A 67,351-nucleotide genomic window follows, 5' to 3' on the forward strand; every position below is an offset into this window, starting at 1 on the left:
TTTGCATCCTGGTACAAAATGACAAAATGAGGCATTTCTAGAATTATTTTTGTATAGGGAAGTCACTTTACTCTAGGCCTTTCTGCACAATGGCAAGGCAGGACAGGTGGGTGGAGAGAAGCGGTTATTGCTACAGTAAATACATTCCTGAAATGGCCAAGCACTCACCAAAACTGCCTTGTAGGGTCAAAACCTCCTCATGGGTGACAGATAGTTGAGCATTTTGGGGTACACACTTTGTGACTGCACTCTGAGAGATAGAATATGGCCTGGGCCAGCAGCCATGACATGAAAAATAGAGCAGCAACCTTACTTTTTTTCTATGTATTTGTTGTCACTAAAGGCACATCATCCATGGGGGACAGCTCAGGGAATAAAAGTCTCAAAAAAAAACAAAAACACAAAACAAACAAACAAACAGAGCAGAGAGCAAAGGAAGGCACACAGTGACAGTAATTGCAAGAAATGCAAGAAATGCACGTCTCAGAACATGGAAAACTGCCTTGGAGATTCAAAACCTCTGGTTTGTATTAGGTTAATTTTTAATCCCCAGCTGTGGCCCTATGGCTGGTGTGTTCCTTTCCCTGCTGGCAGGTTGGAGCCCTTGGGGATCAGGGTCCCTTAAGGACAGCAAAAACCCCAGCCAGGGCAGGGGACAACCTGAGATGCCCTGAACACCAAGTAAAGGATGAGGAAAACCAGTCCGTGGCTCTTCTGGAGACTAGCTTCAGGTTGTCACAGACAACTGATGAACCTGGTGACAAGTTTCACCAGCCCAGGTGCCTTGTGATGAGTTTCACCAGCCCAGATGCCTTGCTGCTGTGCAAACCTGTGAGGGTTTAGAGAAAAAACATCTGTTAGCAGTCATCAGTGCTCCACTGAGATGATAATTTATAATCCAGGTCCTTGCAGACTGTAACACAGTGGGACTGTGTGAAAGCAGGACAAAGAGATTTAGGGCAATAATGTGCTGGGAAGGGGAGCTGTTCTCCTGAAACCCAACTATAAAGGAATGTAAGGTGTTTCTGACCCAGCTACAAATACCCTCTCCTTCCAGGATGATGCTGATTTGAGGCAAGATAAGCTCAGCAGAGAATACAGATCAGCCTTTAAGGGCTACTTGACATGTCAGCCTCCTTTAATTGAATCCTACACCTAGGACATGATGAGTAACCGCGGGAGCAGTTCACAGAGAACTGAATTACTGCTGAAGATCTTAAACCAGGCACATTTAAATAAGCCATTTTAGAAAAATGAAGGGAAAAGACACTTTCAAAATCTCCCCTTTTCGGCAAGCAATGTTACGAAGACTTGGTCCTTGCCTAAGGTGCATCCAAACACCTACTTCAGAGGCCGTGCTCAACTAGACTCTCCCCTGCTACTCCTGTGTAACTTTCTTACAAAAGATGCAGCATATTTGGGGATGCCATTGGAGGAAAAGCTCGTTTTTATGGATAGAGGTAACAGCTCATTACCAGCTTACAAGAAGTATAATCACCAATTTTCATCCCCGGATGGTGAAGGAGGAACTCTCGCAGTTGCTCCACTGGTCAGTGGAGGAGAACACGTCTTGATGGACCGGTGAGATGATGTGATGTGGACAAGATCTGTCCTCTGTGTGCTCTGGCTCCTCAAAAGCTGCCTCAGGACCTGTCTGATCTGCTCTTCCATGGAGAGCAGCTGCGTTTAGCAGTGTCTCACACAGTTCCACCTACAGCAAGACTTCTTCAGGCCAAAGGACAACCACCACCAGCAGGTCTGGCTCCTCCAAACTGCTCCTACACATACCCTGGGATTCACTGCAATGGGGGCTTGACAGCACAAGCCAGGTTTCTACATTCACTTTCTGGCAAAAAAAAATGCAGGCTTTCAGAGCTTCCATGATACCCCAGTCCCTCAGGGATGAAGGCTTGAGGTCACTCTTTGGACTTCACTACCAACGTACAATTTTGAGTCGTCTTCTTAGTGTATGAATGCAGAGGCCCCAGCACATCTGAACCCCTTTACATTATACAGTCACGAGTTACCTCCCCAAAACCCCTTGGAATGAATGTGTTTAACTGCAGAGAGGCAAATATCATCTTCTGTGTTTGAAAGACTGAACAAGAAAGTATTTTTCTTCTCCCCTGAGCCTGAACTGTCCTACAACAAGACCCCGCAGCTTAACCTTTTAGCTCTAATGGGGATGAGAAGATTGCCTTGGGAGTGATAACAATTAAATTCATTGAAACTGATTGTCTGAAGAAAATAACCCTGATGCGTGCAGGCGGAGAGAGCCTTTGCACAGACAGCAAGTGCTTTGTCGTGCAGCACTTTGTTCAGCCACTGGTGGCTGCTGGGCAGAAGAGTGTTTGCTTCAGTAGTTCACAATAAGGACGTGGAAGGAGGCCTCCAGGCCTCAGCTGGGTGGAGGAAGAGACTACGATGCTCACAAACAAAACCACGCCAAGCACTGCTTGCTGTAAAAACTCTGCTCCAGCAAGGGCATCAGCGTGCTCAGCTTTCTGACATGTTGGGCTGCTGATGTAAAACATCACAAGGAAGCATTGCCTGGGTGAAGATCTCTGGTCCTTCCTGCAACACGTGGAATCCTCCCTCCTCCACATCCCCATCCCATGTCCCTGCAGGTCAGGATGTCTGTCCCAGGTGATTGAAATTCGCTGATTCAGCCAAAAACTGTTGAGAAATAACAGGCAGGCAGCACAGCCAGCCTCTTAGGAAACAAGGCAAACGCAAGTTTTCACACGGAGCCAACATGGTCACAGCCCACCATGGTTCAAAAAGGGTCTCTACGTGCTCCTAAGACCTGGTGAAGAACAGACCATGGTTTAACCTAAGTCTAGCTATGATGCGTGATACCAACAGTCTTGTAGGGAAGTCACACATCACAGGAACCACCAGTGGCTCAATGCAGAAGGTATTTCTGCTGTGTTACGCCCCCTGAACATCACTTGGGTAGGAGGGAGAAGTGCTCAGGGAAGTGCCAGCTGGCTGTGGTTGCTCAAGAGTGCTGAACCTCTGGAGATGAATGTTTTTGGTAGGATAGCAGTAGCCTGATGCACCCCAAGGTGGGAGGTCCCTGACTTGCTGTAGCCATGCCCTGCTTCTTTTGCCCCTGTGGAAAGCCACTGCACATTTTGAGATAGCAGGAGCATGAACAGCCTTGTGCCTCCCAGAACTTAACATCAGTGCATGCAGGAGTCTTGCCAAATTAGACATGATGGACATAGCGATGCAAGCAAGCAGGGCAAGTGCCCTTAGAAATACCCAGTGACTTTAGGTGGGTTACTTAACAGCTTCATGAAGATGAGGAGCAAACGGATCCTGACCGCACATGCATCTTTGCCAAAGCTCAGAGTTGCCCAAAGTAACGTTGCAACCTCCAAACTACCCACACTGATCCATTAACACCAGGAAAGCTAGGTAGACCTAGCTAAATAACAGAGATTAAGCTCTACAGCCACCAGCACACCTCAAAATCCTTGTAATTAAATATTGTTATTTGTCCTACTTAGAGAGAAGTTATTCCACAGCTTTTATAATGCTATTGATTGCTTGTAGCATGGCCAAGCAGCTGTCCTATTTCTCACTTTGTTATTTTATTGCTAGCACTGAAATAAAATCACTATTTATTTGTACTTCAGCAGGGACAAAGGACCTCGGAAACCTGTTGTGTTGGGCACTGCATGAGCAAGGCTAAGAGAGGTTCCCTGCCACGGGCAATTTACAGGCTGGTTATATGATGAGACGTCAATGAACGGGTAGGAGCAGCAGGAACTGATGATAAAAGCCAGTTGCCTTGGTCACAGAGGTGAGTCAAAGCCACAAGCTCAACCTCAGCACCTGGCATCTCAAAATGAAAGCTGGAGCAGGAATGAGACGGAAAGTGGGGAAAATTTAATGCGATTTGGAAAAGTGAAGACCTCAGGAACATAAACCTCTTTGGGCATAAATTTAAGGAGTGTTTTGTGACCACATCTGCAGTCTCCAACTGGAGACAAACCCTCCAGCAAGGCAGAGAGAATCAAGGCAGCTTTAGTGATAATGTTTCCCTTCTTCTCATGAGCTTTACAGTTCAGGGTTAGAGGAATAACTCTACTTTGACAACACATCACCACTACAAGACTCAGATCTCCATACTTCCCTGCTGTCAAATAACAAAACTCAGCTTCCACATAACCAATACTGGCACAGCTTTGCTTGTGTTGATGGAGAAATGGGTCAAGTTCACCAAAGGGAAATCACCCTAAGTCCCCCAGGATTTCTGAGCACCAGAAGGGATCAACCACCCAATCTGAACACACTTCAGAGGTGGAAAAATCCGAGGCCAAAAGGTAAAGGCAGGCAGAAATGCTGCAGTCCCAATGTTCTCCTGCCCCAAGGGACACAGCACTGCTGCTCTCTGATACTCTGGAGTTGGCAAGTCCAGGAGAAAAAGTCAGCTTTCATCTACTGCCATTCTTTCTGCCGCTGATTAATGCTTCTTTAGAGTCTCAGAACGGCAGCAGCACTCCCAAAGCTGAACCCAGTAAACAAACTAAAGGAAAGAAAGGAACACCAAAAAAGAGACAACTGTCTCACAGTCGAGGTCTGAGGGCCCCATCATCACAGATTTATTTTACAAAGAGCTGAAGCACATTTTCCACCCCCGTGGGAGGTTTGACAAAAGGAAACACATGAACACTCCTCATCTGTGTTGGTAAAAAGCCTGGCAGCTTCGTCCTTCACTTTCACCAGGAGTCCAGACAAAGACACCAGGTTTTCAGTGAAATAACTGAGGATTTCTCACAAGCTTGGTTCCATCACCTCTGCAGGAAGAGCTGTATCTGGCAAAATGTGTTCACGCCAAACTGCTGCAGTTAGTGCAAGACGTGCCCCTTCCAAAAAGCTTTGGGAACTCTCCCCCAGAAGGGAGACAACCAGAGCATTCGATAGCTGGAAGCCCTCCTGTTATCCAAATGGGAACAAGCATGGCCAGACCGCAACACCACAGCCAGATGTTAGGGTGAGCTGCGTGCAGAAGCCACGGGAATTAAGGGGCTCAGCAGTTGGCAGGCTCGGGGCACGGCAATTATTTGAGGTTGGTTACAGAACACGCTGCACAGCTGCTGCCAGTAGCAAGTACAGCACAAAAAGGAAAGTACTCTGTAAACGCTTCGGTATGGATTTGGGGTTTTTTGGTTGGTTCGTTTTGGGTTTTTTTGTTCGTTTCTTCATGGTAAATCATCTCTGCTGTGCTTGTGACTTCAGATGACGCAGTATTTAAGACCCCAAATGACATTTCTCCGCGTGCCTATTCTCACTCTAGAATGCTGAATTCCGTCCTGTTCCCCAGCACTTACCTGGAGCAGCTCTTTTGCAGAACCTCTTTTTTCCACGTCCATTTCAAGACAGCGATTTAAGAAGTCTCGGAATATGGGTGAAAGCTTTTCTGGATTCTGCAGTTCCGGAGTCCCGTTAGTAGCAATGAGATACAGGGCCTAAAGCAAAGCAAGCACCAAAGAAACAGGAGGTTACGAAGGTCAGACTCCAGCTGCGGTTCACAGAGGCACCCATTTTTCCTCTCCCTCCCCACAGTTCAATGGGGAAAAACAAAACCAAAACAAAAACCCTTATCAGGGTGACGAAGAAATGCTTAAGTTTCAGCAAAGAGAAGAGCTGCCGGCCTTATTTTTATGTGGATGGGATCCAATCCTTTCTTGCTTTACCCTCGTAATCTGGGTTTGGATCCTGCAGCCCTCTCAAGGGATTAAGAGGACAAAACCAGCAGTCCAGACTGTGTTTACATAGGGAAGTTGGCTGGCACAGCTCTGCCAGTGCTCGACTCCTGCAATAACTATATCCTCATGGGAAGGTACCCCTGAATAATCAGGAGGCTTTGTTCTCTCGATACTTTGCCCAACTGCACAAGGCCTCAAAAGTCAATACTCTAAAGATGCAGTTGGTCCCTTACAAAAGATGGCCAGTAGGTTCTCAAGCAGCACTTAACACCCTACAGAAACGAGTGGAGTCGTTTTGCTGCTGCTTGCGAATGAAGAATTTTCTAAGAATCAGGAAATTCAGAATTCATCCACTGCAAAATTTTATTCTTAAAAGAAAATCGCTAGATGCCTTTTAAAAGGAAACAGACATCTGGCAGAGGCCTTTTGAGCTCATCGCTCATCACATCTCAAGGTAGAGGTCTGATAGCCTGGGAACTGCAACAAGTTAAGTTAAATGAGAGCAAAGCACCCCGTTGCTTAGCCATCCTCATTTAACTCCACACCAACATTTTCCTTTCGCATTTCTTCACTGCTGCACTTCTCTCCCAAAATCACCTCCAGTCAAAGAGGCGGAAACAAGTTAAACAGAACTGTTCTAGATCCCTTCGTCCTGTTTAGCTTAGGAAAAAAAGCCATAAAACTGGCTTACACCAAGAACAGCCGCATTCTTACAAACTGACAGAATTTCCCCTTTCATTAAAGAATACGAAGGGAAAGACACCAGCAGGGGCAAAGCCTGACTAAAGGCTTGTTAAACCTGGAGCTTTACTGGGAGCATGCCAAGAAGAACAATGCACCAGCAAGAAAAAGCCCTGTTTGTAAAAGAGTAATGTGGTATTCTTCGAATTCAAGGACAGCTCTCTTCCCCACTCACAAGGATTTAAGAAGCCAGGCACTCTGGGGCCAGAAGGTGCCCCTGTCAGCCTCTCCAGAAGGGGGGGAATTATGGATGCACCACAGGATTAACTCAGACCCTACCTGAAGGTCTGCAACAGGAAGAGCCTGTGCCCTCTGCCACCCAGAACCAGCCATGGCTTCTAACTTAAATGACCACAATCTTCTCACTACAGCATCCAAGGAGACGTGTAGCTGCATGTGATGAAACCACAGCGGAGGTTCACCTGCCTCCTCCAGAGCCTAGGTTAACCAGCAGGCTCAGCGAAGGCCTGAGGGCAAAAAAAGGCACTCGCTTACTCTCAGGGGGTTTTCATTGAGGTAGGGGGGTTCTCCTTCGATCATCTCGATGGCCATTATCCCCAGTGACCAGATGTCCACTTTGGGCCCGGAGGCTTTTCGTGTCACCACTTCAGGCGCCATCCAGTACGGGGTCCCCACCACGGTGCTGCGCTTGCTCTGTTCGGGAGCGATCTCGGCGCGGAAGCCAAAGTCAGCTGGAAAAGCAAAGAAGGAGGGAAGAAAAAGTTAGAAATCAGCAGGTTTCTCCAAAAACAACACGTACTGATGCCACAGCTGTGGTACAAGCTAGCCTGTTGCACTGCCTGCTACATTGCTGCTGCAAAGGAGGCCTGCTTTTGTGGTTAACAAGGTGTTCAGGAGTAAGCTTCTAAATCTGACTCGCTGAGGCCATCAACATCACAGAGCTGCTCACTTGTCGATGTGAAGGCTGGTGATCAGTAAAGAGCTGTACATGGATGCTGTGAAACGTGGCACTGCAGCATTTTGCAGCTGTAATACACTGTGTAACACATGCTCTCAAGCCTGTTCCTGGGTCTGTGAAAACAGAAAGCAATGCCCAGTCTGTCCCCCCTCCACCCACACCCACCAGTATTATCTGGTCGTATTTTCAGTCCCAGAGATAATATTTCCCCAGAAGATGTACCATCTCTCAAACACGATTTGCTTTCTAGAGCAAATACTGTGTTCAGAATAAATTTAAGTTCCCTATTTGGTACTTATTATTTTCTTTGAGAAGACAGAAAGCTGGAGAGCCTTCCTGTGGAAATTGCTTGGCCCTGTCTTATTTGCATTTGACTTTCCAAAAGATCACAGAATCATAGAATCACAGAAAAATTAAGGTTGGAAAAGCCCTCCAAGATCACCTGGTCCAACCATCCCCCTACGAACAATGTCACCCACGGAACCACGTCCCCAAGCACCACGTCCAACCTTGCCTTGAACACCCCCAGGGACAGGGACTCCACCACCTCCCTGGGCAACGCGTCCCAGTGCCTGACCGCTCTTGCTGAGAAGAAAAGTCTCCTAATTGTTTTAATTGGTGAAGAGTAGCGCTCTTTGTTCAGTTCTTTGTTTTGATTGTTGAAGAGTAGGGGCATGACGTTTCCATTTTTCCACTCACCAGTGACATCGCCCGACTGCCAGGACTTTTCAACTGTGATGGAGAGAGGCTTGGCAACCCCATCAGCCAGTTCCCTCAGGACCCTGGGATTCATGTCATCAGGTCCCATAGACCTGGACCTGTTTACATTCAGCAGGTGGTCTCGAACCTGCTCTGCACTTACAGTCGGTGGGACTTTGCTCCCCCAGCCTCCACCTACGGGTTCAGGGAAATGAAAGACTTGGGAAGCCCATCTACCAGCGCAGACGGAGGCAAAGAAGTTGCTGAGTACCTCAGCCTTCTCCGTGTCTGTCGTTACCAATTACTCAGCTATAGAAACTCACTCCTAATATAAGAAATTAGACACCTCTAATCGCTTACACACTACTACACACTGGGTTTGTAAGATTAAATGCTTTCTAGCTGAACAGATTGCAACTTCCCCTCCACCCACCTCCATCACCCAAGTACCTGCAGTATTTTCAAGACTCGACGGATCACAAACGGAGAAAGGCTTGTCACCCTCCACCTAAAAACCCAGCTTTCTAGACCGGAGGTGCATTAAAATCCTGTTACTTCACACAACACAAATAGATGGCCCAAGGCTAAATGAACACCAAATCTCATTGCACGTCTGTTAGCAGTTCACAGGGATTTATGCTTGCCAATCTCCATTGAAACAGATGCCACAAAAATACCTACTGCAGCATTTCTACACACCCTCCACCACCACAGCACCAAGCATCTCAAGCACCCATCTCCCCACCAGGCCTGTCCCGTAGCAGGGAAGAAGCCTGGGTTGATAACTAAAGTCACCACCAGCGCTCTTCCCCTCATACTTAGTTTGACGGAGCCGTCCATGCCCAGCAGGATGTTGTCACTCTTGATGTCTCTGTGAATAACTTGGTTCGAGTGGAGGAATTCCAGAGCCTGGAGACACTGAAAAAAGAAAGGACGAGGTTCTTACTGTGCATTAAGTACATTTAGCCAGCTATGGACTCTAACAATGTGCATTTTGAGTAGCACGGGCTTAGCTTTTTAGAGCCTTTTCTATATCCAGTATGTGCAGGGCTACAGAGACATCCCCACTGGGACCAGCAGGAGGACAGGTTAGCCCTGAAGAAAACAGGCGTAACCGCAAGGATTCCAGCCCCATTTTGCAGTCCTCACTCTAGGGTGAAAGCTAACAGGAGCATGCCACCACCTCCCCAGTGAAATCCATCCTCTGAGAAGATGACTGCAGCAGTAGAGAAGCTGTAGACAGCTCCTCCAGCAGAATACATCAGAGAAAGCCCTGTCCCCTTCCTCCTCACAGCTCGCCCAGGCTGTGGGTGCAGCTTTACCTCTCGGCACACAGCTGCGATTTGTCCTTCGTCCATGCAGGTCTCTGTCACAACATCTGTTAGGGAGCCTCCTGCCAAGTACTCCGTGACGACCCAGAGCTCTTCTCCTACAAGGTAGCTGAAGTGCCAAAAACAGCTTTTAGAACAAGCAAATATGAGCATGTCACCGTTTCCTGAGTCAGAACGCACTGGGTTTTAAAGCTATCTTAGAAGTGCAGGGAAACATGAGGCTTGAACAGAATATTGAAATGTACTGGGGCACCAGGTACTCATGGCAACTTCTGTGTGTTGGAGGATCTGACCACAACCTGAAAGAGCAGACAAAGGGTGAGTGCAGAAAGCTGAGGAGAAAACAGGGCTGAGGTGATGGAAGAGCAGGTTCAAAGTTTCCTGCCCACAAAAGCAAGGCTGATTTCTTCTGCCATGGGAAGGGCCCAGGCTAAGAAAGAGACAAGCTCACGATTCCTTCCAACACTGGGAGAGAGAGGAAAGAGATACCAGGAAAGGACGGGGTCCAAGCATGCATCCCTAAACAGCTGGTGCACAGCATGATTTTTCAAGGGCTCTTGCACTGAAAAAGGTGGCTGTGGGCTGTTCTGACACCACTGGCATCCTCCTACCCGAAGCAACGGCCTACCCTTGCCCAGGCACACGGACAGTCCTGGGTGGTTGCCCACGTACAACTTTTCAGGTCTTTTTCAAGAACACCATTTTTTAAGCATCGTGCATTTGAAAAATCTCATCTGTAGGAAGCCTGTAGGAAGATAAATAGGAAAAAGCTGAGATGAGGGTGACTTTTCACATCCATTCGGGATATTGTTCTCTGCTGGGAGCACGTGTGCTCATGCCTAGAAGCAGAAGACCTGGGTTGAAGGCACCAGCATTAACTCATGTAAAAAAAAATCATCACCAACCACTTCTGCCTTCTTGGGCCCATCCAGAAAAAAATCAACACAACCTTTCACAACAGATGCATCAGGATGACACATTCCCGAAGGAAGGAACCATCAGCTTGAAAACCATAAACCCCACCTTCACAGCTTATCTGCCCCGTTTGGAAAGGAGCAGACGGATGAGTCGAGAGAGGCGGCAGAGAATCAAATTGCAAGCTTCTGCCTGCTGGCAGGAGAATTCATCAAGAAGTCGACACATACAAGCTGGGAGTTGGGGTTACTGGGAAGCGCAGTTCCGTAACAGTGGCTATCACCTAAAATGAGGATTTGTGGGGTTTGTTAGGTTAACGAGGGTTCCTCTTCCAAAAGAAACCCCGAGGCAGAACTTTGCTCTGCCTCACGCTGGGCATCCTCTAACTTTAGGTGCCTACATTTAGAAACAGGTCTCTGAGGGCCTCTTTCACACGGGAGAAAAACACAGGCAGGACCAGAAGGTAATTCAGCACAAGTGGCTGCTTGTCTGTGCAGGGTCACTGTCTTCAGATACGCATGCTTCTACACTCAGCAATAAAAGTACAGCTGAGTTAGGGCTTAAGCTTCCCAGCACACCTTTGTGCCACACAGGGCAGCAGAGCACTGCCTGAATCCTAAATGCCCCATTTGCACGGTGGTGTTTGGGGGCCTGTGAGCCAGCCAGACCTCTTAACATCTAGTAAGACCTCGTAACTACTAGGAAGTAGGTAAGAGAGGTAAAGGCAGGTAAGAGACACTGGAAACCCTTGCATAAGGCCAGGAGCTGAGGCAGAGGGATGGGAGGGCTGGTTTATACTGGTGAGCATCTTGCAGCTTCCAGTAGGTACTCAGAAGGGGGGGAGTACCTGTCTGCACTGTCAAAAAAGAACCACAAAAAAGGAAACAGGTCCCACAGCGGCCAGCACATCCTTCCTTCTGTGACAGCAGTAGGTGGAAGCCAGCAAGCAGCGCTCAAACACCAGCTTCACTCAGCACTCAGGAAACCAGCAGGCACATTAGGGCAGGCAGGAGGGATGCAGCTGCCCAGCAGCAAGATCCTGCGCTTGCAAAGCCCCACAATAGGCACAAGAACCCCCAGCGTTCACCCTCGTTGCTGTTCTGTCCATTTGCTGCACTCGAACAAAAGCTAATCCCCCTGAAAAAGCTTAGCGAGAGAAAGTCGAGGACGAAAGAAGCGGCTCTTGTTGCTGGAAGTTTAAACAAGACAGCAGGACGTGCAGCTACCCTACAGCTGGGATGTATTGGCTAGACAAGGCATGTGCATGTACACGGGGATGTTCTCTCTAAAGGAAGAACATGCATCTCAAACAGTTTTCCCAAAACAAAGCCTCTGATCAGCCTGGAGAAATACACACTTTCAGCCCACATGCAATCCTTAAATGTTCTTTTCTGCTTTGCTCATTTTGCACAGGTAATTTCTGCCGTTTCTAAGAGTGCCCAGCACCACTTTCCCTGCACAAACGCACCCCTTCCTCAAAATTTCACCAGCAGGCTTTGTCCTTTCGGTAAGGCAGCTCTTTACATCCGTACTTATAACATGGAACACAGCACCATATAAATTCAGCACCACAGTGGATGCTGCAGCATGAGAAGTACTTTTTTTAGCTAGGACATCAGAGGAAGATGTTAAGGCAACAGTTGATAGGCTTTTGATATCCATGCAGAGCAAGCGAGTGTCCAAATTCTCTCTCTCCGATTCCCAGAAGAGATTCTGGGTCACATCCCTCCGTTCCATCTTCAGAAGATGAGCTGCCAAGATTAAAGTCTGAAGCTCACCCATCTAGGCACAGTTTTCCCTACAAAAAGCCAAACTTGTAGTTAATCAAGACTGCTTGTTTCTGACGAGGGCAGCAGGCTGGAAACCCTGCTGCAGCTCCACTGCAACTAGCTTGAGCATAAGGTGAATGATCCAGGCTTGACACAATGCATCAGTGTCTATCCTAGTGTCTATCAGGACTATTCCACTCTGTGCCACCTCTCCTTTCCTCCCTTACGTGGACAGCCACAGGGACACGATTACCATCTGAACATTGAAGGGTTACTCCTCTGCAAGCAGAACGTTAGTATTGCTCAGGGAGGAGGAAAGAAGAGGAAGAGGAAAACAAATAACACAGTTCAAGGGATTCCCATTTCTCCTGTAGCATCAGGAAGGAAATGGCTTGTCGGGTGAAATTTGGTAGAGCGCCTTGGAAAATGGGGTCCTGACAGCATGCTGCTAATGCCATTGCTGTCAGCATCTCTAAAGAGAGCCTAAATACTCCATTAATACCAATTCAGACACTTGTTTCTCCTAGGATATAGATGGAGACCACTAAGCGACCCACACCCCAACCTTGCGACATCCATTAAGCAATGCAAGATCGTCCTAGATCTACATTGAGCTGAGATGGATCACTTAAGACAGTGGCAAGGAAGTGTTTTCCAGAGCCCCTCGGTGAACCCTTCAAATCACGACGTACCTGTCCAAGTAGTTGACGATGTTGGGGTTTTTGTTTTCCCTCATTACCAGGATTTCATTGATAATCACTTCTTTCTTGGGCTGCTGCTGCAAATTCATCTGTTTGGTTGCAACCTGCAGGGAAGGAAATGCAAGAAGTAGAGCATTACTACAAGAGTCCCCTAGAAACCTGCCAGCACCAACGTCAATCATTTTAATCCCCCATTGAAATAAAGGGGAAAGCCACTTATTCATCATCGGTTACTCAGCAATTTAGCAATTCCTGCAGCCAGTCCATTTCTACTCTGGCTGATGCCAAAAAGGACAAGGGGAATTACTGTTTTCATACTGGATCTTTACATCACTGCTGGACAGCCAACTCTACATTTTTTTTGCAAGAAAGAAGTGATACCTTTACTCTAGTATGGACTGGTACATCAAAGACTTCTTATTCCTTAAATGATTCTTATTAACTTTATTTTGAATCAGAAAGGAGAAAAAGGGATTTTATTCAAAGGATGAAGTGTGGATACAGACAGAAACAAGCCCCAACACAGCTGCAGCCTCCCTCATAGATGGGCTCCTGCTGTGGACACCAGCAGTTCATTATCTCCCACACCCAGGCTGGATCCACAAAACTCATCTTGAGTCAGGGGAGAGAGATGTGCCAGGCTGGTTCCCTGCTCTGAGGAGTGCTCCTCACTTCAGTATAAAGCTCTCCTTTCCTCTCAAACAGCCAAAAGGGACGAGTCTGTCCTTGTCCAGGATGGCTTGGCAAACAATCACATTTACTACTACATCATAACCTGTGAACACCTTCCAGAGAGCACCAGTTTTAATCCAATCTACTCCAATCCAATCTTATCCATGTAACAGTCATCTCCACTGCAACTAAATCATCAATCTAATGTCAACAAACTCGAATTTCCTCAGCCTTTCCTATCGCTTGGCCAACTCTCTTAAGATGTAAGGGTTGAAGAAAAGCAGAAGTCATTGAGAGATGTCATTGTGTGTGAGACTGTCTGCCCTGGACACCTGATCCCAACTGCTTTTGACCAGAAGCAGGATGCAGTTGCATAAACAAAGGTGCCACCTGAGACGTCCAGGATATTTGAGATAGTTATGCAGGGCTAGTGGAGAGGACACAGGATTTGTTAAAGACTGGTGTCCTTTGGGAACAGCAGCAGGAGGCCAGCTGAAGCATCACAAAGGGCATGAACACCCCAAATAAACCACACCTGTGGGAAACCCAAAAGATTTTGTGTCTCCTTCTCCCCATCCTCCTCCCCTAGAGTCTGCAAAAGGGAGGAGAAGCTGACACTTTCTCTTAACCTTTGCCAGTGCATTAGCCCTGATTCCCATCCTCAGGGGATGAAGCTCTTCTGGGTTGTAGGAGACTGAAATTGGACTAATGCTAAAAGCTGCTGAGCTGGCATGAGCTGAGTAGGGATTGAATTCTCACTCCAGTAACCCCACCAGCCAAAGGGATCTGATTTACTTGCCCTCAGCACCTGCTAATTAACAGTGCACTTACAACAAGTTTGCCAAAAAAAAAGGGAAAAAAAAGATACAACTTCCCCAAAGGAGACATGTTACATCAAACAGATAGCTTGATACCAAACCTCAGGTCTTGGCTTCCTTCCTCCCTACGGGAAATGTTAAGTCTTAATAAAAGTTTATACAAAACTGCACAGACTGCCAGGAAAACCCATGTGAAAACCATTTCACGTATGGAATATTTTCCACTGATTGCCACACAATACTTCAAGAAACCAGTTGTTTTTTTCAAAGAACCTCCTTTCAAACAAGCCTCTTACCTGGAACGAGAGGCGGACTGTTTTCCACTGATCTCCCCAGAGTACAGGTAATATGAAGAGGGCTGTGATAGAGAAGCCCAGGACAAGAAAAGTCCCAATCTGGGGAGATACAAAGGACATTAATAAGCTTTGGCATTTCTGCATAGGGTGTGCAATCTAGTTGCCTAACAGGCTTCTTTAATCAGCTTGGACTCAATACATTCGGGATGCACAAGCTTGGCTGTGCCACTTCATAGACAAAGAGATCTAATGGGACTAAAACCAGACCCACAGTGCTATAAATTGGATTTTCTGCATGGCAAAACTGATTTTACAAGTTAAGTACCTAACCTGAGTCAGCCCTCAAGGCTCCCTCTCTAGTCACGGGAGAAAGAGAGGAATTTACAGAGGTGATCCATTTCCACTTGCTTTATGATAAGGGATGCCTCTCTCTGTCTGTTGATGCAGATGGAGCCTAGATGAACAACTATCGTTAAATTCTGTAGTTGGCTGAACTCAGAAACACCAAGTTAAACCCAAAAGAGACATCAGCACAGCTTCCTTATGCTGAGTTGCTTTGGAAGAGGCTTCAGCAACTGCAAACATTTCTGTAGTTCAGAAATAAGAATTTAATCTTTAACTAAAAAAAAGCGAAGGGGTAGCTCATTCTGTGCTGTGGCTTCTTGCCCAGGTTGGTACCAAGCAGTTATGATGGCAGGCTCTTCTTGGAACCTTATTTGCCTGCTGAGAACTAAACACGAGTAGAAATTGGACCAAGGCCCTAACCAGTCTTCAGGGAGATCCTACAGATCAGCATCCTAATAATCAGTCCCTAATCTCTTCCACATAGGGATGCAGCGTTGGTGTTTTCCACAAATTGCTCTACAGCTTTCTGGATCTTCTGGAAGCCCATTTTTGATAGTAAAATTGATCGTTTCCACTGTGTAAATGAAGAAACAGAGGATCGAGTATTTTGACATTCAACTATTCCACTCCACTGCAAGATTTGCAATCTTATTACGCTTTCCCCTAAGCTTCATGGCTCTTTTTTTAAAAGCCTCACCTGGCTTTCAAGAAGTTCTTAAGAAAGGTGGTTTCTAAAGCATCATTTTGCAGCAACAGCTCTCTGAGGAGTTGTTTCTATGCCTTCCAAACTCCACGTGGCTTTTCCAAAACCACCCCAAGACGAAAAGACACGGGGCACCAGAATGCCTTGGAAAAGCCAGGTTTCTGTTCTGCAGAGGAAGCGGCCACTGTTTTTAAAGCTGTTGGGTCCTGCTACAGGGACTTACGCTGTGCTCCTCATGGAAACTTTGCCTTTGTCTACATGCAACCACATGTAGACATGTTAAATGCAGACATCCTCACCTCAGTGAGTCACCACGGGCTCCTTTTAGAGCCAGTGGGGAAAAAAGGTACTTTAGGTGTGATTCATCTCATCTCAATTTAAGTGTCTATGACCAGCTGGATGATTTGCATCCTCAGAGGGTTCATTTCCCTCATCTGACTGCACAGGGAGCTTGGGGTGATTAGCTCACTTGGAGATATCATTAGTATGGATATTTAAAGCCTCCTAAGATTAACCTCCTCCCTCTCTCCTATGATCTAAGCTGTTTTGCACGCAGGGAAACACCACAGGCTGATGGTTTAAAGCATGGTTAGGGTTACCAGAAAACCCTCTCCCCACCTTGTGACTCCAGTGCAGGTACAGCTGCTGACCTTCTGCAAGCAAACACATCGCTAGGACCTGGGAAAGCAAGAAGAGATTATTTGCATCCTGGTACAAAATGACAAAATGAGGCATTTCTAGAATTATTTTTGTATAGGGAAGTCACTTTACTCTAGGCCTTTCTGCACAATGGCAAGGCAGGACAGGTGGGTGGAGAGAAGCGGTTATTGCTACAGTAAATACATTCCTGAAATGGCCAAGCACTCACCAAAACTGCCTTGTAGGGTCAAAACCTCCTCATGGGTGACAGATAGTTGAGCATTTTGGGGTACACACTTTGTGACTGCACTCTGAGAGATAGAATATGGCCTGGGCCAGCAGCCATGACATGAAAAATAGAGCAGCAACCTTACTTTTTTTCTATGTATTTGTTGTCACTAAAGGCACATCATCCATGGGGGACAGCTCAGGGAATAAAAGTCTCAAAAAAAAACAAAAACACCAAACAAACAAACAAACAAACAGAGCAGAGAGCAAAGGAAGGCACACAGTGACAGTAATTGCAAGAAATGCAAGAAATGCACGTCTCAGAACATGGAAAACTGCCTTGGAGATTCAAAACCTCTGGTTTGTATTAGGTTAATTTTTAATCCCCAGCTGTGGCCCTATGGCTGGTGTGTTCCTTTCCCTGCTGGCAGGTTGGAGCCCTTGGGGATCAGGGTCCCTTAAGGACAGCAAAAACCCCAGCCAGGGCAGGGGACAACCTGAGATGCCCTGAACACCAAGTAAAGGATGAGGAAAACCAGTCCGTGGCTCTTCTGGAGACTAGCTTCAGGTTGTCACAGACAACTGATGAACCTGGTGACAAGTTTCACCAGCCCAGGTGCCTTGTGATGAGTTTCACCAGCCCAGATGCCTTGCTGCTGTGCAAACCTGTGAGGGTTTAGAGAAAAAACATCTGTTAGCAGTCATCAGTGCTCCACTGAGATGATAATTTATAATCCAGGTCCTTGCAGACTGTAACACAGTGGGACTGTGTGAAAGCAGGACAAAGAGATTTAGGGCAATAATGTGCTGGGAAGGGGAGCTGTTCTCCTGAAACCCAACTATAAAGGAATGTAAGGTGTTTCTGACCCAGCTACAAATACCCTCTCCTTCCAGGATGATGCTGATTTGAGGCAAGATAAGCTCAGCAGAGAATACAGATCAGCCTTTAAGGGCTACTTGACATGTCAGCCTCCTTTAATTGAATCCTACACCTAGGACATGATGAGTAACCGCGGGAGCAGTTCACAGAGAACTGAATTACTGCTGAAGATCTTAAACCAGGCACATTTAAATAAGCCATTTTAGAAAAATGAAGGGAAAAGACACTTTCAAAATCTCCCCTTTTCGGCAAGCAATGTTACGAAGACTTGGTCCTTGCCTAAGGTGCATCCAAACACCTACTTCAGAGGCCGTGCTCAACTAGACTCTCCCCTGCTACTCCTGTGTAACTTTCTTACAAAAGATGCAGCATATTTGGGGATGCCATTGGAGGAAAAGCTCGTTTTTATGGATAGAGGTAACAGCTCATTACCAGCTTACAAGAAGTATAATCACCAATTTTCATCCCCGGATGGTGAAGGAGGAACTCTCGCAGTTGCTCCACTGGTCAGTGGAGGAGAACACGTCTTGATGGACCGGTGAGATGATGTGATGTGGACAAGATCTGTCCTCTGTGTGCTCTGGCTCCTCAAAAGCTGCCTCAGGACCTGTCTGATCTGCTCTTCCATGGAGAGCAGCTGCGTTTAGCAGTGTCTCACACAGTTCCACCTACAGCAAGACTTCTTCAGGCCAAAGGACAACCACCACCAGCAGGTCTGGCTCCTCCAAACTGCTCCTACACATACCCTGGGATTCACTGCAATGGGGGCTTGACAGCACAAGCCAGGTTTCTACATTCACTTTCTGGCAAAAAAAAATGCAGGCTTTCAGAGCTTCCATGATACCCCAGTCCCTCAGGGATGAAGGCTTGAGGTCACTCTTTGGACTTCACTACCAACGTACAATTTTGAGTCGTCTTCTTAGTGTATGAATGCAGAGGCCCCAGCACATCTGAACCCCTTTACATTATACAGTCACGAGTTACCTCCCCAAAACCCCTTGGAATGAATGTGTTTAACTGCAGAGAGGCAAATATCATCTTCTGTGTTTGAAAGACTGAACAAGAAAGTATTTTTCTTCTCCCCTGAGCCTGAACTGTCCTACAACAAGACCCCGCAGCTTAACCTTTTAGCTCTAATGGGGATGAGAAGATTGCCTTGGGAGTGATAACAATTAAATTCATTGAAACTGATTGTCTGAAGAAAATAACCCTGATGCGTGCAGGCGGAGAGAGCCTTTGCACAGACAGCAAGTGCTTTGTCGTGCAGCACTTTGTTCAGCCACTGGTGGCTGCTGGGCAGAAGAGTGTTTGCTTCAGTAGTTCACAATAAGGACGTGGAAGGAGGCCTCCAGGCCTCAGTTGGGTGGAGGAAGAGACTACGATGCTCACAAACAAAACCACGCCAAGCACTGCTTGCTGTAAAAACTCTGCTCCAGCAAGGGCATCAGCGTGCTCAGCTTTCTGACATGTTGGGCTGCTGATGTAAAACATCACAAGGAAGCATTGCCTGGGTGAAGATCTCTGGTCCTTCCTGCAACACGTGGAATCCTCCCTCCTCCACATCCCCATCCCATGTCCCTGCAGGTCAGGATGTCTGTCCCAGGTGATTGAAATTCGCTGATTCAGCCAAAAACTGTTGAGAAATAACAGGCAGGCAGCACAGCCAGCCTCTTAGGAAACAAGGCAAACGCAAGTTTTCACACGGAGCCAACATGGTCACAGCCCACCATGGTTCAAAAAGGGTCTCTACGTGCTCCTAAGACCTGGTGAAGAACAGACCATGGTTTAACCTAAGTCTAGCTATGATGCGTGATACCAACAGTCTTGTAGGGAAGTCACACATCACAGGAACCACCAGTGGCTCAATGCAGAAGGTATTTCTGCTGTGTTACGCCCCCTGAACATCACTTGGGTAGGAGGGAGAAGTGCTCAGGGAAGTGCCAGCTGGCTGTGGTTGCTCAAGAGTGCTGAACCTCTGGAGATGAATGTTTTTGGTAGGATAGCAGTAGCCTGATGCACCCCAAGGTGGGAGGTCCCTGACTTGCTGTAGCCATGCCCTGCTTCTTTTGCCCCTGTGGAAAGCCACTGCACATTTTGAGATAGCAGGAGCACGTACAGCCTTGTGCCTCCCAGAACTTAACATCAGTGCATGCAGGAGTCTTGCCAAATTAGACATGATGGACATAGCGATGCAAGCAAGCAGGGCAAGTGCCCTTAGAAATACCCAGTGACTTTAGGTGGGTTACTTAACAGCTTCATGAAGATGAGGAGCAAATGGATCCTGACCGCACATGCATCTTTGCCAAAGCTCAGAGTTGCCCAAAGTAACGTTGCAACCTCCAAACTACCCACACTGATCCATTAACACCAGGAAAGCTAGGTAGACCTAGCTAAATAACAGAGATTAAGCTCTACAGCCACCAGCACACCTCAAAATCCTTGTAATTAAATATTGTTATTTGTCCTACTTAGAGAGAAGTTATTCCACAGCTTTTATAATGCTATTGATTGCTTGTAGCATGGCCAAGCAGCTGTCCTATTTCTCACTTTGTTATTTTATTGCTAGCACTGAAATAAAATCACTATTTATTTGTACTTCAGCAGGGACAAAGGACCTCGGAAACCTGTTGTGTTGGGCACTGCGTGAGCAAGGCTAAGAGAGGTTCCCTGCCACGGGCAATTTACAGGCTGGTTATATGATGAGACGTCAATGAACGGGTAGGAGCAGCAGGAACTGATGATAAAAGCCAGTTGCCTTGGTCACAGAGGTGAGTCAAAGCCACAAGCTCAACCTCAGCACCTGGCATCTCAAAATGAAAGCTGGAGCAGGAATGAGACGGAAAGTGGGGAAAATTTAATGCGATTTGGAAAAGTGAAGACCTCAGGAACATAAACCTCTTTGGGCATAAATTTAAGGAGTGTTTTGTGACCACATCTGCAGTCTCCAACTGGAGACAAACCCTCCAGCAAGGCAGAGAGAATCAAGGCAGCTTTAGTGATAATGTTTCCCTTCTTCTCATGAGCTTTACAGTTCAGGGTTAGAGGAATAACTCTACTTTGACAACACATCACCACTACAAGACTCAGATCTCCATACTTCCCTGCTGTCAAATAACAAAACTCAGCTTCCACATAACCAATACTGGCACAGCTTTGCTTGTGTTGATGGAGAAATGGGTCAAGTTCACCAAAGGGAAATCACCCTAAGTCCCCCAGGATTTCTGAGCACCAGAAGGGATCAACCACCCAATCTGAACACACTTCAGAGGTGGAAAAATCCGAGGCCAAAAGGTAAAGGCAGGCAGAAATGCTGCAGTCCCAATGTTCTCCTGCCCCAAGGGACACAGCACTGCTGCTCTCTGATACTCTGGAGTTGGCAAGTCCAGGAGAAAAAGTCAGCTTTCATCTACTGCCATTCTTTCTGCCGCTGATTAATGCTTCTTTAGAGTCTCAGAACGGCAGCAGCACTCCCAAAGCTGAACCCAGTAGACAAACTAAAGGAAAGAAAGGAACACCAAAAAAGAGACAACTGTCTCACAGTCGAGGTCTGAGGGCCCCATCATCACAGATTTATTTTACAAAGAGCTGAAGCACATTTTCCACCCCCGTGGGAGGTTTGACAAAAGGAAACACATGAACACTCCTCATCTGTGTCGGTAAAAAGCCTGGCAGCTTCGTCCTTCACTTTCACCAGGAGTCCAGACAAAGACACCAGGTTTTCAGTGAAATAACTGAGGATTTCTCACAAGCTTGGTTCCATCACCTCTGCAGGAAGAGCTGTATCTGGCAAAATGTGTTCACGCCAAACTGCTGCAGTTAGTGCAAGACGTGCCCCTTCCAAAAAGCTTTGGGAACTCTCCCCCAGAAGGGAGACAACCAGAGCATTCGATAGCTGGAAGCCCTCCTGTTATCCAAATGGGAACAAGCATGGCCAGACCGCAACACCACAGCCAGATGTTAGGGTGAGCTGCGTGCAGAAGCCACGGGAATTAAGGGGCTCAGCAGTTGGCAGGCTCGGGGCACGGCAATTATTTGAGGTTGGTTACAGAACACGCTGCACAGCTGCTGCCAGTAGCAAGTACAGCACAAAAAGGAAAGTACTCTGTAAACGCTTCGGTATGGATTTGGGGTTTTTTGGTTGGTTCGTTTTGGGTTTTTTTGTTCGTTTCTTCATGGTAAATCATCTCTGCTGTGCTTGTGACTTCAGATGACGCAGTATTTAAGACCCCAAATGACATTTCTCCGCGTGCCTATTCTCACTCTAGAATGCTGAATTCCGTCCTGTTCCCCAGCACTTACCTGGAGCAGCTCTTTTGCAGAACCTCTTTTTTCCACGTCCATTTCAAGACAGCGATTTAAGAAGTCTCGGAATATGGGTGAAAGCTTTTCTGGATTCTGCAGTTCCGGAGTCCCGTTAGTAGCAATGAGATACAGGGCCTAAAGCAAAGCAAGCACCAAAGAAACAGGAGGTTACGAAGGTCAGACTCCAGCTGCGGTTCACAGAGGCACCCATTTTTCCTCTCCCTCCCCACAGTTCAATGGGGAAAAACAAAACCAAAACAAAAACCCTTATCAGGGTGACGAAGAAATGCTTAAGTTTCAGCAAAGAGAAGAGCTGCCGGCCTTATTTTTATGTGGATGGGATCCAATCCTTTCTTGCTTTACCCTCGTAATCTGGGTTTGGATCCTGCAGCCCTCTCAAGGGATTAAGAGGACAAAACCAGCAGTCCAGACTGTGTTTACATAGGGAAGTTGGCTGGCACAGCTCTGCCAGTGCTCGACTCCTGCAATAACTATATCCTCATGGGAAGGTACCCCTGAATAATCAGGAGGCTTTGTTCTCTCGATACTTTGCCCAACTGCACAAGGCCTCAAAAGTCAATACTCTAAAGATGCAGTTGGTCCCTTACAAAAGATGGCCAGTAGGTTCTCAAGCAGCACTTAACACCCTACAGAAACGAGTGGAGTCGTTTTGCTGCTGCTTGCGAATGAAGAATTTTCTAAGAATCAGGAAATTCAGAATTCATCCACTGCAAAATTTTATTCTTAAAAGAAAATCGCTAGATGCCTTTTAAAAGGAAACAGACATCTGGCAGAGGCCTTTTGAGCTCATCGCTCATCACATCTCAAGGTAGAGGTCTGATAGCCTGGGAACTGCAACAAGTTAAGTTAAATGAGAGCAAAGCACCCCGTTGCTTAGCCATCCTCATTTAACTCCACACCAACATTTTCCTTTCGCATTTCTTCACTGCTGCACTTCTCTCCCAAAATCACCTCCAGTCAAAGAGGCGGAAACAAGTTAAACAGAACTGTTCTAGATCCCTTCGTCCTGTTTAGCTTAGGAAAAAAAGCCATAAAACTGGCTTACACCAAGAACAGCCGCATTCTTACAAACTGACAGAATTTCCCCTTTCATTAAAGAATACGAAGGGAAAGACACCAGCAGGGGCAAAGCCTGACTAAAGGCTTGTTAAACCTGGAGCTTTACTGGGAGCATGCCAAGAAGAACAATGCACCAGCAAGAAAAAGCCCTGTTTGTAAAAGAGTAATGTGGTATTCTTCGAATTCAAGGACAGCTCTCTTCCCCACTCACAAGGATTTAAGAAGCCAGGCACTCTGGGGCCAGAAGGTGCCCCTGTCAGCCTCTCCAGAAGGGGGGGAATTATGGATGCACCACAGGATTAACTCAGACCCTACCTGAAGGTCTGCAACAGGAAGAGCCTGTGCCCTCTGCCACCCAGAACCAGCCATGGCTTCTAACTTAAATGACCACAATCTTCTCACTACAGCATCCAAGGAGACGTGTAGCTGCATGTGATGAAACCACAGCGGAGGTTCACCTGCCTCCTCCAGAGCCTAGGTTAACCAGCAGGCTCAGCGAAGGCCTGAGGGCAAAAAAAGGCACTCGCTTACTCTCAGGGGGTTTTCATTGAGGTAGGGGGGTTCTCCTTCGATCATCTCGATGGCCATTATCCCCAGTGACCAGATGTCCACTTTGGGCCCGGAGGCTTTTCGTGTCACCACTTCAGGCGCCATCCAGTACGGGGTCCCCACCACGGTGCTGCGCTTGCTCTGTTCGGGAGCGATCTCGGCGCGGAAGCCAAAGTCAGCTGGAAAAGCAAAGCAGGAGGGAAGAAAAAGTTAGAAATCAGCAGGTTTCTCCAAAAACAACACGTACTGATGCCACAGCTGTGGTACAAGCTAGCCTGTTGCACTGCCTGCTACATTGCTGCTGCAAAGGAGGCCTGCTTTTGTGGTTAACAAGGTGTTCAGGAGTAAGCTTCTAAATCTGACTCGCTGAGGCCATCAACATCACAGAGCTGCTCACTTGTCGATGTGAAGGCTGGTGATCAGTAAAGAGCTGTACATGGATGCTGTGAAACGTGGCACTGCAGCATTTTGCAGCTGTAATACACTGTGTAACACATGCTCTCAAGCCTGTTCCTGGGTCTGTGAAAACAGAAAGCAATGCCCAGTCTGTCCCCCCTCCACCCACACCCACCAGTATTATCTGGTCGTATTTTCAGTCCCAGAGATAATATTTCCCCAGAAGATGTACCATCTCTCAAACACGATTTGCTTTCTAGAGCAAATACTGTGTTCAGAATAAATTTAAGTTCCCTATTTGGTACTTATTATTTTCTTTGAGAAGACAGAAAGCTGGAGAGCCTTCCTGTGGAAATTGCTTGGCCCTGTCTTATTTGCATTTGACTTTCCAAAAGATCACAGAATCATAGAATCACAGAAAAATTAAGGTTGGAAAAGCCCTCCAAGATCACCTGGTCCAACCATCCCCCTACGAACAATGTCACCCACGAAACCACGTCCCCAAGCACCACGTCCAACCTTGCCTTGAACACCCCCAGGGACAGGGACTCCACCACCTCCCTGGGCAACGCGTCCCAGTGCCTGACCGCTCTTGCTGAGAAGAAAAGTCTCCTAATTGTTTTAATTGGTGAAGAGTAGCGCTCTTTGTTCAGTTCTTTGTTTTGATTGTTGAAGAGTAGGGGCATGACGTTTCCATTTTTCCACTCACCAGTGACATCGCCCGACTGCCAGGACTTCTCAACTGTGATGGAGAGAGGCTTGGCAACCCCATCAGCCAGTTCCCTCAGGACCCTGGGATTCATGTCATCAGGTCCCATAGACCTGGACCTGTTTACATTCAGCAGGTGGTCTCGAACCTGCTCTGCACTTACAGTCGGTGGGACTTTGCTCCCCCAGCCTCCACCTACGGGTTCAGGGAAATGAAAGACTTGGGAAGCCCATCTACCAGCGCAGACGGAGGCAAAGAAGTTGCTGAGTACCTCAGCCTTCTCCGTGTCTGTCGTTACCAATTACTCAGCTATAGAAACTCACTCCTAATATAAGAAATTAGACACCTCTAATCGCTTACACACTACCATTTTCACCCCTCAGTTTATTTTCACAAGTGTTAAAGGCGCATGGTGGCCCCTGGGGACTCCTCCTGTCAGCCCAGCGCAGCAGCCCGAAGGGAGCTGGGTGGTTGCACCCAGTCCTGGGTGGTTGCCCACGTACAACTTTTCAGGTCTTTTTCAAGAACACCATTTTTTAAGCATCGTGCATTTGAAAAATCTCATCTGTAGGAAGCCTGTAGGAAGATAAATAGGAAAAAGCTGAGATGAGGGTGACTTTTCACATCCATTCGGGATATTGTTCTCTGCTGGGAGCACGTGTGCTCATGTCTAGAAGCAGAAGACCTGGGTTGAAGGCACCAGCATTAACTCATGTAAAAAAAAATCATCACCAACCACTTCTGCCTTCTTGGGCCCATCCGGAAAAACATCAGCTCAACCTTTCATGACAGATGCATCAGGATGACACATTCCCGAAGGAAGGAACCATCAGCTTGAAAACCATAAACCCCACCTTCACAGCTTATCTGCCCCGTTTTGTAAGGAGCAGACGGATGAGTCGAGAGTTCCCTTAAGGACAGCAAAAACCCCAGCCAGGGCAGGGGACAACCTGAGATGCCCTGAACACCAAGTAAAGGATGAGGAAAACCAGTCCGTGGCTCTTCTGGAGACTAGCTTCAGGTTGTCACAGACAACTGATGAACCTGGTGACAAGTTTCACCAGCCCAGGTGCCTTGTGATGAGTTTCACCAGCCCAGATGCCTTGCTGCTGTGCAAACCTGTGAGGGTTTAGAGAAAAAACATCTGTTAGCAGTCATCAGTGCTCCACTGAGATGATAATTTATAATCCAGGTCCTTGCAGACTGTAACACAGTGGGACTGTGTGAAAGCAGGACAAAGAGATTTAGGGCAATAATGTGCTGGGAAGGGGAGCTGTTCTCCTGAAACCCAACTATAAAGGAATGTAAGGTGTTTCTGACCCAGCTACAAATACCCTCTCCTTCCAGGATGATGCTGATTTGAGGCAAGATAAGCTCAGCAGAGAATACAGATCAGCCTTTAAGGGCTACTTGACATGTCAGCCTCCTTTAATTGAATCCTACACCTAGGACATGATGAGTAACCGCGGGAGCAGTTCACAGAGAACTGAATTACTGCTGAAGATCTTAAACCAGGCACATTTAAATAAGCCATTTTAGAAAAATGAAGGGAAAAGACACTTTCAAAATCTCCCCTTTTCGGCAAGCAATGTTACGAAGACTTGGTCCTTGCCTAAGGTGCATCCAAACACCTACTTCAGAGGCCGTGCTCAACTAGACTCTCCCCTGCTACTCCTGTGTAACTTTCTTACAAAAGATGCAGCATATTTGGGGATGCCATTGGAGGAAAAGCTCGTTTTTATGGATAGAGGTAACAGCTCATTACCAGCTTACAAGAAGTATAATCACCAATTTTCATCCCCGGATGGTGAAGGAGGAACTCTCGCAGTTGCTCCACTGGTCAGTGGAGGAGAACACGTCTTGATGGACCGGTGAGATGATGTGATGTGGACAAGATCTGTCCTCTGTGTGCTCTGGCTCCTCAAAAGCTGCCTCAGGACCTGTCTGATCTGCTCTTCCATGGAGAGCAGCTGCGTTTAGCAGTGTCTCACACAGTTCCACCTACAGCAAGACTTCTTCAGGCCAAAGGACAACCACCACCAGCAGGTCTGGCTCCTCCAAACTGCTCCTACACATACCCTGGGATTCACTGCAATGGGGGCTTGACAGCACAAGCCAGGTTTCTACATTCACTTTCTGGCAAAAAAAAATGCAGGCTTTCAGAGCTTCCATGATACCCCAGTCCCTCAGGGATGAAGGCTTGAGGTCACTCTTTGGACTTCACTACCAACGTACAATTTTGAGTCGTCTTCTTAGTGTATGAATGCAGAGGCCCCAGCACATCTGAACCCCTTTACATTATACAGTCACGAGTTACCTCCCCAAAACCCCTTGGAATGAATGTGTTTAACTGCAGAGAGGCAAATATCATCTTCTGTGTTTGAAAGACTGAACAAGAAAGTATTTTTCTTCTCCCCTGAGCCTGAACTGTCCTACAACAAGACCCCGCAGCTTAACCTTTTAGCTCTAATGGGGATGAGAAGATTGCCTTGGGAGTGATAACAATTAAATTCATTGAAACTGATTGTCTGAAGAAAATAACCCTGATGCGTGCAGGCGGAGAGAGCCTTTGCACAGACAGCAAGTGCTTTGTCGTGCAGCACTTTGTTCAGCCACTGGTGGCTGCTGGGCAGAAGAGTGTTTGCTTCAGTAGTTCACAATAAGGACGTGGAAGGAGGCCTCGGTGAACCCTTTGTGGGTTTTCCAGAGCCCCTCGGTGAACCCTTCAAATCACGACGTACCTGTCCAAGTAGCTGACGATGTTGGGGTTTTTGTTTTCCCTCATTACCAGGATTTCATTGATAATCACTTCTTTCTTGGGCTGCTGCTGCAAATTCATCTGTTTGATTGCAACCTGCAGGGAAGGAAATGCAAGAAGTAGAGCATTACTACAAGAGTCCCCTAGAAACCTGCCAGCACCAACGTCAATCATTTTAATCCCCCATTGAAATAAAGGGGAAAGCCACTTATTCATCATCGGTTACTCAGCAATTTAGCAATTCCTGCAGCCAGTCCATTTCTACTCTGGCTGATGCCAAAAAGGACAAGGGGAATTACTGTTTTCATACTGGATCTTTACATCACTGCTGGACAGCCAACTCTACATTATTTTTGGCAAGAGAGCAGTGATACCTTTACTCTAGTATGGACTGGTACATCAAAGACTTCGTATTCCCTAAATGATTCTTATTAATTTTATTTTAAATCAGATGCTTTTTTAGGTTTGAATGTTTTTTTTCTTTGTTTTGTTTTTTTTTTTTTTTTTTTTTTTACTCTTGTGCTTCTAGAAATCTACAGCAGGGCAGGTGTGCAGGGAGGAGGAGGTAAATAGCATAGCCTATGTCTGGTTCTTCAAAGTGACAATTCTATTTCTTCCCATCACAGCAAGACCTAGGGGGAAAGAAGCACTGATATTTATATAAAAGGATGAAAATACATGAATTGGATCGCAGTCATACCAAAGAGAAATAGGGGCAGGTTCATTAGTTGTGGCCCTGTGATTTAATAGCTTATAAAAATTCATATAAATCAATAAGAGCATAGCATATAAAAATTCATGCGTAATTTCTTTACCTCCAAACCGTAAATCAAGGGGTTGTAAGAACGGCCGTATTTCCTCCTTCCCGGTGGCACCTACAATAGTAGTTTTCCTTTCCCCTATCTTACCACTTAATCTATTGAGTACTGAATATGTGGCCCCTGTATCAATTAAAAATTTTACTTCCTTACTTCCTATTTGAATTTTTACCAAGGGCTCTTTAGTTTCTGCTACCGGATCTCCTAGTCAGCTACTATATTCCCCCAGAACCATCGCCTTGGCTGCTTCTCGGTTTCGGAACGAATTTCCCCCCCCAACGATCAGCTGTCCACGGAGAGGGCACTCGTTTTTCCAATGACCCTCCCCCTTACAATGGGCACATTGGTTAAGACCCAGCCGGTTTCCCCCTGAGCTCGGGTAGCCTCTCCCTGTTCCTCTACCTCTTCCCCCGCCCCTTAATCCTGCATGTTCTCTCCCTTGAATTACTGCTAATAAGTTCTGTTGTTGCCTTTTTGTCGTTTCCTTTTCTCTGTTATTATACGCTTTCCAGGCTATTTCCAACAGCCTATCCAAATTTCTCAAATCTGCACCTTCCAACTTTTGCAATTTCTTCCTAATATCCTCTCGGGCTTGTCCCAGGAAAATGAGCGCCAATTGAGCTTTAGCTTGCTCAGTCTCTACATCTAAATCTGTATATTTCTTAGCGGTTTCTTTCAATCTCTCTAAAAAGGCGGAAGGCGATTCCGCTTTTTCTTGCCTGACATTATACAATTTTGACCAATTTATGGTCCGGGGCATGGCATTCTGTACCCCGACTTGTACCCAATCTCGATATCTCTTCAGCCTCCTTATTCCATCCCCCGTGTTATAATCCCATTGGGGATCCTCGGTGGGGAAGTTTTGATCTAGATTTCCAAGCACTAATCCATTTCGTATATCTTCTCGGGCTCTCTCTCTGGCTGCCCGCAATACCATGTCTTTTTCTGTCGAGTCCATCAAAGTATCCAGGATCGCCTGGAGATCATCCCAATCGGGATTTTGGGTTTTAATTATCATTTTCATTACCCCGGCTACTTTATCTGGGTTTTCCCTGTAGGTGCCGGCTGCTTGTTTCCATGTCATTAAGTCCCCAGCTGAAAAAGGCACCTTAACATATACCGGTCCTTCTGTCCCCCCTCCTTGCCTGAGGGGAGCGATTATTTTCCCTCTCTGTTCATTTATAGTTTCTGCTGCCCTTCGCTGTTGCCGGGTCCTATGTGACGCGGGGAGGCTAAAGTCGGGGATTCTCCATCACTACTGCTATCTTCCTTTTCTCTTTTCCCTCCCTGTCCCGGCTCTGCCGGCGGAGCCGACGGCGCAACTTCCAGATCAATATTTCCATTATTCATTTCCCCATAATACTTATTATTCTCTATTGCCTGATGCTGTATACGGCGTCCCTCCCTAGTACACGCACAACAACGTTCCTCAGTTGAAACCTCAAGCACCGTTATTCCACAAGCACGCCGCCATTCAGGCTTTCGGCGCAAATAAAAGAATAATTCCACGTACGGCAGTTCATCATATTTTCCTTCCCGCTTGCAAAATAGCATCAATTGTAAAATCGTATTATATTGCAATGTTCCATTCTCAGGCCAAGTTTCTCGGTCCTCTAGTTTATACTGGGGCCACCAAATATTACGATAATCAATCAGCTTTCCTTTCCGCAGTTCTTGACCAAAACCTCCCTCCTTCCAATGTGCTAGCAAACGCCCCCGTGGGGATGTCCGCGGGATAGGTACATCTTTTCCCAGAATTCCTTTAATCTTTTTCGTTTTGAGCTTATGGTACAAACCCAGAAGCTGCCGGAGCAGCAGCGGAGCGGAGCAGCAGGACCGACCCTCGCGGGGCGGCCGCCGCCGCCGGTCTGAGGGGGCCCGGGGGGAGCCCGCGCCTTATGGGGGGGAGGCGCCACGCGGGCCCCGCGCGCTCCTTCCTCGCTCCCCCTCCCCTCCCCGCCGGGCGAGCCCATTCGGCACCCTGCTGGGGGGGGGGGTCGGTTCCCGATCCCCCCAAATTTTACCCCCCCCCGGTTTTTCCCCCCCTCCCCGCCGGACTCACCCCCACGTCCGCGAGCCCAACCGCCGCCTGCTGCCGCCGCCGCTCCGGCTGCTGCAACCCCGCGGCCCGCACTGCGCATGCGCCGGGAGCGCCACCGCCTCCCCCCCCCCCCCGCGGACCCCCCCGCGGTGAGAGCGTCCGCCCTAAGTGGGGGGGGAAGAGCGCCCGGGACGCTCTGCGCATGCGCAAGGCGGGAGCCGCGCAGCCACCGCCCCGCCCCGCCGCCGCGGCGCATGCGCGGGGAGGGAGGGGCGCGGTGGGGTGAGGCGGGGAGCGGAGCTGCGCATGCGCGGCGGGGAGGGGTGGGGGAGGGAGGGAGCGGCGGCCCCGCCCCCACACTGCGCATGCGCGCGGCCCTCCCGGCCATAGAGACGGGGCTCGGCGGGCAGAGCGTCGCCCGCCGCCATCTTGGGAAGGGGGCGAGCGGCTGCCATGGCAACGGCGCGGCGAGAAGCGCCGGCTTGTATGCAAATGAGCGTAATGAGGACAATTAACGGCCCGGCAAGGCCCTCGTTAATCCTCCGCCCCCCCCACGCCCAGATCATGAAAGTTTATGCAAATCACCGCAGGTGCGGGACGCTTTTACCTATGAAAACGTACATTTCTTTAAATACGTACAAACGTTGCCCCGCCCGGCACTGCGCAGCACCCCCAGCCGAACGCAGACGTTGACGTTAAGTAAATTTATGTTAACACACACAAATGAGCGCGGCGGCGCTTCTCTGCATGCGCGAACAGAGAGCGGAGGGGGGAGACAGGGAGGGACAGGCGCTGCCACTCGTGCATGCTCCGCCCCGCTCCAGCCTTTATCCCTCCCCCCACGTGGTGCCGCGCGCCTCGTGCCCGCCACGCGCCCAATATAACCCAATATAACCCAATATAACCCAATATAACCCAATATAACCCAATATAACCCAATATAACGCCAAAATATAACGCGCCCAATCGCCGCCCTTCCCCTCCCCCCCCCGCTCCCTGCCAGCCAATGGGGAGCCGCGGGCGAGGCGCGAAGCCGGGGGGGCGGAGCCTGGCGGCGGTTGGCGAGGCAGCCCCGGGCAGAACCCCCTCAAAAGCGGCGGCGGCGGCGACAGGGTCGGAGCTCGGCGCTGTTCTCTCCCCCTCAGCGACCAGGCCTGTTACCAGCCTCCCCCGGTTCTCTCCGCTATCGCCCCCCGGTGGCCGCGGCCATGCTGAGCGACTCGCAGGGCCCTGCCGAGCCGCCCGGCTCCCCCCCGGGCCCGCCACCGTCCCCCTCAGAGGCCGGTGCCGCTGCCGCTCCCCCCCCGGCCCCCTCAGAGGCCGGTGCCGCTGCCGCTCCCTCCCCGGCCGTTACCTCAGAGCCTGCAGCTGCGTCCCGTGCCAAGCCCGTGCTGGGTGAGGGGTGGGGACAGGCCGTGCTCACCGGGGGTGTTAGGAGGGGGGTGCAGGGGCCTTGGGGTGATGAGCCCTCACCCTGCCACACTCCTCTGGTGGGGTGGGGGTAACTGGGGGGTACTGGGGTTCACTGGGGGGGCTAGGGGGGTACTGGGGGAAACTGGGAGAGGCCTTGGGGGGTAACTGGGAGGGGCTGGGGGGTACTGGGAGAGGCTGGGGGGGATAGTTGTGAGAAACACTCCGAAAACAAACAAACAAACAAACAAAAACCTGCTGCTCAACAGCAGCTGGGAGAGCGAGGAGCGAGAAACCTCCCCGCAGACACCAAAGTCAGCACAGACGGAGGGGGTGGAGGCGCTCCAGGCGCCGGAGCCGAAGCCCCCTGCGGCCTGTGGAGAGGCCCCTGGTGGAGCAGGCTGCCCCCCCCGTCCCCCCCTTCTCGATACTTGGGAAACTGACCAAACACCACAGCAAATATACCAAAACCTCTAGACTGTTACTTAGATAGTGCCTACACCCTCTTTCCCTGCTCGTTCAACTTTCCCAACTCATTCAAAAAACAGCTCTGTCAAACATTACATACCACACCTTTAACACCTTCCATAACCCTTTTTAACGCTTCTTGTCTTTCTCCAGCCTGTACTTTCACCAAAGTCTCAGTCATTAGCCAACTTAATTCCATACCTTCCTTCTTCCACTCCGGATATTCCTACCTGAAGTGGCCAGCCTGCCCACACTTAAAACATCCCATCAAAGCCTGTCCCTGCTAAGATTCAGGCCACAACACGGGTAGCTTTCCTTGCCTGCCATTCCTTCATCTCTCTTCCTCTCTTTTCCATCCTGGCCCTGACTCCCCCTGAAGATTTTCTTCCTCTTTCTCCAACCCTCTGCCTGACTACCTGCTACGCTGTCAGTACCATTAGTTTCACCCTCTGCTTTCCTTCTCATCTCCCCTCTTGACACACACGTTCAGGGCCTCCCGCAGGAGGGCCCCCCAGTGACTGGTCACTACATCCCCCCCACCTTCTGGAGCATTTTCTGTGCATCTTGCCAGGCTTCAATCACAAAATGAGCTTTCAAGAGCCCTTGGGATACCGGGTCCTCAGGATTCATCCCCAAGTACTTTCTCATTCTGACCCCAAGTCTCTCGTATGATTTCTGTGTTGCACACTATTATTCTTCCAGCCAGGATCGGCAAGTGGGTATTTCTGCCCTGCCGGTATTACCCCTGGTCCTGGAGGATGAGTTCTTTCCCATTTTTGTATAGCAGCTCTCCTCCTGACCATTCCCATTTCTTTCCCTGTAAACAACATATTTATATACGTAATTCCCCCTCCCCAAGAGTATAAGTTAGGTCCTAGGAAACTCCTAACCTCTCTGCTGGTAAGGAGGGGGGGAAGTTCACTTAAGAGGATACACAGTTAGTGTTAGTGCTGTTAGTATCAGGGAAGGCAAAATTCTCAGTACCTCTTCTGCCTTGTTCTAATTCTTGCCAGAGCCTAGAGTACGCTCTTCTCTAGGGACAGTGTTAATTGCAGTCCCTGTCTCCTTTCCTGGAGCGACTGCTGCTGCCACCGGTGCAATATTAGGATTATAGGGAGCATAACTTGGCTCCTCCTCCAAAAAAAAAAAAGGAATCTTATAGTTTACACATAAATTTCAAGCCTGAATTTTCATCAGGCCCGTATTTTGGCCAAAATACTGCTGTTTCCTTAATCGGTTCTTTTGTCCAGACTAATACACAATATTTAACCTTTTTTTTTTTTTTTTTTTTTTTACCATCTCCTCCAATTTTGAGATTATTTTTCCAATTTCTTATAATTCTTCAGGAAGAACTTTCGGTAGGCACTCCCCCAGGGATATCTCCCTGTCCCCTGGAACTCATATTTCCCATTTTACCTATTCTGGAAAATGGGGGTGTACTGCCAAGCACTTCCCCGTGCAAGGGCTACCGCACACCTATGAGTTTACCAGATTCCCTGGTGTACTTCCGAGCACTTCCCCGTGCAAGGCTTACCGCACACCACATTTCCCGAGACTCTTCCTTTCTCTCCCTTATCTCACGCTTCGTCCGTCTCTGCCTGCGCCCCTCGCGGAGCTGCGGCACCGCGGATCAGGACCCCACACTCGCTTCGTACAAAAGTACGTCTCAAGCACACATCACACAGAGTCTCACCCGACCCCCAAAGCAATACTTAATATTTCTTACCTTGGTCTGTGCACAGAGTTACCGGATCAATTCTTAAAACCCTGAGTGTCTACCTTCTTCCTTTTCCCCACTCCTTCACGGATCCTGCCTCTTTCATCAGCCTCGGGCCCTCTGTCAGCTCTCCGCAGAGCCGCCGTCGATGCACAGGACCGCTGAAATCAGCGGGGCATGCCTTCCTGCTGCTGCGGCGGTGGGGCTCCCCGGTAGGCGACTGGCTCCCGGACGAGCCCCAAATTGTGAGAAACGCTCCGTAGCCAACAACTTGGGCTCAGGCGAGGAGCTCAGCGAAGCAGTAATTTATTCGCGATTGCAATGGCGGGCGCCCCACAAGCAGGAGAGCACACCCATAGTTCCAAAACCCAGTTTATATACTTTTTGATGACAGGACCCTCCCCAGTTTCCCCACTGAGTGGGTAATCCAGGTTCACAATCTATCTGATGCTTCACAGACAATGCCTGGCCTTCAGTTGCTGGCCTGTTAAATTTCAAGCTTCTTTTGACTTTTTTACTGTTTGAAGTGGTAATGTTTCATCACTTATCTGATTTGACTTGACACCGTGATTTTCACCTAATTGCTCTAAGGAGTCCGGCTGTCTGCATTTTACAAGGTTTTCTGTTAAGCTTTCTTATCACTGTAAGCATATCTCAATACCCCATTCCTTCCTTCTGTACCATGTAACACTGCAAAAACAACATTTCCATTCCCACATAGTGGGGGTAACTGGGAGAAACTGGGAGAGGCTGGGGGAAAACTGGGGGTAGCTGGGAGGTATTGGAGGTAACTGAGAGGGGCTGGGTGTTACTGGGAAAGGCTAGGGGGTAACTGAGGGGGTACTGGGGGTTACTGTGGTTAACTGGGAGCTACTGGGATTAACTGGGAGGAGCTAGGAGAGGCTGGGGGTCACTGGGGGGGTTAACTGGGAGTTACTGGGGGGGTTGCTGGGAGATCACTGGGGCTTACTGGGAGGGACTGGGGGGGCACCTGCCCGTCCTGGGGACTCCCCCTGCCACTTAAAGGGGTCGGGGGGGCACTAAGAGGAATCCCAAAACTGACGTTTTTCACCCCAAATTCTCTCCCCCCCCCAGCCACCCAGGTGCTGGGCACTGTGAAGTGGTTCAACGTGCGCTGTGGCTATGGCTTCATCAACAGGTGGGGGGGGGAAATTGGGGGGGGGGGCGCAAATTATGGAGGGGGGGGGGAACAAATTGCCTTAATTAATCCCCCTACATTAATTCCGCCCCCCCAGGAATGACACCAAGGAGGACGTCTTCGTACACCAGGTACCCCAAACCCCCCTGAAACACCCCCCCCCCCCCCAAATTTTTTGGGGTGCCCCCCAGGACCTCCCTGCGGACCCCCCCTGGAATTTTGGGGCCCCTCCCCAAATTTTTGGGCCCCCCCCCCTCCCCGCAGACGGCGATCAAGCGCAACAACCCCCGCAAGTTTCTGCGCAGTGTGGGCGACGGGGAGACCGTCGAGTTCGACATCGTGCAGGGCGTGAAGGTAGGTGGGCGGGGCCCCCTGTCGCTCGAACCACGCCCCCTTTCGCTCGAACCACGCCCCCTTTCGCTCAAGCCACGCCCCCTTTCGCTCGGCATCGTGCTGTATGGAGGGCTGGGGCCCCCTTTGGCCCGGGCCACGCCCCCTCTCGCCTAGGCCACGCCCCTCCGAATCGCCACGCCCACGTTGCACAGGCCACGCCCCCTCTTTTTGCCACGCCCTCTTTTAGGAAAGCCACGCCCCTCGGGCCATTGCCCTGCATATAGGGCTGGGGACACCACCTGCACAGGCCACGCCCACTCCTGCACAGGCCACGCCCACTCCTGCACAGGCCACGCCCACTCCGGCACAGGCCACGCCCCTTCACCCTGGGACACGCCCCTTTTACATAGGCCACGCCCCCTCCCGTTTAGGCCACGCCCCCTCCTTCCACCCAGCCCCCTCCAGTCCCTGCCCCTTCCCATTAGCCCCGCCCACCCCCGACCCCGCCCCCTGGCTACGCCCCGCCCCCTCCCTTTAGGCCACGCCCCCTTTCCAGCCCCACTTACCCTCATGTAACCACCCCGGCTCCCGCCCCACTCCCCCTCCAGGCCCCGCCCCCCACCCGTTAGCCCCGCCCACCCCCTGGCCCCGCCCCCTCCCCCAAGCCCCGCCCCCTCACGCGTCTCCCCCTCCCCTGCAGGGCCCCGAAGCCGCCAACGTGACGGGCCCGGGGGGGGTCCCGGTGAAGGGCAGCCGCTACGCCCCCGACCGCCGCCGCTTCTGCCGCTTCTACCCCCGCCCACCGCGGCAGGGCCCGGCCCCCCCCGCCGCAGGCCCGGCCCCCCTGAGTGCTCCTGCCACCGCTGCCCCCCCTGCTGTCAAGGGTGGGTCGGGGGGCGAGGGGGGCGCCCGGCTGCCACCGCCCCACCGCCGCCGCTGGCTCCCCTTCTTCTTCCACTGCCGCTTCCCGGGGGGGGGGCACTGGCAGCAGGGCGGGGCCACCGAGGTGGGCACTGGGGGGGGGGCGTTTGGGGGGGCGTTTGGGGGGGGAACAAGTGGGTTTGGGGGGGCGTTTGGGGGGGGGAACAAGTGGGTTTGGGGGGGAATGGGGGCATTTGGGGGGGGATCCGGGCGGGGGGGGGAAATGGGGGCATTTGGGGGGGGCTCGGGGGGGGTAGTGAGGGGATTTGGGGGGGTCTTGGGGGTATTTGGGGGGTTGTGGGGGGATTTGGGGGGGGTCTGGGGGAGGGGTTAGGGGACACGCGGGGACAATTTGGGGGTCCCGGGGGGGTTTTGGGGCCCCTCCTGACCCCCCCCTTTTTTCTTTTTCCCTCCCCTTCCAGGCCCCTGAGGGGGAGGAGGAAAGGGGGGAGGCCCCGCCCCCCAGCGGGCAGGCCCCGCCCACCGTGGCCCCCCCTGAGCGCACCCGGGGGCAGCGGGGGTTCCGACCCCGCTTCCGCAGGTAGGGGCGGGGCCTAACGGGAGGGGCGGGGCTTAACGGGAGAGGGGGCGGGGCCTAAAGGCGGAGGGGGCGGGGCCTAGCGGGGAGGGGTCTCGGGGTGGGACTTAGGGTGTGGGCGGGGCCTTAAAAGGGAAAGGGGGGTTTGGAGGGGGGAGGGGCCTAGGGATGGGTGGGGGCGTGGCCAGAAAGGGGGCGTGGCCTGAGGGTGGTGTCCCAAAGGGGGCGGGGCTTGAGAGGGGAGGGGCCTCAGGGGGCAGGGGCGGGGGGTGGGGGCTGAGGAGGGGAGGGGGGATCAGAGGAGGGAGGGGGCGGGGCCTGGAGGGGGCGGGGCCTCGGGGGGGCGTGGCCTCCGAGGGTGGGGGCTTGGGGAGGGAGCTGTGGAGGGGGGGGGCTCAGAGGGGAGGGAGGTGGGCGGGGCCTGGAGGGGGCGTGTCCCCTCCCGGCCCCGCCCCCGACGCCTGGCCCCGCCCCCAGGCCATTCGGTGCCCAGCCCCAGGCCGGGGCCGAGGGGGCGGGGCCGGGGGCGGGGCCGGGGGCGGGGCTTGAGCCACGTGGGCAGCGGCCCCGCTCCCTCGTGCTCCTCCGCCGCCAGCCCGGATCGGCCCAGGTGAGGGGGGGGGGGTTTGGGGGGGGCTTTGGGGGTCCTGGGGGGGGGGGGGGTCCTTTATGGGGCCCCCGGGGTTTGGGGTGACCCCGTGGGGTGGGGGCGGGGCCGGCTTGGGGTCCCCAGGGGGTCCCTAAGGTGGGGGGGGGGGCCCTTAGGGTTGCCCCCAGCCCTATTTTGGGGTCCCCGGGCTGTGGGGGTGCCCCCATGGGATTGTCCTGACCCCGCTTTGGGGTCCCTGATTTGTGGGGTGACCCCGTGGGGGGGGGACGGGGCTGGTTCGGGGTCCTCGGGGGTCCTCAGGGGGGTCTTTAAGGGGTGGGGGGGGGCTTAGGGCTGCCCCCGGCCCTATTTTGGGGTCCCCAAATCCCCCCCGTGGGGGCCTTGGGGTGTAGGGGGAGACCCCATGGGATTGCCCCCCCCCCTTTTTGGGGTGCCGGGGGGCGGTCCCATGGGACTCCCCCCGTTTTGGGGTCTGAGGGGGGGTCCCCGGGGTTCCCCCCCCCATTTTGGGGTCCCCTCACCCTCTCCCCCCCCCCTCCCCCCCCCCCCCCCGCCCTCAAGGAGCCGCCGCTGCCCCCCCCCCAGCTCGGCCGCCGCGGGGGGGGGACGCCCCGGCCAGCGCCCCCCCCCCCCCCCCCCCCCCCGAGCCCAAGGGCACCGAGGCGCCGCTGACCCCCCCCGGGACCCCCCCTGCCGGAGGTGAGACCCCAAAACGGGGCGTGCCCCCCCCCGAACTGGGTGTGTGACCCCCCCCAGTTGTCCTCTTGGGACCCCAAATCCCCCCCTTGTGTGTCCCCTCCCCCCCCAAATTCTCCCCCTTTGCCCCCCCCCTTGGGGTGCCGCCCCCCCATTTTTGGAGCCCCCCCCCCAAATCCTCCTCCCCTTTTTGGACCCCCCCCCAAATACTCCCCCCTTCCCCCCCCCCCCCAAATCCTTCTCCCACTTTTGCCCCCTCCTCCCTTTTGGGGCTGGCCCCCCCCAAAAAAATCCCCTTCCCCCCCCCCCCCCCCAATCCCCTACTTTGTGCCTGCCCCCCCCCCCCAAAAAACTTCCCTTTTGGGTGTCGCCCCCCTCAAATTCCCCCCCCTTCCCTTTTGGGCGCCCCCCCCCAAATTCCGCCCCCCTTTTTGGGTGCCCCCCCCCCCAATCCCCCCCCCTTTTGGGTGTCCCCCCCGCCCATTTGGGTGCCCCCCCCCCAAATCTCCCTCCCCCCCTTTTGGGTGCCCCCCCTTGGATGCCCCCCCCCTTTTGTGCCCCCCCCCCAAATTCCCCCCACTCACCCCCCCCCTCTCCCCACAGGTCTCCGCCGCCCCCCCCGCCGCCAAGTGATCCCACCACCACCACGGGGGGGGGGGCACAAGGAGGGGCCCCCACCAGGTGCCCCCCCCCATGGTTTTTGGCCCCCCCCATGGTTTTTGGCCCCCCCCATGGTTTTGGGCCCCCCCCTATGGTTTTTGGGCCCCGCAATGTTTTTTGGCCCCCCCCCCCCAATATTTCCCAGTTGAAGGACCCCCCCCACAATAAAGATGTTTGAACTGCAGCGACCTCCCCGCCTCGTCTGTGCCCCCCCCCAAATTTTTGGGGGGGTGGGGGCTGTTTTCGGGGCCCCCCCACCCCAAAAAAAACCACGGTGGGGTCCGGGAGGGAGCGGCGTTTATGTACAGGCGGGGGGGGGGCAGAAGTGGGGGGGCCCCCCCGGGAGAACGAGGCACTTGGGTGGGGGGGGGGACCCCAAAATGCCCCCCCCCCCAAATTATTTAGGGTGGGGGTGGGGGTCCCAAAAATCTGCCCCCAATGATTTAGGGTGGGGGGGGGGTCCTCAAAATCCCCCCCCAAATCATTTGGGGTGGGAGGGGCCCTACAGTGCCCCCCCCCCCCCGAGGTGCTTAAGGTAAGGGGGGGACCCCAAAATGCCCCCCCCAAGTCATTTAGGGTCAGGAGGGACCCCAAAATGCCCCCCCCCAATGATTTCGGGTGCCGGGGGGTCCTCAAAATCCCCCCCCAAATCATTTGGGGTGGGAGGGGCCCTACAATGCCCCCCCCCAAGGCCCTAAAGGTAAGGGGGGGACCCCAAAATGCCCCCCCCAAATCATTCAGGGTGGGGGTGGGGACCCCAAAATGCCCCCCCCAGGGTGTTTTAGGTGAGGGGGGGGGCCCCAAAATGCCCCCCCCAAATCGTTTAGGGTGGGGGGGGGGTCCCAAACAGCGGGATTTAGGGGATTTCCCCCAAAATTTGGGGTCCGGGGGGGGCGCTTGGGTAAGAAATGTATTTTTTTTAGGGGATTTTCCTCTAAATTTTAAGGGGGGAGGGGGGCAAAACTGCGGGTTTTGGGGGATTTCTCCCCAAAATAAGGGTTGGTTTTTTTGGGGGGGGGGGGGGTAACTGGGGGTCACAAATGGGTTTGGGGGAGTTTTCCCCAAATTTGGGGTTTTGAGGGGTCCCAGCAGCAGCTTCGGGGGGATTTCACCCCAAAATGGGGGGGGGGGGGCACAAATAGCAGCTTTGGGGGATTCCCCCCCCAATTTGGGGGTCTCGGGGGGGGGGGTCCACAAAAGTAACGTCACGGGAGGGATTTGGGGGGATTTTCACCCAAAATTTGGGGTCTGGGGGGGGGGGGGATCCTACAGGCACACCACAAGCAGCGGTTTTGGGGGAAATTCCCCAAATTTGGGGGTTTTGCTGGGGGGGGGGGGTCCGAAAAAGGGGTCACAAGCGGCGGGTTTTGGGGGAATTTCCCCCGATTTTGGGACTTCTGGGGGGATTTCCCCAAATTGGGGGGGGTTTCGGTGTGTGGGGGGGGTCTCAAACGTGGGTAACAAAGTGCAGGTTTTGGGCGATTTCCCCCCAAAAGTTTGTATTTTTTTAAGGGGGTGTCCCCGTGCCCCCCCCCCCCCTTTGCGCCACAAGCAGCAGCTTTTTGGGGGCATTTCCCCCAAATTTGGGGCTTTTGGGGGGTCCCTGATTGGGGGGGGGGAGAGGTTTTGGGGGGAATTCCCTGAAATTTTAGTGGGTTTTTTCGGGGGGGGGGGGGGGGGGGGGGGGGGGGGGGGGGGGGGTGTCCCAAAACGGGTCACAAGCAGCAGCTTTTGGGGCCGTTTCCCCGGATTTTGGGGCCGTTTCCCCGGGTTTTGGGGCTTTTTTTTGGGGGGGGGGGGGGGGGGGGGGATTTTTGTCAACATACTGTTTGGTGCCGGGACCCTCCCCAGTTTCCCCACTGAGTGGGCAATCCAGGCTCACAATCTGTCTGATGCTTCCCAGACAATGCCTGGCCTTCAGTTGCCGGCCTGTTTTTGGGATGGCAATGTTTTCTCCCCTTGTCTGCCTTGACTTAACACAGCGATTTCCACCTGATCGCTCTAAGGAGGCTGGGTGTCTGCATTTTAGGAGGTCACCTGCTGAGCTTTCTTATCACTGTAAGCACATCTCAATACCCCATTCCTTCCTTCTGTACCATGTAACACTGCAAAAACAACATTTCTGTTCCCACGGGGGGGGGGTCTTAGTGGCTATGGGGGGGCCTTAATTAGGGTTAGGGTCTGGAGAGAGAGAACACCCCCCCACACACCTTCCCCTCCCCCCCAATAAATTAAGGACCCCCCCACGGGCATATTAAGGGACCCCCCCCCCCAAGCCATTAAGGACCCTCCCTGAGACCCCCCCAAGCATATTAAGGACCCCCCCCCGGGCATTAAGCCCCCCTCCCCCCCCCCCCCGGGATATTAAGGACACCCCGGGCCATTAAGGCCCCCCCCGGGATATTAAGGAACCCCTGGGATATTAAGGCCCCCCCCATGGATTTTAAGCCCCCCCCCCCAGGCCTTTAAGGACCCCCCCGGGCCTTTAAGCCCCCCCCATGGATTTTAAGCCCCCCCGGGGATATTAAGGACACCCCCCCCCCGGGCCATTAAGCCCCCTCCCGGGCCATTAAGTCCCGTTGCGTGTGGGGCTGTGTAAAGGCTCCCAAAGGGAGGTCAGGTCTACCCAAAGGCTGCTGCTGGGAGGCTTAATTAGGGGTGTAATTAGGGTTAGGCTTAATATCCTGGGGGGGGTGTTAATGGAGAAAAGGTCTCCTGCCTCTCGACACCCCCTTACGAGGAAGTTGTAGACTGTGATGAGGTCCCCCCTCAGCCTCCTCTTCTCCAGGCTGAACAGGCCCAGTGACCTCAGCCGTCACTGACATAACATAACACAACATAAATATTTCACAATATTTATTTAAGCTGCAGCCTGGGGGTCAGTAATTGCCCCAGGCTGCACCCCGGGGGGGCCTGCCCCAGCCCTTGGAGGAGGGTGGCAGGCTGGCCGCTGGTGGCAGGCGGGCCGCTCTTCCAGGCACTGATGGTGGCCGCTGGCGTCGGGCCTGGCTCTCAGGCGTACCACGGTGGTCAGGCTGCCTGTAGGGGCTCACGGAGCGGCTGCGGGTGTCAGTCTGGGCTGCCTGGGCTGCGGCGAGGCGCCTGCGGAGACAGGAACTTGCTGAGGCCGTGCTGCGGCTGCGGTGCCAGGCGGGTGCGAGGCAGCAGGGTGCAGGCACCCGGCTGTGCGTGAGCTGTGGGCACACAGTGCTCTGTGCAGAAAACAGGGTGCCCTGTGCCCTCGGCTGGGACTCTGCTCCCCTCCACATCCTGCCCCAGCTTGTCTCCTCCCCAGCGCCTCGCCAGCCATCCTGACCTGCCTGCTCTGCACGTGCTGTCCCAGCAAGAAGACCTGGCCCCCGCAGAGACAGGGGTCCACAGCCGGGCTCAGCACGACCGGGTCCCAACAGCCACCGGCTGCCCTTTTTCAGAGCGCCTTGCAAGGACCAGTACTCAGCTCCCTGCCCGGCCCTGGCCCTGGCCCAACAAGGTGACGGCCTCGGCTCCCTGTTCGGGGAGGTGCTGCCCATCCGCTCTTTGGGATGTGTAATTAAACACACAAGCTCTGTGTGTGCTGAGGACACGCACGCTGGCAGCGCTCAGGTGCGGCTGTGACACACCGACTGCCCCTCTCCAAGGCAATGCCCGCAGCTGGCAGGGCTCATCCCCATGCTCCCAGTAGCTGGCACACCTTGGCTGAGGCGGACACCTGCAATTCAGGGCATCCCAGAACAGGGTGCCTTGTGCTGGGGGGGAACTGGCACTGCTGCGCTTCTCTCTCTGATGGCACCCTCTCTCAGCTCCTGCATTTCTCTTCCTGACCTCGCTTTGCCTACGGCTGTCCCTGGCTCTGCTCTTGCTGCGGAAGGGCCAAGCTTCGCTAAGACCAGCAACAGAAAAATGGGCTCCAGAACAGAATGCCCAGGAATTAGAGGCCACCTAAAGCACTGGACAGCAGAAATTTCAGAAGAGTCTGGTCAAAAACTAACTGCTCACTTCACAATACGCTAACGACAACTGCTTCCTGGCTGGCAGCAGCCACATAATAACGTTGACAAAGATACGGTAACGAATTTGGGAGGGGGAGAGGAGGAGAGGGAGCGGGGGAACAACAACTCACTGATTTTTATGCCTCCAACGCCGGATAAGCACGCACGCAGCACACAAGTATCAAAAACAGGAGGGGAGCCGAGAATGCCACAGTGCCTGCTATCCAGGAACTTAGGAAATATTGGCGCTTCGCAGTGTTTGCATTGTTCTCCCCATCCACGCCTGCAAGAACAATTGTGGACATTGCTGTGTCCTGCGCACTACTGGTAATCTCACCGGAGGTCTGGCATTGCCAGGAAGTGTTCTGTTTCATTTGGTTAGCATCTTTGAGCAAGTGAAAATCCTCAGGCCGCAATGCTTCCTGAGGTTCAGCAGAAGCTGGGGAATCTGCCAAAGGCACTGCAACTCAAGGCACTCTGGAGCCTCCCTTTTGCCTCTCAGCTTTGTTTTCCCTCCATCCTTTGTTTCCCCTGCCATAATGCTGAGGGCCCAGTGTCTCAGGTTTGCTTCCCCAGCTCTTTGGAGTTCTAAAAGTTCTTAGGCGCTTGCCCACCTTCGCTGCTCGAGGCACACTCGGAGCCTTAGGGACAAAACTGAACAAAATTCGGGAGCCCAGGAGTGCCAGTGAGGCAGTGCCCTGTTTGCACTGGGTCAGGGCATCACTCTGGGCCTCAGCTCACAGGAGGGGTCCCGTTTCCCATCGTCTGCTCAATGGGCTTCTGACGGCCTCGTTCCCCCAAGAGCAAGGTTCCAAAATCCCTGGGAACTGGGTGCGCTGGGAGGTGACCCCTCTCTAGCCACAGCCACAGAGCTTTGTGAGCGTCTCTCCGCTGCACTGCTCTCACATGCTGTCACAGCCCGGGGAAGACAGCCATCCTCAGGGAGCCACTCCTGCCTTCCTCTGCAACACTTGCTGCCTACTGACACTCTTGGGTTTGGCTGCTGACATGAGCTGCAAGAGCGGGTACCAGGGCAAGAACCTGCACACGCATGCTGGTTCTGGTTGGTGACAGCGGATGACCAAGAAACAGCCTTTACCTGGTGGGGCAGTTGACTTCACTGGCTCTGTTCTTTTGCCAGGGAGCGGCAGCGTGCGACCGCTTCCTCGCCAAAGCACCTTCTTCGGCACAGTCTCTCTAACCAGCCCTTTAGAAAGAAAGCAGGACAGTGTGACCCTAAGGAACCGCTCCTCCTTTCGAGGACGGTATCTTTGAAAGGTAGTGCTTCTCAAAAGACATCCCTAAAGTTTAGAAGCTACGGCCTGGGCTTCTGGGGGAGGTACTCACTACTCCAAACAACATGTCATTCACAAAGAAAAATCTAAGTGTTCGACTCCTGGCAGTCTACCAGCACAGACAGCAAAATCTGGCCTGCTGCGAGACCAGGAGATTGCAGGAGATCTTCTTGTTCACATCGCACATAGTGCATTTTTGGCACACTGCAAGATGTTGCTCAATTCGTGCCTTCAAAGAGGACAGAAAAAAGCTGCATCCAGTTCAGAGGCAGGAACAGCCCTTCTGAGAAGCATGTCCATCCCATCATGCTGACTCCATCCCATGGGAAGGGCAAGAGTCACACACATCAGGCTGAGCCGCAAGCTCTTGAACCATGTTGTGGGCACAGTCGTGGGCATCAGGGAAGAGCCCACAGTCCCCAAACAAGAGGAGAAGCACAGCCAAGTCATTTGAAACCCAACTAGAATTGGACAGCTAAATCAGCTGAAACTGAGGTAAGCGCCAAGGGTGCTTTTCCCCTGCAGTGACATGTGTCTCCCGGCAAATGAGACAGCAAGGACTGCTTGGGCTGTGCCTCCTGCCTTGAACTCGCCCAGCTGCAAGCAGCGCTGTGCGGGAGCTGAACACAAGTTCAGCAGAAGCCCTTTGCTGCTGGCTGGATACCAATGTTTGCACGGAACAGCTCGGACCACTTATGGTAGTGCTGGGCTAGCAGCTGCCCCTGGGACACGGCGTGACCCACAAGCGGCAGCAGAGGCTCTCGGCCTTCTCTGGCGCTCACCAGTGCCTGCCAGGTGTGAAATTGAGTGTCTCCGCTCTGATCCATCCCTTCCTGCTGTGCAGGTTACGGTGTGTCCACACATGGATTTAGAACCTCAGCTTCCCAAGTCTTATGGCGGACAGAGTGAAATATACCCACCATGTGCTGCCTCGTCTAACTCCTTTATGAGATCCTCTATGATGTCAGGGGATGTTGGGGAAGATTTTCTTATTTCAGCATTGTCCTTCGCTGTTAGAGGACCTGAACAGAAAGTAGGAAGTTAACTTTGGCACCAGTGCAATTTGGAGAAGCAGGGCTTCGTTTGTGAAGTCAGTGAAATGACTTCCCACCCCTGGGATACCAGCTGGGCTCCAGCGCAGGAAGCAGCCGAGGGTCTGGCAAAGCCCTCCCTGGGGACACTTCTGCAACCAAAGCCCCGTGAGAAGTTTCTGTCACATCGACACCTACATCAGTAGCTCTATGGCAGTGCCCCGTTTGCACTGGGTCAGGGCATCACTCTGGGCCTCAGCTCACAGGAGGGGTCCCGTTTCCCATCGTCTGCTCAATGGGCTTCTGACGGCCTCGTTCCCCCAAGAGCAAGGTTCCAAAATCCCTGGGAACTGGGTGCGCTGGGAGGTGACCCCTCTCTAGCCACAGCCACAGAGCTTTGTGAGCGTCTCTCCGCTGCACTGCTCTCACATGCTGTCACAGCCCGGGGAAGACAGCCATCCTCAGGGAGCCACTCCTGCCTTCCTCTGCAACACTTGCTGCCTACTGACACTCTTGGGTTTGGCTGCTGACATGAGCTGCAAGAGCGGGTACCAGGGCAAGAACCTGCACACGCATGCTGGTTCTGGTTGGTGACAGCGGATGACCAAGAAACAGCCTTTACCTGGTGGGGCAGTTGACTTCACTGGCTCTGTTCTTTTGCCAGGGAGCGGCAGCGTGCGACCGCTTCCTCGCCAAAGCACCTTCTTCGGCACAGTCTCTCTAACCAGCCCTTTAGAAAGAAAGCAGGACAGTGTGACCCTAAGGAACCGCTCCTCCTTTCGAGGACGGTATCTTTGAAAGGTAGTGCTTCTCAAAAGACATCCCTAAAGTTTAGAAGCTACGGCCTGGGCTTCTGGGGGAGGTACTCACTACTCCAAACAACATGTCATTCACAAAGAAAAATCTAAGTGTTCGACTCCTGGCAGTCTACCAGCACAGACAGCAAAATCTGGCCTGCTGCGAGACCAGGAGATTGCAGGAGATCTTCTTGTTCACATCGCACATAGTGCATTTTTGGCACACTGCAAGATGTTGCTCAATTCGTGCCTTCAAAGAGGACAGAAAAAAGCTGCATCCAGTTCAGAGGCAGGAACAGCCCTTCTGAGAAGCATGTCCATCCCATCATGCTGACTCCATCCCATGGGAAGGGCAAGAGTCACACACATCAGGCTGAGCCGCAAGCTCTTGAACCATGTTGTGGGCACAGTTGTGGGCATCAGGGAAGAGCCCACAGTCCCCAAACAAGAGGAGAAGCACAGCCAAGTCATTTGAAACCCAACTAGAATTGGACAGCTAAATCAGCTGAAACTGAGGTAAGCGCCAAGGGTGCTTTTCCCCTGCAGTGACATGTGTCTCCCGGCAAATGAGACAGCAAGGACTGCTTGGGCTGTGCCTCCTGCCTTGAACTCGCCCAGCTGCAAGCAGCGCTGTGCAGGAGCTGAACACAAGTTCAGCAGAAGCCCTTTGCTGCTGGCTGGATACCAATGTTTGCACGGAACAGCTCGGACCACTTATGGTAGTGCTGGGCTAGCAGCTGCCCCTGGGACACGGCGTGACCCACAAGCGGCAGCAGAGGCTCTCGGCCTTCTCTGGCGCTCACCAGTGCCTGCCAGGTGTGAAATTGAGTGTCTCCGCTCTGATCCATCCCTTCCTGCTGTGCAGGTTACGGTGTGTCCACACATGGATTTAGAACCTCAGCTTCCCAAGTCTTATGGCGGACAGAGTGAAATATACCCACCATGTGCTGCCTCGTCTAACTCCTTTATGAGATCCTCTATGATGTCAGGGGATGTTGGGGAAGATTTTCTTATTTCAGCATTGTCCTTCGCTGTTAGAGGACCTGAACAGAAAGTAGGAAGTTAACTTTGGCACCAGTGCAATTTGGAGAACCAGGGCTTCGTTTGTGAAGTCAGTGAAATGACTTCCCACCCCTGGGATACCAGCTGGGCTCCAGCGCAGGAAGCAGCCGAGGGTCTGGCAAAGCCCTCCCTGGGGACACTTCTGCAACCAAAGCCCCGTGAGAAGTTTCTGTCACATCGACACCTACATCAGTAGCTCTATGGCAGTGCCCCGTTTGCACTGGGTCAGGGCATCACTCTGGGCCTCAGCTCACAGGAGGGGTCCCGTTTCCCATCGTCTGCTCAATGGGCTTCTGACGGCCTCGTTCCCCCAAGAGCAAGGTTCCAAAATCCCTGGGAACTGGGTGCGCTGGGAGGTGACCCCTCTCTAGCCACAGCCACAGAGCTTTGTGAGCGTCTCTCCGCTGCACTGCTCTCACATGCTGTCACAGCCCGGGGAAGACAGCCATCCTCAGGGAGCCACTCCTGCCTTCCTCTGCAACACTTGCTGCCTACTGACACTCTTGGGTTTGGCTGCTGACATGAGCTGCAAGAGCGGGTACCAGGGCAAGAACCTGCACACGCATGCTGGTTCTGGTTGGTGACAGCGGATGACCAAGAAACAGCCTTTACCTGGTGGGGCAGTTGACTTCACTGGCTCTGTTCTTTTGCCAGGGAGCGGCAGCGTGCGACCGCTTCCTCGCCAAAGCACCTTCTTCGGCACAGTCTCTCTAACCAGCCCTTTAGAAAGAAAGCAGGACAGTGTGACCCTAAGGAACCGCTCCTCCTTTCGAGGACGGTATCTTTGAAAGGTAGTGCTTCTCAAAAGACATCCCTAAAGTTTAGAAGCTACGGCCTGGGCTTCTGGGGGAGGTACTCACTACTCCAAACAACATGTCATTCACAAAGAAAAATCTAAGTGTTCGACTCCTGGCAGTCTACCAGCACAGACAGCAAAATCTGGCCTGCTGCGAGACCAGGAGATTGCAGGAGATCTTCTTGTTCACATCGCACATAGTGCATTTTTGGCACACTGCAAGATGTTGCTCAATTCGTGCCTTCAAAGAGGACAGAAAAAAGCTGCATCCAGTTCAGAGGCAGGAACAGCCCTTCTGAGAAGCATGTCCATCCCATCATGCTGACTCCATCCCATGGGAAGGGCAAGAGTCACACACATCAGGCTGAGCCGCAAGCTCTTGAACCATGTTGTGGGCACAGTTGTGGGCATCAGGGAAGAGCCCACAGTCCCCAAACAAGAGGAGAAGCACAGCCAAGTCATTTGAAACCCAACTAGAATTGGACAGCTAAATCAGCTGAAACTGAGGTAAGCGCCAAGGGTGCTTTTCCCCTGCAGTGACATGTGTCTCCCGGCAAATGAGACAGCAAGGACTGCTTGGGCTGTGCCTCCTGCCTTGAACTCGCCCAGCTGCAAGCAGCGCTGTGCAGGAGCTGAACACAAGTTCAGCAGAAGCCCTTTGCTGCTGGCTGGATACCAATGTTTGCACGGAACAGCTCGGACCACTTACGGTAGTGCTGGGCTAGCAGCTGCCCCTGGGACACGGCGTGACCCACAAGCGGCAGCAGAGGCTCTCGGCCTTCTCTGAGGCTCACCAGTGCCTGCCAGGTGTGAAATTGAGTGTCTCCGCTCTGATCCATCCCTTCCTGCTGTGCAGGTTACGGTGTGTCCACACATGGATTTAGAACCTCAGCTTCCCAAGTCTTATGGCGGACAGAGTGAAATATACCCACCAGGTGCTGCCTTCTCGAAGTACTTTCTGATTTTCCCTGTGATGTGAGAGGACCTCAGGGAAGGTTTTACTCTTTCAGCTTTATCCTTTGCTCTTAGAGGACCTGAAGAGAAAGTAGGAAGTTAACTTTGGCACCAGTGCAATTTGGAGGACCAGGGCTTCGTTTGTGAAGTCAGTGAAATGACTTCCCACCCCTGGGATACCAGCTGGGCTCCAGCGCAGGAAGCAGCCGAGGGTCTGGCAAAGCCCTCCCTGGGGACACTTCTGCAACCAAAGCCCCGTGAGAAGTTTCTGTCACATCGACACCTACATCAGTAGCTCTATGGCAGTGCCCTGTTTGCACTGGGTCAGGGCATCACTCTGGGCCTCAGCTCACAGGAGGGGTCCCGTTTCCCATCGTCTGCTCAATGGGCTTCTCATGGCTTCGTTCCCCCAAGAGCAAGGTTCCAAAATCCCTGGGAACTGGGTGCGCTGGGAGGTGACCCCTCTCTAGCCACAGCCACAGAGCTTTGTGAGCGTCTCTCCGCTGCACTGCTCTCACATGCTGTCACAGCCCGGGGAAGACAGCCATCCTCAGGGAGCCACTCCTGCCTTCCTCTGCAACACTTGCTGCCTACTGACACTCTTGGGTTTGGCTGCTGACATGAGCTGCAAGAGCGGGTACCAGGGCAAGAACCTGCACACGCATGCTGGTTCTGGTTGGTGACAGCGGATGACCAAGAAACAGCCTTTACCTGGTGGGGCAGTTGCCTGTGTTGCCCCTGTAATTTTGCCAGGGAGTGGCAGCTTGCGACCGCTTCCTCGCCAAAGCACCTCCTTCGGCACAGTCTCTCTAACCAGCTCTTTAGAAAGAAAGCAGGACAGTGTGACTACAAGGAACTGCTCCTCCTTGAACCATATTCTGGGCACAGCTGCAAGCACACACCAGTTGCTGCTGGCTGGATCCCAATGTTTGCACGGAACAGCTCGGACCACTTATGGTAGTGCTGGGCTAGCAGCTGCCCCTGGGACACGGCGTGACCCACAAGCGGCAGCAGAGGCTCTCGGCCTTCTCTGGCGCTCACCAGTGCCTGCCAGGTGTGAAATTGAGTGTCTCCGCTCTGATCCATCCCTTCCTGCTGTGCAGGTTACGGTGTGTCCACACATGGATTTAGAACCTCAGCTTCCCAAGTCTTATGGCGGACAGAGTGAAATATACCCACCAGGTGCTGCCTCCTCTAACTCCTTTATGATGTCCTCTATGATGTCAGGGGATGTTGGGGAAGATTTTCTTATTTCAGCATTGTCCTTCGCTGTTAGAGGACCTGAACAGAAAGTAGGAAGTTAACTTTGGCACCAGTGCAATTTGGAGGACCAGGGCTTCGTTTGTGAAGTCAGTGAAATGACTTCCCACCCCTGGGATACCAGCTGGGCTCCAGCGCAGGAAGCAGCCGAGGGTCTGGCAAAGCCCTCCCTGGGGACACTTCTGCAACCAAAGCCCCGTGAGAAGTTTCTGTCCCAGCGCCATCTACATCAATAGCTCAGTAGGAGAGCATACCAGGGCTCGTGCCTTGACAGGGCACACACACGTGCCGGTCTATACCCTCCCACCTGCAGAGATGCCTGGCTGACGTTTGGGCTTTGAGCTGGCAGCTCTCAAAGGAAGTCAAAAGCCACAACTTACCCAGGCCATCTCCCAGAGCTTCAGTCCTGGAACCCATCTGGGAGCCTGGATCACCTTCGCCTTCGGTCCCATCTGTAAACACAAGTGGAGTCCCTCCTGTGAACTACGCCAACATACTCCTTCTGACCAGAGTGACAGAGAATGCGGTTCAAAGAGGGGACTGCTCCACGGCACTCGTCTCTCCCTGCCACTCCAGAGCATCTTGCAAACAGTTGCTGGGTGCCTGCAGTGGCACCGTGCTGGTACAAACTAAGCGTGCGTGGAGCTGCCCGGAGAAGGGCCCTCCCCGTGCCCACCCCAGGTCTCAACTCAAGCGCAAGGTGCCTGCTGGCTCTGCAGCACCTAGATGCTCCTGCCTTCCGCTGACTTACCTGGCAGATTAACCTGAGGCTCGTGGTCCACATCAGGCTGAGGTGTCGAGTAGCCAGAGCCTACGAGAACTGCTGCAATCAAGCACAGAAGAGAAACATTCCCCGTGCATGGTGTGATCTACCTCTTCCTTAGTGACCTGCAGCGACTGGAGGGGGCTCAGGCAAGGATGTGGGACCCAGACACGAGCCAGGATTTCCAAAGCCGCAAAGGGGCCTGCTGAGCTGGAGGCTCCCTCTTGGCCTCTTCCCAAATCCTCTCTCCAGGCTGTGCGCAACACCCCGCAGGGACCACGCCGCCAAAGATGTGGCCCCTCAGGTGTTTCTTCCGGGAAGATCTCTGCTGGACACAAAGGAAGACCCCACTGCAGGGGGAGCGTGCAGACCCCGGGAAAAATGATCATCCATGTTTGTCATGGAGAAGCCCCCTGGCCAGTGAGCAGCTGAACCCTTGCTGAGCTAGCTCAACAAACCCTTAACAAACAGCAAGGAAATGAACACGGACAACTTACCACCTGTGGGACCCATACTGGCAGGCTCAGGAGCAGGATTCCATGGAGGCACTTGACCAGTACTGCCTGTGGGCACAAGTGGGATCAGACACAGGTAAGGGGAGCTTCCATTGCCTCTTGGGGCCTGCCTCTTCCTCAGTGACCGGGAGGCACTGGCTGGGGCTCAGGTAATGACATGGCCCAAACAGGAAGAAAAGCCTGGGTTCTTCCCTCTCTGTGGAGAGGGGCAGGGGTGGCATCTCTCCAAGTGAAGAAATATTCAGGGCTCATTTGTGCAAGCCCCCTCAAGGCACAAACGCACTTGGAAGACCCTGAATAAACTATTACAGCCCATTAGCCATCTTCCTTCAAGGAAGCACACTCGCAACGTACCTCGGGGATCCTCCTGAGGCTCCAAACCATGATCCAGCTGAGAAGCTGGATATCGAGAGCCAACATCGTCATCATCTAAAATCAAGCAGAGATGAGAGACGTTGCCATGGCATGCTGTGCTCTCCCTCTTCCCCAGCACCCTGCAGTGACTGAGGGGGCTGAGGCAATGTCACGGGACAAAGATGCAGGTGGAAATTTCCCAAGAGGGGCCAGCGGCCTCAGCCCCACAGGGGCTCAGACCCGGGCTTCTCGGCCCCAGCGCCGCTCCCGGCCCCCCCGGCAGGAAACAACCCCGCAGCAGCCACGGCCCCACCGTGCCACCCTGCGGGGCTTCTGCCTCCTGCCTGCCCCCTGCCCGCGGTGCCCGCCCGGCCCTGCTGCCATCCCGTCCCCGTCCCCTCCATCCATACGCGTGCCGCGCAGCACCATGCCGCCCAGGGTTTGGTGTTGGCCCCGGCCCTGCCCACCCACCTGCTCCCGGTGGTCGCCATGGCGCAGCCTGGGCACCCCGGGCACACAGGGCCACCAGCAGGAGGAAGAGGACGCAGGCAGGGGCCGTGGCTCCCCACACTCGCACCATGCTTCCACCACCGCCGCTGCAGCTGCAGCTACTGCTGCTGTCAGGACCGGTGCGGAGCAGTGCCTGTGGGCTGGCCCAGCGTCACAATGGGGTGTCGGGATGTCACGGCCCAGCACTGCATCACCGAGAGGTATTGTGACCTCGCAGCCCTCCCGGTGTCACGGAGCAGCGTTGGGACCTCATGGCCCGGCAGCACGCTCCCTCCCCTCTATCGATTCTTTCTCATCCACTGCTGGCTGCCGGGGGCTGAGGGCATGGCAGAAAGAGGCTGGAGGGGAAGGAAGGCTGCGAGGTGGAGATAAGGCCGCGGAGGACAGGAGAGAGCGGTTCCGCTGTCCTCATATCTCACAGCCTCATACTGCCCCAAAGTCGCTCTGTATCCCATCGGCAGGGTCGCCATCTCCTTCCTGCCCCCATATCCCTCCCCAGCAGCCTGCCGTATCCCCAAAGCCCCCTGTCCTTAGTGCCATCCATAGCCAGATTTCCCAGCGCGCCCCCATCAGCTCAGGTTCCCGTATTGATCACGCAGCTTCCCCACATCCCTGCATTCCCCTCATATCCAGTGCTGGTGGCATGCCATATCCCATAGCCCCGCACATGCCCCAAATATCCACCACTCACTCCTTAACGTCCCACCCCAATATCCCCCCAGTTCCCTGTACGCCACCCCCAGGGGCTCAAATGCCACCTCCACATTTTCACACGTTCCCAGTCTCTGCATTTCCAGCATCCTCCTATTGCAGCCCCACAGCTCCCACGTATATGGGCTATGGGACATTCCCCTCCAAAAGCCCAAACACCAGAGCCCCCAGCCACCCACCCCACCTGCAGCGGCTCTCCCACCCCTCCCTGGATGCCCTAACATCCCTAACACACCGGGACAACCAGGCGAGGTGACAGCGGTGGCCATCCAGTTAATGACACGCACAAGGGCTTGTTCTGATTTGGGGGCTCTCCTTCCACCTTTTTTCTTCTCCTTCACCTCTCCAACCTGCTCTTCCCACCGTCGTGCCCTCCTCGATGCTCCTGGCATCCCTTTTCTTCCCCATCCCTCTCTCACTCTGTCTCAGCCTCTGTCCATGCTTTCATTTTTCACTCACACTGTTTGTCTCTCCATTTCATTTCTCACCCTTTCTCACTCCTTTCTTTTTCCTCACAATTTCCATTTTTATTTCTGGTCTTTCTTCATTTTCTCTTTCACAATCACCCTTCCCGACAACGTCCATGTCTCCTCCCTCCCCTCTACCACGTGAAACGACCCCTTTCTACTTCTTTCATCCTCCCAGGAACCGTTTCTTGCTTTGTTTTCCCACAGGTGAGCACCCGTTTGGCTGCACACCAGTCTTTTGGGATGCGTCTTCAGCAGGAAGCGGTCTTTAGGGGGTGGAATCGCCCACAGCATCTTCCTCTCATTAGTGTTCCTCATACTTATTCTCCTCCTGAAGGGTGTGTGGGGATCTGGCGTGCAGCTGGGAGATCCCGGCAGGGCTGGCTCCAGACAGGAACGAGGCGTCTGCGGGAAGGAGCGAGGTGGGTGGTGGGGAGCCCAAAGGTGGGGCGATTCCCCCCTCAGCTCAGGGTGTACCTTTGGTTCTCCCCCGGGCCCAGAAGAAGAGGAGGATGAGGCTGTTGATGGTGAGGAAGCAGCCGCCCACAACCAGGAGCCGTAGAAGAAGGAAGCAGCTCTTCCCTGCAAGAGGGTGGGACAGGTTAGGAGATGTAGACACAGTTCATGCGTGCTGACGGAGGGAAGGCTGTGAGCATCGTTCCGCCACCATCTCTCTTTCCCTTTCCCCACCCCTCCGTCTCCAGGCATTCTGCTCAGGTCCTGAGTGCTGAACACCCAAAGACTTTCCCCGCTTGCTTGGCTCTGCAGGAGGCACTGAGAAATTTGGGAACAATGGCTCGGGAGGCCAAGGAGAGGCTGCTGAGCCATAAAGGTGGACAGAGGGATGCTCGATACTTGTTTGGGGTGGTTGGGGTGATGGAAGGGCTGAGAGGGAGGGAGAGGTGGGTGCAAGACTGGGTGGGCTGAGTCATGGACAGAAGGATGGTGATCGGATAGATAGAGCAGCTGCCCGGTGCAAAAATCAGCTAGTTTGGAGAGGAACGTACAGGGACTGGAATGGAATCGTTTCAGGAAAAAATGGAGAGAGGGAGGGACAGACGGATGGACAGATGGAGAGAGGGATGGTTTAATGGGCTGGTTACTGGATGGATGGATGGGTGGATGGATGGATGGGTTGGTGGTGGATGGACTGACAGATTGTTAGGTGGGTGGATGGATGGCCAGCTCACCTTTCTTTTGGGCATTTATACTGATAGACACGGCTTGGCTTGTGAAGGACGGGATCCACCTCTCAGGCTTTTTTTCCTCATACTTGCAGGTAAAGTTTCCACTCTGTTGGGGACCAGCACGTGGGAGCTGGAGGACCATGGAAGTCCTTAAATTGCCCCCGTGATCTGCTGCATTGTCCTCAGAGCCTTCTGTCGTAGGGAGGACCTCTTGGCCATCCCTGTAGAAGCGAAACCTCCGTACAGTGGCGTCTCCAGGGGCCTTACAGATGATGCTCAGGAGATCTCCTGCCATCACCTCTCCCAGCGGGGACTCCACCGTCAGCAGGGGCTGGGGAAGGTGGTCTGAGAAAAGGGGAGGAATAAATGGAGACGTAGCAATAAGGACAGCACAAACGGATCTCCAGTTGTTTGCCTTCCCACTGCATGCAGCAAAGCTTGGGATTGTAGGCTTCCTGCCACGACATGAGAAGAGCGCCAGTGGCAGCCACCTTCCAGACCATGCTGGTCCCAGAAAGATAAATCCTCCACCCAGAAATCCTACTGATTTTGGCGATGGGCTGGGTTAAACCACAAAGCCCACCAATCCTGATTTCCAGGTGAGTTGTCACATTGCGGGGCGATAGCTGACACCCACGTTTGGGCATCTGAATAGTTCTCAGAGAGGAGGGAGAAAGCAGAGAGAAAGATAAAGAAATCACACAGCTCACCTCCAATCTTGATCACCAGTTTTTCGCTGGTTGGGGATATGAGCTGCTTCCGACCTTGCTTGAGGGAATAGCTGCAGAAATGCGGCCCCCTGTGTTGCATTCGGGAGAGGACGAACTCAAACGTGTAGTTATTCGTCGAGCTAAATCCTGAAACTGCCCAGCCAGCCTCGCCAAAAATTCGGTACGTCAGCTTCCCAGTGATGCTGGGGGGAGTGGTGCACACCAGCGTGACAGCGTCTCCAAAGAAATATTCCTTCTGTCCCTGCAGCACCCAGAGGGTCGGGGCAGGGACTGCGGCTGGGGGATAGAGAGGGAGACAGGCAGGGGGGACGGAGGTGAGGTGCAAGGAGCAGAGGCAGAAGGGACTAACTCCACGCAAATAAAAGAAACTGGCTTTCATTTCAAGGAATACAATAAAGCACAGAGGGGACCTCGTAAAGCAGAAATGTCTCTGGGCTAGGACTCATTTTATCTCCTTGGGATTCAGCACAAGGTTGCGTCCCGCTGCGGGAAGTGATGAAAGAAAGGAGACTGCAAAAACCCTTTCCACACCCTGGGCAGCTTTGCCATGCCGGCAGAAATGTCCTTAATGTGCTTTCAAGCAATTTTATTTTTTTTTGCTGCAACTTGGTAATTTATGAAAATAGGAAATGGGGAAGGGGGGTTGAAAAGGCTAAGGGTGAAGGGTAAAACCCGTCGCTGATGCTCCTCCACAGCAGCCACTGGGAAAAGACGTTTGGTCTCCACCTCCCTACCTGCCCCCAGCTGCAAACCCTACAAAAATACCATTGACCCACACCCAAAATAGGAGGAGCAGGTGTGGGAAGGAGAGGGCCGGGAAGGGGTTGGGTCTCAAGGGGTTTCCACTCACCACCAGTGTGTTGACACGAGGCAGGACCTCAACAAAGTGAGATAACGAAAAATCCCCAGCACCCAATTTCACCACTGGGTTGTTATGGGGAGGGGGAATGAGGCTGAGGGTCTCCCAGACAGTCACACCTGTGGGACCCCAAATCCAGCCGTGCCCCCAGCAGCTCAGCCCCTGTTTAAGGAGACCCCAGAGGAGTTACCTTCCTCGGAGACCATCTGGCGATGTTAAGGCCCCCCCCCCCCCCCCAGATTACTAAGACTCCCCCTCCCCAAGCCATTAAGGACCCTCCCTTTTAACCCCATTTTATCCCCCAATTTAACCCCCCCCACTTTACCCCCACCCCCCCATTTTACCCCCGGTCCCCCCCCCCATTTTAACCCCAGCCCCCCCCGTTTAACCCCCCCGGTTTACCCCCAACCCCCCAAATTTTCCCCCAACCCCCCCAATTTACTCCCCCTTTACCCCCAACCCCCCCATTTTACCCCCAGCCCCCCATTTTACCCCCCCCACTTTATCCCCAACCCCCCCCCCCCCACTTTACCCTCACCCCCCTTGTCCCACCCCCCCCAATTTGGGCTCCCCCATTTAACCCCCCCCCTCATTTTACGCCCAACCCCCCCACTTTACCCCACCCCCCCATTTTACCCCCGGTCCCCCCCCCCAATTTACCCCCACCCCCCCCACTTTTACCCCCCCCCCATTTTTTACCCCCCCCACCTGCGAAAACGCCGCCGCCGCCGCCTCCTCCACGCCCTCCGCCAGCGTCTGTGCCAGCTCCAGCCACACCTGGAGGGGGGGGGAGGAGAAAACCCACAAATATGACCCCCCCGTGTCCCCCCCCCTGGGGCGGGGGGTCCTCACCTCGATGGGGGCCGGGCGCCGGGCGCGGCGGCGCCGCTGCTCCTCCAGGCAGGCGCGGTGCTGGGTGCCCACGGCCTCGCGCGCCGCCCGGCCCCGCAGCCGCGACACCAGGCCGAGGATCTTTGCCGGGGGGGGGGGCACAGGAATTAGGGACCCCCCCCTCAAATACCCCATAGCCCCCCCCCAAAAATATCCCGTAGTTCCAGCCCCCGGGAGCTGCCACCCACCCCGACCCCGTAGGACCCACTGATATGCCCCCCCCCCCATTGCCACCCCAAAACCCCCCGTTGCCCCCCCCCGTGTACCCCCAGCCCCCCCCCGTGCACCCCCCCCACCCCCATATACCCCCCCATTTCCCCCCGGTGCACCCCCAGACCCCCCCCATCCCATTGTACCCCCCCATTGCCCCCACCATGTACATTGGGGTACGCAGGGACCCAGGACCCCCCCGGGGACCCCCCCAAGCCCCCTCCCCAAGGAATTGGGGACCCAGGACCCCTTCCAACCCCCCCCCAAGGACCCCCCCGTGTTATTAAGGACCACCCCCCCCCCCACGGGCATATTAAGGGACCCCCCCCCCCCAAGCCATTAAGGACCCTCTCCAGGAGTCCCCCCCCCACCCCGAAGCCCCCCCCCCAGATTACTAAGACTCCCCCCCCAAGCCATTAAGGACCCTCCCCAGGGCCCCGCCAACACCCCCCCGGGGATATTAAGGACCCCCCCCCGGGGGATATTAAGGAACCCCCCAGCCATTAATGACCCCCCCTCGGCCATTAAGAGCCCCCCCCCAGGGATATTAAGGCCCCCCCCAGCCATATTAAGGACCCCCCCCCCCCAAGCCATTAAGGACCCTCCCCGGGACCCCTCCCAACACCCCCCCCCCCCCAATAAATTAAGGACCCCCTCCGGGCATATTACGGACCCCCCCCCCCCAAAGCCATTAAGGACCCTCCCTGAGACCCCCCCAAGCATATTAAGGCCCCCCCCCCGGGCCTTTAAGGACCCCCCGGGCCTTTAAGCCCCCCCCATGGACTTTAAGCCCCCCCGGGATATTAAGGACCCCCCCCCGGGCCATTAAGCCCCCCCCCGGGCCCACCTCGGCCTCGCTCCGCCGGGGGAGGCTCTCCCGCAGCGGCCGGGCCTGGAGCTCCGGGAGGCCGAGGGCGGCCTGGGCCCGCAGCGCCGCCAGCAGCGATCGCTTCTCCCGCAGCGACCAGGCCGCGGCCCGGGGCCTCCCCGCCGGGGCCTCGGCGAAGCGGGCCGGGACCAGGCGGGGCCGGGGGGGAGGCTTCATGGCGCGGGGAGATGGCGTCAGGGCGACGAAACGGGGTGGAAACGGGGGGAGCTGGGAGGGAACGGCCCGCCGGGGGGTGCTGGGAGATGTGGTTCGGGGGGGGAGGAGAAAGGGACAGCAGGTCTACCCAAAGGCTGCTGCTGGGAGGCTTCATTAGGGGCGTAATTAGGGTTAGGGTCGGGGTTGTTAGGAGAGAGAAGGCGCAGAGTCCTGTTGTGTGTGGGGCTGTGTAAAGGCTCCCAAAGCGAGATCAGGTCTACCCAAAGGCTGCTGCTGGGAGGCTTAATTAGGGGCGTAATTAGGGTTAGGGTCAGGGTTGTTTGGAGAGAGAAGGCGCAGAGTCCTGTTGTGTGTGGGGCTGTGTAAAGGCTCCCAAAGGGAGGTCAGGTCTACCCAAAGGCTTGGGTTGGGAGGCTTAATTAGGGGTGTAATTAGGGTTAGGCTTAATATCCTGGGGGGGGGGTTGGGGGGGTCCCAGGGAGGATCCTTAATGGCTTGGGGGGGGGGTCTTAGTGGCTATGGGGGGGGCCTTAATTAGGGTTAGGGTCTGGAGAGAGAGAAGGCGCAGAGTCCTGTTGTGTGGGGTTGCATAAAGGCTCCCCAGGGGAGTTCAGGTGTACCCAAAGGCTTCGGAATGGGGGCACTTTTTGATGGGAGAATCGGGGGACTGCTCCACGGCACTCGTCTCTCCCTTCCACTCAAGAGCGCCTTGCAGACGGCTGCTGGGCACCTGCAGTGGCACCGTGCTGGTACAAAAGTAAGCGTGTGTGGAGCATGCTGCGATCTACCTCTTCCTTAGTGACCTGCAGCGACTGGAGGGGGCTGAGGCAATGAAGCTCCGTGCTGTTCCCTCGGGCCCCCAGAGAGAAGAGATCAGCGCCTGCCCCTCCACTCCCCTCCTCAGGAAGCTGAGGGCCGCCGTGAGGCCTCCCCTCAGTCGCCTCTTTCTACCTCTAGTCTTAATAGCTGTTGTTCCACTCAGGATGGTAGTGCAGCAAAAAGAAGTATATTACACACTGTTTGCATGCTGTAAAGAAATAAATAAAAAACACCACAATCTGGTAAAAACTGAGCTGAGCCTGTCCTTTAAAAAGGGGAGAATATGCTACGGAAAGGAAGAGCTGTCTTTGTAATTGCTCAGCCACTCAATCTTGCTATCGTCACCAGTGAAAAGCCGTTCTCCCCGTGTGCTGTGCCCTCGTGAAACCCCCCTCCCCAGAGCAGAGCATCCAGCTGTGGGGCCCAGCACAAGGGAGACTTGGGCAATGAGCTGGGATTTTTCTCTTGTACCCCTTGAGGAGAGCTGAGCCGTGGGAGCGTTGGCATGGGGCGCCCTGGCCAAAATCGGCCATCCGTGCAGGGTCAGGACCTGAGGAGGGCTGGCTGTGGGGAGCCTGTCCTCGGCCCAGGATCAGGAAGGGCCCGCGCTTGTGTGTGGCTGCGGCACTGCCAGTTTGAGCAGGGGGTTCTCGGGTGAGCGCTGTGCAGGGTCGCTGCCGCGCTCACAGCCCTTCTGTCTGCTCCTGCTGTGCTGCTCCCCAGCTCCCTTCCCCTGCGTTCCCTGCATGGTGGGCACAGTCTGGCTGACCCCCAGCACCGAGGACCCTCAGGGTTACTTCTCGATCAGTCACAAAGTCCTGCTGTGGGTTCCTGGGTGTCGCTGTACATAAGACCCGGACTGCTGTGCTGTATTATTCAATATTTATTGGAAGTGTGGCCAAGGCTGCATCCCGGGGGGGGCTGCCCCAGCCCTTGGAAGAGGGTGGAGGGGGCCGTGGAGGTGATGTCTGTGTCCACGAGGACTGGGGGCTGCTGGGCCGGTCGTGCACCTTCCACTGATCCGCTGCCGGGCGTGGGGGCCGTGGAGGCCGGGCTGGTGGCAGGCGGGCCGCTCTTCCAGGCACTGATGGTGGCTGCTGGCATCGGGCCTGGCTCTCAGGCGTACCACGGTGGTCAGGCTGCCTGTAGGGGCTCACGGAGCGGCTGCGGGTGTCAATGTCTGGGCTGCCTGGGCTGCGTCGAGGCGCCTGCGGAGACAGGAACTTGCTGAGGCCGTGCTGCGGCTGCAGTGCCAGGCGGGTGCGAGGCAGCAGGGTGCAGGCACCCGGCTGTGCGTGAGCTGTGGGCACACAGTGCTCTGTGCAGAAAACAGGGTGCCCTGTGCCCTCGGCTGGGACTCTGCTCCCCTCCACATCCTGCCCCAGCTTGTCTCCTCCCCAGCGCCTCGCCAGCCATCCTGACCTGCCTGCTCTGCACGTGCTGTCCCAGCAAGAAGACCTGGCCCCCGCAGAGACAGGGGTCCACAGCCGGGCTCAGCATGACCGGGTCCCAACAGCCACCGGCTGCCCTTCCCCAGAGCGCCTTGCAAGGACCAGTACTCAGCTCCCTGCCCGGCCCTGGCCCTGGCCCAACAAGGTGACGGCCTCGGCTCCCTGTTCGGGGAGGTGCTGCCCATCCGCTCTTTGGGATGTGTAATTAAACACACAAGCTCTGTGTGTGCTGAGGACACGCACGCTGGCAGCGCTCAGGTGCGGCTGTGACACACCGACTGCCCCTCTCCAAGGCAATGCCCGCAGCTGGCAGGGCTCATCCCCATGCTCCCAGTAGCTGGCACACCTTGGCTGAGGCGGACACCTGCAATTCAGGGCATCCCAGAACAGGGTGCCTTGTGCTGGGGGGGAACTGGCACTGCTGCGCTTCTCTCTCCGATGGCACCCTCTCTCAGCTCCTGCATTTCTCTTCCTGACCTCGCTTTGCCTACGGCTGTCCCTGGCTCTGCTCTTGCTGCGGAAGGGCCAAGCTTCGCTAAGACCAGCAACAGAAAAATGGGCTCCAGAACAGAATGCCCAGGAATTAGAGGCCACCTAAAGCACTGGACAGCAGAAATTTCAGAAGAGTCTGGTCAAAAACTAACTGCTCACTTCACAATACGCTAACGACAACTGCTTCCTGGCTGGCAGCAGCCACATAATAACGTTGACAAAGATACGGTAACGAATTTGGGAGGGGGAGAGGAGGAGAGGGAGCGGGGGAACAACAACTCACTGGTTTTTCTGCCTCCAACGCCGAATACTCACGCACCCAGCACGCAACTATCACAAGCAGGAGGGGAGTCACGACTACTGCACTGACTACTACGCAGAAACTTAGGAAATCTTGGGGCTTCGCAGTGTTTGCATTGTTCTCCCCATCCACGCCTGCAAGAACAATTGTGGACATTGCTGTGTCCTGCGCACTACTGGTAATCTCACCGGAGGTCTGACATTGCCAGGAAGTGTTCTGTTTCATTTGGTTAGCATCTTTGAGCAAGTGAAAATCCTCAGGCCGCAATGCTTCCTGAGGTTCAGCAGAAGCTGGGGAATCTGCCAAAGGCACTGCAACTCAAGGCACTCTGGAGCCTCCCTTTTGCCTCTCAGCTTTGTTTTCCCTCCATCCTTTGTTTTCCCTGCCATAATGCTGAGGGCCCAGTGTCTCAGGTTTGCTCCCCCAGCTCTTTGGAGTTCTAAAAGGTCTTAGGCGCTTGCCCACCTTCGCTGCTCGAGGCACACTCGGAGCCTTAGGGACAAAACTGAACAAAATTCGGGAGCCCAGGAGTGCCAGTGAGGCAGTGCCCCATCTGCACTGGGTCAGGGCATCACTCTGGGCCTCAGCTCACAGGAGGGGTCCCGTTTCCCATCGTCTGCTCAATGGGCTTCTGACGGCCTCGTTCCCCCAAGAGCAAGGTTCCAAAATCCCTGGGAACTGGGTGCGCTGGGAGGTGACCCCTCTCTAGCCACAGCCACAGAGCTTTGTGAGCGTCTCTCCGCTGCACTGCTCTCACATGCTGTCACAGCCCGGGGAAGACAGCCATCCTCAGGGAGCCACTCCTGCCTTCCTCTGCAACACTTGCTGCCTACTGACACTCTTGGGTTTGGCTGCTGACATGAGCTGCAAGAGCGGGTACCAGGGCAAGAACCTGCACACGCATGCTGGTTCTGGTTGGTGACAGCGGATGACCAAGAAACAGCCTTTACCTGGTGGGGCAGTTGACTTCACTGGCTCTGTTCTTTTGCCAGGGAGCGGCAGCGTGCGACCGCTTCCTCGCCAAAGCACCTTCTTCGGCACAGTCTCTCTAACCAGCCCTTTAGAAAGAAAGCAGGACAGTGTGACCCTAAGGAACCGCTCCTCCTTTCGAGGACGGTATCTTTGAAAGGTAGTGCTTCTCAAAAGACATCCCTAAAGTTTAGAAGCTACGGCCTGGGCTTCTGGGGGAGGTACTCACTACTCCAAACAACATGTCATTCACAAAGAAAAATCTAAGTGTTCGACTCCTGGCAGTCTACCAGCACAGACAGCAAAATCTGGCCTGCTGCGAGACCAGGAGATTGCAGGAGATCTTCTTGTTCACATCGCACATAGTGCATTTTTGGCACACTGCAAGATGTTGCTCAATTCGTGCCTTCAAAGAGGACAGAAAAAAGCTGCATCCAGTTCAGAGGCAGGAACAGCCCTTCTGAGAAGCATGTCCATCCCATCATGCTGACTCCATCCCATGGGAAGGGCAAGAGTCACACACATCAGGCTGAGCCGCAAGCTCTTGAACCATGTTGTGGGCACAGTTGTGGGCATCAGGGAAGAGCCCACAGTCCCCAAACAAGAGGAGAAGCACAGCCAAGTCATTTGAAACCCAACTAGAATTGGACAGCTAAATCAGCTGAAACTGAGGTAAGCGCCAAGGGTGCTTTTCCCCTGCAGTGACATGTGTCTCCCGGCAAATGAGACAGCAAGGACTGCTTGGGCTGTGCCTCCTGCCTTGAACTCGCCCAGCTGCAAGCAGCGCTGTGCAGGAGCTGAACACAAGTTCAGCAGAAGCCCTTTGCTGCTGGCTGGATACCAATGTTTGCACGGAACAGCTCGGACCACTTATGGTAGTGCTGGGCTAGCAGCTGCCCCTGGGACACGGCGTGACCCACAAGCGGCAGCAGAGGCTCTCGGCCTTCTCTGAGGCTCACCAGTGCCTGCCAGGTGTGAAATTGAGTGTCTCCGCTCTGATCCATCCCTTCCTGCTGTGCAGGTTACGGTGTGTCCACACATGGATTTAGAACCTCAGCTTCCCAAGTCTTATGGCGGACAGAGTGAAATATACCCACCAGGTGCTGCCTTCTCGAAGTACTTTCTGATTTTCCCTGTGATGTGAGAGGACCTCAGGGAAGGTTTTACTCTTTCAGCTTTATCCTTTGCTCTTAGAGGACCTGAAGAGAAAGTAGGAAGTTAACTTTGGCACCAGTGCAATTTGGAGGACCAGGGCTTCGTTTGTGAAGTCAGTGAAATGACTTCCCACCCCTGGGATACCAGCTGGGCTCCAGCGCAGGAAGCAGCCGAGGGTCTGGCAAAGCCCTCCCTGGGGACACTTCTGCAACCAAAGCCCCGTGAGAAGTTTCTGTCACATCGACACCTACATCAGTAGCTCTATGGCAGTGCCCTGTTTGCACTGGGTCAGGGCATCACTCTGGGCCTCAGCTCACAGGAGGGGTCCCGTTTCCCATCGTCTGCTCAGTGGGCTTCTGACGGCCTCGTTCCCCCAAGAGCAAGGTTCCAAAATCCCTGGGAACTGGGTGCGCTGGGAGGTGACCCCTCTCTAACCACAGCCACAGAGCTTTGTGAGCGTCTCTCCGCTGCACTGCTCTCACATGCTGTCACAGCCCGGGGAAGACAGCCATCCTCAGGGAGCCACTCCTGCCTTCCTCTGCAACACTTGCTGCCTACTGACACTCTTGGGTTTGGCTGCTGACATGAGCTGCAAGAGCGGGTACCAGGGCAAGAACCTGCACACGCATGCTGGTTCTGGTTGGTGACAGCGGATGACCAAGAAACAGCCTTTACCTGGTGGGGCAGTTGCCTGTGTTGCCCCTGTAATTTTGCCAGGGAGTGGCAGCTTGCGACCGCTTCCTCGCCAAAGCACCTCCTTCGGCACAGTCTCTCTAACCAGCTCTTTAGAAAGAAAGCAGGACAGTGTGACTACAAGGAACTGCTCCTCCTTGAACCATATTCTGGGCACAGCTGCAAGCACACACCAGTTGCTGCTGGCTGGATACCAATGTTTGCACGGAACAGCTCGGACCACTTATGGTAGTGCTGGGCTAGCAGCTGCCCCTGGGACACGGCGTGACCCACAAGCGGCAGCAGAGGCTCTCGGCCTTCTCTGGCGCTCACCAGTGCCTGCCAGGTGTGAAATTGAGTGTCTCCGCTCTGATCCATCCCTTCCTGCTGTGCAGGTTACGGTGTGTCCACACATGGATTTAGAACCTCACCTTCCCAAGTCTTATGGCGGACAGAGTGAAATATACCCACCAGGTGCTGCCTCCTCTAACTCCTTTATGATGTCCTCTATGATGTCAGGGGATGTTGGGGAAGATTTTCTTATTTCAGCATTGTCCTTCGCTGTTAGAGGACCTGAACAGAAAGTAGGAAGTTAACTTTGGCACCAGTGCAATTTGGAGGACCAGGGCTTCGTTTGTGAAGTCAGTGAAATGACTTCCCACCCCTGGGATACCAGCTGGGCTCCAGCGCAGGAAGCAGCCGAGGGTCTGGCAAAGCCCTCCCTGGGGACACTTCTGCAACCAAAGCCCCGTGAGAAGTTTCTGTCCCAGCGCCATCTACATCAATAGCTCAGTAGGAGAGCATACCAGGGCTCGTGCCTTGACAGGGCACACACACGTGCCGGTCTATACCCTCCCACCTGCAGAGATGCCTGGCTGACGTTTGGGCTTTGAGCTGGCAGCTCTCAAAGGAAGTCAAAAGCCACAACTTACCCAGGCCATCTCCCAGAGCTTCAGTCCTGGAACCCATCTGGGAGCCTGCATCACCTTCGCCTTCGGTCCCATCTGTAAACACAAGTGGAGTCCCTCCTGTGAACTACGCCAACATACTCCTTCTGACCAGAGTGACAGAGAATGCGGTTCAAAGAGGGGACTGCTCCACGGCACTCGTCTCTCCCTGCCACTCCAGAGCATCTTGCAAACAGTTGCTGGGTGCCTGCAGTGGCACCGTGCTGGTACAAACTAAGCGTGCGTGGAGCTGCCCGGAGAAGGGCCCTCCCCGTGCCCACCCCAGGTCTCAACTCAAGCGCAAGGTGCCTGCTGGCTCTGCAGCACCTAGATGCTCCTGCCTTCCGCTGACTTACCTGGCAGATTAACCTGAGGCTCGTGGTCCACATCAGGCTGAGGTGTCGAGTAGCCAGAGCCTACGAGAACTGCTGCAATCAAGCACAGAAGAGAAACATTCCCCGTGCATGGTGTGATCTACCTCTTCCTTAGTGACCTGCAGCGACTGGAGGGGGCTCAGGCAAGGATGTGGGACCCAGACACGAGCCAGGATTTCCAAAGCCGCAAAGGGGCCTGCTGAGCTGGAGGCTCCCTCTTGGCCTCTTCCCAAATCCTCTCTCCAGGCTGTGCGCAACACCCCGCAGGGACCACGCCGCCAAAGATGTGGCCCCTCAGGTGTTTCTTCCGGGAAGATCTCTGCTGGACACAAAGGAAGACCCCACTGCAGGGGGAGCGTGCAGACCCCGGGAAAAATGATCATCCATGTTTGTCATGGAGAAGCCCCCTGGCCAGTGAGCAGCTGAACCCTTGCTGAGCTAGCTCAACAAACCGTTAACAAACAGCAAGGAAATGAACACGGACAACTTACCACCTGTGGGACCCATACTGGCAGGCTCAGGAGCAGGATTCCATGGAGGCACTTGACCAGTACTGCCTGTGGGCACAAGTGGGATCAGACACAGGTAAGGGGAGCTTCCATTGCCTCTTGGGGCCTGCCTCTTCCTCAGTGACCGGGAGGCACTGGCTGGGGCTCAGGTAATGACATGGCCCAAACAGGAAGAAAAGCCTGGGTTCTTCCCTCTCTGTGGAGAGGGGCAGGGGTGGCATCTCTCCAAGTGAAGAAATATTCAGGGCTCATTTGTGCAAGCCCCCTCAAGGCACAAACGCGCTTGGAAGACCCTGAATAAACTATTACAGCCCATTAGCCATCTTCCTTCAAGGAAGCACACTCGCAACGTACCTCGGGGATCCTCCTGAGGCTCCAAACCATGATCCAGCTGAGAAGCTGGATATCGAGAGCCAACATCGTCATCATCTAAAATCAAGCAGAGATGAGAGACGTTGCCATGGCATGCTGTGCTCTCCCTCTTCCCCAGCACCCTGCAGTGACTGAGGGGGCTGAGGCAATGTCACGGGACAAAGATGCAGGTGGAAATTTCCCAAGAGGGGCCAGCGGCCTCAGCCCCACAGGGGCTCAGACCCGGGCTTCTCGGCCCCAGCGCCGCTCCCGGCCCCCCCGGCAGGAAACAACCCCGCAGCAGCCACGGCCCCACCGTGCCACCCTGCGGGGCTTCTGCCTCCTGCCTGCCCCCTGCCCGCGGTGCCCGCCCGGCCCTGCTGCCATCCCGTCCCCGTCCCCTCCATCCATACGCGTGCCGCGCAGCACCATGCCGCCCAGGGTTTGGTGTTGGCCCCGGCCCTGCCCACCCACCTGCTCCCGGTGGTCGCCATGGCGCAGCCTGGGCACCCCGGGCACACAGGGCCACCAGCAGGAGGAAGAGGACGCAGGCAGGGGCCGTGGCTCCCCACACTCGCACCATGCTTCCACCACCGCCGCTGCAGCTGCAGCTACTGCTGCTGTCAGGACCGGTGCGGAGCAGTGCCTGTGGGCTGGCCCAGCGTCACAATGGGGTGTCGGGATGTCACGGCCCAGCACTGCATCACCGAGAGGTATTGTGACCTCGCAGCCCTCCCGGTGTCACGGAGCAGCGTTGGGACCTCATGGCCCGGCAGCACGCTCCCTCCCCTCTATCGATTCTTTCTCATCCACTGCTGGCTGCCGGGGGCTGAGGGCATGGCAGAAAGAGGCTGGAGGGGAAGGAAGGCTGCGAGGTGGAGATAAGGCCGCGGAGGACAGGAGAGAGCGGTTCCGCTATCCTCATATCTCACAGCCTCATACTGCCCCAAAGTCGCTCTGTATCCCATCGGCAGGGTCGCCATCTCCTTCCTGCCCCCATATCCCTCCCCAGCAGCCTGCCGTATCCCCAAAGCCCCCTGTCCTTAGTGCCATCCATAGCCAGATTTCCCAGCGCGCCCCCATCAGCTCAGGTTCCCGTATTGATCACGCAGCTTCCCCACATCCCTGCATTCCCCTCATATCCAGTGCTGGTGGCATGCCATATCCCATAGCCCCGCACATGCCCCAAATATCCACCACTCACTCCTTAACGTCCCACCCCAATATCCCCCCAGTTCCCTGTACGCCACCCCCAGGGGCTCAAATGCCACCTCCACATTTTCACACGTTCCCAGTCTCTGCATTTCCAGCATCCTCCTGTTGCAGCCCCACAGCTCCCACGT

At 53.9% G+C, this 67,351-nt stretch overlaps 3 protein-coding genes and 2 long non-coding RNA genes across 15 annotated transcripts in view; 2 read left to right on the plus strand and 3 right to left on the minus strand.

Annotated features, from left to right (window-relative positions):
• Positions 1 to 23,492: 23,492 nt before the first annotated feature.
• On the minus strand, positions 23,493 to 30,188 carry LOC136787948 (uncharacterized). Its single transcript, XR_010827013.1, has 3 exons — positions 30,051 to 30,188; positions 27,154 to 27,266; positions 23,493 to 25,531 (listed from the first exon to the last, which is right to left on the minus strand). It is a non-coding gene; the product is annotated as an uncharacterized lncRNA (long non-coding RNA).
• A 128-nt stretch (positions 30,189 to 30,316) lies between these two features.
• On the plus strand, positions 30,317 to 38,725 carry YBX2 (Y-box binding protein 2). Of its 4 annotated transcripts, none has more exons than XM_066985368.1 (10): positions 30,317 to 31,424; positions 34,720 to 34,783; positions 34,881 to 34,914; positions 35,048 to 35,137; positions 35,817 to 35,883; positions 36,043 to 36,122; positions 36,460 to 36,578; positions 37,053 to 37,185; positions 37,747 to 37,884; positions 38,485 to 38,725. In XM_066985368.1, exons 1-9 carry the CDS (start codon positions 31,238 to 31,240, stop codon positions 37,855 to 37,857), a joined length of 885 nt encoding a protein of 294 aa, XP_066841469.1. In that variant the 5' UTR covers positions 30,317 to 31,237; the 3' UTR covers positions 37,858 to 37,884; positions 38,485 to 38,725. The 4 variants fall into 4 exon arrangements, with proteins under 4 accessions (XP_066841469.1, XP_066841467.1, XP_066841466.1 ...); XM_066985366.1 differs by having other exon boundaries at positions 30,322 to 31,309; positions 31,349 to 31,424; positions 35,817 to 36,122; XM_066985365.1 differs by having other exon boundaries at positions 30,322 to 31,424; positions 35,817 to 36,122.
• A 2,657-nt stretch (positions 38,726 to 41,382) lies between these two features.
• Positions 41,383 to 58,106, minus strand: LOC136787941 (snRNA-activating protein complex subunit 2-like). 8 transcript variants are annotated; one of them, XM_066985372.1, is made up of 9 exons: positions 57,771 to 58,000; positions 56,675 to 56,794; positions 56,531 to 56,599; positions 55,814 to 55,984; positions 54,943 to 55,239; positions 54,531 to 54,577; positions 54,236 to 54,453; positions 53,523 to 53,627; positions 52,970 to 53,450 (listed from the first exon to the last, which is right to left on the minus strand). In XM_066985372.1, exons 1-5 carry the CDS (start codon positions 57,966 to 57,968, stop codon positions 55,129 to 55,131), a joined length of 669 nt encoding a protein of 222 aa, XP_066841473.1. In that variant the 5' UTR covers positions 57,969 to 58,000; the 3' UTR covers positions 52,970 to 53,450; positions 53,523 to 53,627; positions 54,236 to 54,453; positions 54,531 to 54,577; positions 54,943 to 55,128. The 8 variants fall into 8 exon arrangements, with proteins under 8 accessions (XP_066841470.1, XP_066841473.1, XP_066841476.1 ...); XM_066985375.1 differs by having other exon boundaries at positions 54,236 to 54,577; positions 54,943 to 55,446; positions 57,771 to 58,106; XM_066985373.1 differs by lacking the exon at positions 54,531 to 54,577.
• LOC136787947 (uncharacterized) lies at positions 53,443 to 55,388 on the plus strand. Its single transcript, XR_010827012.1, has 2 exons — positions 53,443 to 53,646; positions 53,750 to 55,388. It is a non-coding gene; the product is annotated as an uncharacterized lncRNA (long non-coding RNA).
• Positions 58,107 to 59,655: 1,549 nt separating the features above from the next.
• Positions 59,656 to 67,351, minus strand: part of LOC136787803 (uncharacterized) — an 8,162-nt gene continuing 466 nt past the window's right edge. The window contains exons 2-10 of the mRNA XM_066985130.1: positions 66,012 to 66,086; positions 65,640 to 65,705; positions 65,131 to 65,202; positions 64,299 to 64,400; positions 63,831 to 64,070; positions 63,098 to 63,199; positions 61,982 to 62,089; positions 61,014 to 61,165; positions 59,656 to 59,995 (exon numbers count right to left, since the gene is read on the minus strand). Of these exons, the coding sequence (XP_066841231.1) occupies positions 59,660 to 59,995; positions 61,014 to 61,165; positions 61,982 to 62,089; positions 63,098 to 63,199; positions 63,831 to 64,070; positions 64,299 to 64,400; positions 65,131 to 65,202; positions 65,640 to 65,705; positions 66,012 to 66,086 (1,253 nt within the window). The 3' untranslated portion in view covers positions 59,656 to 59,659. The remainder of the gene's footprint in view (positions 59,996 to 61,013; positions 61,166 to 61,981; positions 62,090 to 63,097; positions 63,200 to 63,830; positions 64,071 to 64,298; positions 64,401 to 65,130; positions 65,203 to 65,639; positions 65,706 to 66,011; positions 66,087 to 67,351) is intronic.

The sequence above is a fragment of the Anser cygnoides genome, chromosome 31, assembly GCF_040182565.1.
Source record: "Anser cygnoides isolate HZ-2024a breed goose chromosome 31, Taihu_goose_T2T_genome, whole genome shotgun sequence".
In the NCBI taxonomy this organism is placed as follows: domain Eukaryota; kingdom Metazoa; phylum Chordata; class Aves; order Anseriformes; family Anatidae; genus Anser; species Anser cygnoides.

Bases quoted from the DNA above. Each gene is read 5' to 3' on its own strand.
- YBX2 (XM_066985365.1), top strand. From the start codon at position 31,238: ATGCTGAGCGACTCGCAGGGCCCTGCCGAGCCGCCCGGCTCCCCCCCG. The intron at 36,579-37,052 runs GTAGGGGCGGGG...CCCCGCCCCCAG, and splicing joins TTCCGACCCCGCTTCCGCAG to GCCATTCGGTGCCCAGCCCC. The intron at 37,186-37,746 runs GTGAGGGGGGGG...CCCGCCCTCAAG, and splicing joins GCCAGCCCGGATCGGCCCAG to GAGCCGCCGCTGCCCCCCCC.
- LOC136787941 (XM_066985369.1), bottom strand. From the start codon at position 55,342: ATGAAAGCCAGTTTCTTTTATTTGCGTGGAGTTAGTCCCTTCTGCCTC. The intron at 54,578-54,942 runs GTGAGCTGTGTG...CCCTTTTCTCAG, and splicing joins ACTGGTGATCAAGATTGGAG to ACCACCTTCCCCAGCCCCTG. The intron at 53,628-54,235 runs GTGAGCTGGCCA...ACCCTCTTGCAG, and splicing joins TATAAATGCCCAAAAGAAAG to GGAAGAGCTGCTTCCTTCTT.